The sequence below is a fragment of the Monodelphis domestica genome, chromosome 1 (assembly GCF_027887165.1).
Source record: "Monodelphis domestica isolate mMonDom1 chromosome 1, mMonDom1.pri, whole genome shotgun sequence".
NCBI classification, from domain to species: domain Eukaryota; kingdom Metazoa; phylum Chordata; class Mammalia; order Didelphimorphia; family Didelphidae; genus Monodelphis; species Monodelphis domestica.
Window position 1 is genome coordinate 733791199 of NC_077227.1, and position 72089 is coordinate 733863287.

Here is a 72089-nt window from a genome sequence, read left to right on the forward strand (position 1 = left end):
TCTTTCACTTCAGGGGAACCAATCACAGCCTTCTAATTTGCCTAGCACTGCCTAAGGGAGGGGGCATTGCTTGTGGCCTTTTGGGGGGTGTGAATGCTTTTTTTTTCTAAGTGACTTGTGAATTCTCTTACTTAGTGGCTTACTGAGTGTTAAGTAGAGGTATTTTAGTTCTTGACTGATTAACTCAAAATAGACAAAGGGAATAAAAAAATCCTTTTACAACACTGATGCAAAAATCTTAAATAAAATACTAGCAAAGAGATTATAGCAATGTGTCAAAAAGATTATTCACTATGGCCAGGTGAGATTTATACCAGTAGTACAAAACTGTTTTAATATTAGGAAAACCATCCACATAATTGACCATATCAATAATCAAACTAACAGAAATCACATGATTATCTCCATAGATGCAGAAAAAGCCTTCAACAAAACATAACACTCATCCCTATTGAAAACACTAGAAAGCATAGGATTAAAAAGGCCTTTCGTCAAAATAATAAGTATTATTTATTTAAAACCATCAGCAAGTATCATCTGCAATGGGGATAAGTTAGAAGTCATCCTAATAATATCAGGAGTGAAGCAAGTATTCCCATTATCACACTATTTAATATTATACTAGAAATGCCAACTTTAGAAATTAGAGAAGAAAAAGAAATTGAAAGATTTAAGGTAGGCAATAAGGAAACTAAATTATCACTCTACATGAATGATATGATGGTAATCTTAGAGAATCCTAGAAAAATCCATTAAAAACCTAGTTGAAATAATGAATAACTGTAGCAAAGTTGTAGGATACAAAATAAGCCCACACAAATCACCAGCATTTCTATATATTTCCAGCAAAACTCAGCAGCAAGAGTTAAAAAGAGAAACTCCATTTAAAATCATTAGATAACATAAAATATTTGGGAGTCTTTTTGCCCAGACAAATACAGGAATTATATGAACACAATTCCAAAACACTTTTCACATAAATAAAGTTAGATCTAAATAATTGGGAAAATGTAAATTGTTCATGGGTTGGCTGAGCTAATATAATGAAAATGACAATCCTACCCAAATTAATTTACTTACTCAGTGTCATATAAATCAAACTACCAAAAAACTGTTTCATAGAACTAGAAAAAAATTATAACAAAGTTCATCTAGAAAAATAAAAGATCAAGAATGTCAAGGGAACTAATAAAATGAAAATGTTAAGGATGGCAGCCTAGCAATCCCAGATCTCAAACTGTACTACAAAGAAGTAATGATTAAAACAATATGGTACTGGCTAAGAAATAGAAGGATGGATCATTGGAGTAGATTAGGGGTAAATGGCCACAGCAACCTAGTGTTTGATAATTCCAAAGATCCCAGCTTATGGGATAAGAACTCACTATTTGACCAAAAATAAAAAACTGCTGGGAAAATTAGAAAAAGGAATGAAAAAATTAGGTTTTGATCAATATCTCATACTCTATACGAAGATAAGGTCAAAATGGGTATATGATTTAAACATAAAGAGTTCTATTCTAAGTAAATTAGGGAAATATAGAATAGTTTACCTGTCAGCTCCATAGAGAAGGGAAGAATTTATGACCAAACAAGAGAGAGAGAACAATACAATATGTAAAATAACTAATTCTGATTATATTAAACTAAAAAGGTTTTGTACAAACAAAATGAATGCAACCAAGATTAGAAAGGAAACAGCAAACTAAGGGAAAATTTTTATAACAAATTTCTCTGATGAATGTCTCATTTCTTGAATATATAAAGAACTAAATAAAATTTACAAGAATCCAAACCATTCCCCAATTAATAAATGGTCAAAGGATATAAAGACAGTTTTCAGATGAAGAAATCAAAACTATTAAGTCATATAAAAATGTTCTAAATCTCTTGCTTAAAGAAATGCAAATTAAAACAACTCTGAAGTACCACCTCACATCTATCAGATTGGTCAATATGACAGCAAAGGAAAATAATGAATGTTGGAGGGGATGTGCAAAATTTGGACGCTAATGCATTGCTATAGAGTTGTTAATTGGTCCAAACATTCTGGAGGGCAATTTGGAACTATGCCCAAAGGGCTATAAAATAGTGCATATCCTTTGACTCAGTAATAATACCACTTCTAGGTCCATATCCAAAAGAGATAAATTTGTATATATATATATATATATACATATACATATGTATATGTATATATATATACAAATTTCCTCTCTCCCTCTCTGTGTCTGTGTCTGAGAGAGAGAGAGAGACAGACACAGACACAGACACAGACACAGACACAGACACAGACACAGACACAGACACAGACAGAGAGAGGCAGAGAGGAAGTGGCAAGAATTGGAAACCAAAGGGATATCCCTCAATTGGGGAATGGATGAACAAATTGTGGTATATGATAGTGATGGAATACTATTGTGCTATAAGGAATGATGAACAGGATGGTTTCAGAAAGAGCTGGAAAGACCTACTATGTGTTACGGACTGAGATAAGCAGTATTAGGAGAACATTGGAATATTGTGGAACGATCAAATGTGATAGACTTTACTAATAACAGCAATACAATAATCGAGGACAATTATGAAGGACTTGGGACAAAGAATGCTACTCACCTCCAGAGAAAGAATTGTTGGAATAGAAATGCAGATGAAAATGTGATTTATCACCTGATTTGCTTTTATAAAATTACTCACTTACAAAAATGAATAATATGGACATGTATTTTGTATGATAATGCATGTATAATCCAGATTGAATGGCTTATCAGCTGCAGGAGGGGGAAGGAACAAAGGAAGGAGACTACATGAATCATATAACTTTGGAAAACTTGTGTAGAAATCTATTATTAAAATGAAATAAATAAATCTGAAATAATAAAGGATGTCTGTGAGCCTCCTCACTTTGTACTTCTTGTTGGTTATAATGCTTATAACACTAGGTCTTAAGTGCCCATTATTCTGAGTATGAATTCAAAGAGCCTTTGACACACTGAGGCCAAGTTCAAGATTCTTTTGAGTAGGTGGTCCTTCCTTTCAAATGGTACAGCAGTGTAAAACTACTTTGGGAAAAGGAGAAATAAGGATGTGTAATGTGTCATTAAAATAAATCATCCTTGTTAATTGTATGCCAATTCTGTTGTTTCTGTGCTACAACTGCTAACAGCATATTTTAAATTTCAGCACCCTGAGGCAAAGCACTGGTCACCTTGTCCTACATATAGCTCTATTTCCCACCCTCTTTTTCTTGACTTCCTCCCTTCCTTCCTTCTTCACTTTCTTCCTTCCTTTCTTTTTCTTTCTCCCTTTTCCTTCCTTTATTATTCCTTTTTTTTCTTTCTACTTTCTTGACTTGCATCTCCCCTCTCTTATTCCCTTCCTCTCTTCCTTTTTTCTTTCTTTTCTTCCTACATTGGAATCTGATTGCTGTATATAAGACAGTGTTCTTAGGTGATCCACTTTGGGCAATAAATAAATACACTTCCTTTGTAGAGTTCACTTTAACCTTAGTTTTGACATGTTTACTGCTGAGCTCCTTCCCTCACTCCCAACTATTCCAACCAAAAAGTCTAAACTAAAGCCTTGAAGAGGGACAAAAAAGAAAAGAACCTTTTCCCTGTGCATCCTGTATCCTGAGTAGTAAACACGAAATCCAAGGACAGTAGTTCAACATCTACCTAATATCTATGGGACTTTAGGCAAATTGGACTAAATGGTCTCTAATATAATCTGTCAGGATTTACAAAGTGCCATCATACAATGCATTGAGGATATAAAGACAACAAAGATGAAAGAGCCCTTGCCCAAGGAGTTTATATTCTCCTGGGTTAATATAACATGTGTATAGATGAGTAAATAAAGGTAATTGGAGGGATGAGGCGACAATAAAAACTAAAGGAGGTTAAGGGAGGCTTCATAGAAAATGGGGAACCTGACCTGAATGAACATTGATGGAAGATAAAGATCATGAAGAATAGAAATAAAGAGGAAATAACTTCCAAATAAATGCTAAAGAGAATAGGCAAAAAAATTCATTCATTCATTATTCATATAAAATTGGATTTACTACAGGGATATAAGGATGATTCTGTGTTAGGGAAAAGATATAATAATTAATTACTTATACAGAAAAACACACTATAAAGAAAAAGTCTGAAACAAAATATACTACTTGCTAATTTTAAGAGTAGTAAGTATAGTGGGCAGCTGGGTGTCTCAGTGTATTGATAACCAGGCCTAGATACAGGAGATCCTGGGTTCAAATCCGGCCTCAGACACTTCCCAACTGTGTGACCCTGGGCAAGTCACTTAACCCCCCCCCCCCTTGCCTAACCCTTACTGCTCTTCTGCCTTGGAGCCAGTACACAGTATTGATTCCAAGACAAAAGTTAAGGGTTTAAAAAAAAGAAGTATAAAAGTCCCTTCTTTGATATTATTAAAAGCACAGAAGCCAGCTTGCTATTTTCTTTTCTGGAGAAATACAAGAAGCTTTCCCAGTAAGTAAATGAATAAAGCAAGGCTGTCTTCTCTCCCCATTAGAATTGTTTTTCTAGAGATTTTAGATAGATTAAAGGCAAGAAAGAGAAATTAAAAGCATAAAGGTTAGCAAAGAAGAATACATTACTTCTGCTTGAAAGTAATATGATAGTTTGCATAGGAAACTTTTGAGAATCAGTAAATTAACTCATCAAGAAAACTAGATTGAATAAATTCACAGGATATTAAAAACACACTCAAAATCATCAGCCTTTCTATATAGTACAAAACCAAGCCAGCAAAAAATTAGAGAAAGAAGTTCCAGGAAAAGGACTAAACAATGCATAATATAGATATATGTGCATATATATGTATATATATATATATATATATTTGGCAACTAACCTAATAAGACAAACTTAAATCCTATGTAAATACTATGCCAAAATATTTTTAAAGAAACAAAGATCACATCCTTTTTATGAATAAAAAGAAATGGAAGGTGGTATCTTTTCATAACTATGTTCAGAGACAGAATCTATAAATGAGGGATAGAGCCCAAGCACAAAAAATTAAGACTATTTTAATTATATAATGTTTGCAAGCATGAACAAAATTAATGCACCTAGAATAAGGAGACAAGTTTAGATGAAAAAAATCTTTATATCAATTATCTCTAATAAAAGTCTCATTTTCAAGATTTAGGGAGAATTGTGCAAATTTATAAGACCTATTACTCCTAAAGTTAAGAAATCAAATATAAAAGATTTTCAAAAGAAGAAATGAAAGTAACCAACATCCATATGGAAGGATACACCAAGTTCCTAATTATAAAAGAAATGATAAACCGAACAATGCTAATGTGTCACCTTAAACCTAAAAAACCAAAATGGACAAGATGATAAAAGATGGATATAGTTTGTGTTGGGTAGTGCTATAGGAGGATAGCTGTGATGTTGTGCTGTTAATCAAGTTGAGAAGGGGTCAACATTTCTGGGAATTAATTCAAATTTATGAAATGAAACATAAAACTCTGGCTAAGTGATCCTACTATGGGGTATATAGTCCTAAAAGGAAAAAGAATCATGATGATTATTTATAGGAGAATATTTTGTGATAGGAAAAAGAATTGGAAACAAACAAAGTATTTATTGACTGAAAAATGGCTGAACCAATTATTGTATATAAATGCAATTGAATATGATTGTATTGTAAGAAAAGATAAAAGAGGCATTAAGAGTACCATGGGAGGTTGTAGGAATAGAGTGAAATAAATGGAACCAGGAGAATAAAAAAAGAGTCAGGTGGCATAGCTTGGATTTGAAAGATCTGGGTTTAAATCTTGGTTTTGTGGCTCATTATCTGTATGATGTTGTGCATCTGTTTAAGTCCTCTATCAGTTTTCTCATCTACAAAATGAAGGCTTGAATTAGCTAAACTCTTTTCAGCCAAATAAGAATACAAGCGGTAGCCACAATAACAGTAATTAACTCAATATTACTCATAATTATGTATCTCAAACAATCCATATGTCTTATTTGAAAACTGATTGATCAATTGATTATTGTTTTCATTAAAATAGGAAAATTAAAATAATGCTTATTACAATCATGTTCCTTTGATTATTTTATGAAACTTGGGGAGAAGTGAAACACCTCTTTTCCTGAATACAGAGAATGGAACCTGTTTACTCAGTTCCTCCCAACTTAGAAAATCCCTAATCTTTCATCCAATCAGATGTCTGAATATTGTATTATTTCCTTTTAATTAAATGAATTGATTCAATTGTTTTCAAAATATAAAAATTATCTCCCCCTCCCCATATTCAGGTCTAGTCCTGATCCCAATTTGTTAAGCAATCGGTATACATTATTTAATAAATCAATAGAATCAGAAGATGAACCCTTTTTTTCTTAGTCATGTCATTTCTCTCCCTCCTATCTTTCTTTCTCTCTGTGTGTCTGTCTGTTTCTCTCTCTTTGTCTCTCTGTGGCTATCTCTGTATCTCTCAGTCTCTTTTTCTCTCTGCCGCTTTCTCTTTCCTTCATAGGACCAGAAACAATGAAATGATCTTTTTTCTTCTTGGTAAGAAGGAAGAAAGGGGTTGAGTGTTCAAAATGCTGCCTATTCTGTTAAACCTGGTTTCTGTGTCCATTGGTTTTGCTTTGTTGTTTTTTACAATTAAACAAGAAAGATGGATCAGTGATTAGTCATTGAGAAATTCACACACCAAAAACATTTAACAAGAGAAAAAGGAAAAAGAAAGTGCAATACCAAGAACATCTCCAGTGGACCTGTACTGTGGTCTATCATCCCCCTCAGGCAGAAAGGAGGATCTATCGTCTTAATGGAAACATTGAAATTGAGGAATTAAGCTTCTGGAATTACTCATTTATCACAGTGACTCTTTTTACTCCTACCAGAGTAATGAGATCAAGATCTTAGATTGGGACATAGGTAGGACTCCTGATACCAACTAGTCCAACCCCCAATGTACCAACAGAGGAAACTGAAGCCCAGGAAGGCGAAAGGATTTGCAGAATGTTACATAGGTGAGAAACATGGGAAGAAGGATTCAAATCCAGGTCCTCTAAATCCAAAAGCAGTAAATTTTCAACTGGCTCAAAAGATAACAAGATAGCTTATAGCATCATCCAATCACAGCATCATAGAGGACATCTCTCCAATCCTTCTGTTGATGGATAAAATGTTTTTTCCAGAAGTTCATATAGATGAAGAGGGGAAGAAAAGGAGGAGGAAGAGGAAGAGGAGGAAATTGAGAGTGATGAAGTAAAGGAGGAAGAGGACCAGGAAGAGGAGGAAGAAAAGGAGAAGAAAGAAGGGGAAGGGACTGAATTATCTCTAGAATCCAAGAAACTAGTTTCAAATCCCACCTCTTGCACTTGGGCAAGTCATTTAATCTCCCTATGTCCCAGTTTCCTGATTTGTAAAATAAGAGGTTGAACTAGATGTTCTTAGAAATCTTTTCCAGTTCTAGATCTAAGTATTTAATCTCTGGTGTAAAAAGGAGCAAGACTAAATTTTTTCTGCATTCTGCAGATCTGGGGTCTAATCCCACCCCTCATGTTTACTAATTCTATGTTCTTAGCCTTTGGGGGCCTTAGTTGGCCAACCAAAGGACTGCCACAGATGATTTCATTTCCTTAGTTGTCATTAAAAGAGCCTAGACTAAATTAATAATATGTAGCATTTAACATCACACTTTAAAGTTTGCAAAATAATGTATACACACATACACAATGAACACATACACATATATTTCATTCATTCCTCACACCAGCATAAAGAGGTAGTTGCTATTGAAAGGGAACTAGGCCCACGAACCTGGTGTAGATAAGCACCCTTCCTAGGCCAACGAACCCTGGGGGATAGCCTCTCCACCCTGAATGATAGCCACATTGACTTCTCTACCCGTGTGATAACCATATGGACCCTCGGTGAGCTCCAAGGGTATATAAGCCTGCCTTAAAGTTTGGGGGGGGGGGAACCCCCTTTGGGCTCCTCCCCACGCGTGTGAAGTGAGTTACAATAAACCACCTCTCTGTGCTGATTGCAGCGTCTGTTCTGTTCCTTTGGCCCCTAAACGGACCCTAACATATGGGGGCTCGTCCCAAGGGTGTCCAGGAACCACAGACGGAGAGCAGGAGACCTACGCCGAGCAGGTAAGCCTCCGGGACCCCTATTGGCTTTTTTTTGAAACCGAAACTGTGGGGTTATGGTTTGAGTGTGTGAGTGAATGAGAGAGCGTGACATACTTTATGGCTGGAGGGAAACCCCGTGAAACGCATACAGGCAAAGGGTGGCACATTGTGCTCCAGGTCGGGGTTTATACGACACACCTGTCCTAAGCGTCACGGGTCCATCCCGTTCCGGGGTGAGGGCTTGCCCGCGACTCGGTTGAACTCCAGACCTGTTTCTGAGTGTGGACTTGGCGGTACCGCGGTTCTGTCTCCCCAGCAGGGGCCCAGCCGGGAAACCGAGGAAGCGAATGCCATCCCATTCACCCCTTCCCGCCACCCCTCTCCCTACCCTACCCTCTCCCAACCCTACCCACTAGTTTCGGTTTCTACCAAATCTAGGTTCGAGTCCTTTCGCAGTGTCCTGAGTTCGAGTCTCAGCTCGACACTACGATAAACGGGGTGTTGGACACGGGAAGAGGCGCCCTTCCCTCCCCAACGCATACCCCACAAAATCCTGCAGGTACTGGCCCCAGGTTCGAGTCCTGAGGCTACCAGTGGGTTACAGTCCCGCTACTGGCCCCAGGTTCGAGTCCTGAGGCCACAGTCTTTCAGTGGGTTACAAATCCCACTGGCCGTTAGGTGGGCTAGGGTCCCACTTGTTGTTAGGTGGGTTTGAGTCCCATCCGTGTGGGTTTGAGTCCCGCGCCGGTGCACCGACTGAGGGACGCCTCACTCGGCCGCCGGCACATGGGTAGGCCCAAATTTAACCTTAATTTGTTTGGGCTATCCCCCCGTCGCAGACACACTAACTCGGCTGACGGTCCCCTTGATTTCCTTCTCACCACGCGTGGCCTTATTTTCCTCACCTTCCTTTCTCTCCTTATCTGTCTTCTCATCTTCCTTCCTACTTTCACTAAACAAGAATAGGAAACTCTCAAAGCCAGCCTATCGACCTGGTCCTCCAGCATTTTGGGGATTTTAAAAGGAGGCAGCCGGGCATGGGATTAGAAGTCACTCACCCTAGACCAACGAGCCACTGGGGGCAAACAGCCGGCTCGGCACCCTCCCCCCCCATCCTCCCACGCCTCTGCAGCTAGTTAGAGGCCTCCTCTCCCCGCCCTGGATCTCCGGAGGTTAAGAAACACCAGAGGAGAGGTCTGAGGGGGAGGGGAAGAAAAAAAAGAAAATTTGACCTAGCAAAACCCTCACTAGGGGCGATTGAGAACTTGAGAACTCTCAGTCTGAAACAGACAGTTGCTAGAGCATAGTGGATTTCGAAAGGAGCAAGCTAATCTTCACAGGCAGATTCCTGGGATGCATTTGAAAGGCTTATCAGGAAGTAATTGCTTTGACTCAAAGCTGGGCACTTAAAGGAAAAAAACTTTTTCTAATAAAACCGCAGGTCTCAGCAAAATTAATGAATCAAGGTAATAATCCTGAATTAGGTTAAATTCGGAACAGCCTAAGTTGTAAAAAGATATATTGCCATTCTGTAACCAAAGGCAGAAGATTTTTTTAAAAAAGACAAGCCTCTGCACTCAGTTAGCATGTGAAAAAGGTCCTAGGAACCCTTTTGTTTGAGGTCCAGCCAGGTAAAGGCAGGCTTTTACCTGGGTGATTGCAAATGATAAGAAGCACCATGAGATGAGATCTGGGAATTTGAATCGTTTTAATTTAGGTTGGATACAGGCAAAATTATAAAGGAATGTCTACTTATATTTTTGATAAAGGAAGTCAAAAAAGGAGAATTAAAAATCTTTCTCTGACTTTTGTTATATGCCACAGAATATCAGGACTAGAAACGTTTTATCTGTAGAGAAATATTGGTATAAAGCACGAGGTAATTAAAGTGCTAACAGAAAAATTTAAGGTTTGGGCTTAAATCTGAAGCAGCTTGAATTTTTTTCTCTACCGGCCATGTGGCTTGAGCCACGTGGAAGATAGCATCAGAGCAACTGCGGTTGCAAGTTTTATCACTAATGCTGTAATTGGCTAGAAGAAAAATTTAATACTGAGATATAATAAGCATGAATTGGAATATGATTTAAAGGAATTTATAAGGCTTTCTAATTTTAACTATGGAGGAATTATTAACAATTTTCTAAGCAGGTGATATCGCTTATCAATGCAAGCTATTGTGGGTTAATTTCACCTCTGATAGATATCCACTGTATATTTTGGAGCAAAAGGTGCATTTCAGCATGCTCCTGGCACAAAGGTTGAGCTGTGAAAAGTAATGGGAGATACTTACTCTCCTGGTTTAGGGCTCAAGCTCAAATGAAGAAGTGAGCAAAGTGATTACAGATAATGGTGCACTACTATCTATTCCACACAGCTTGGAATAGCAGGGCTTTTAACAGTAATGCAAGGGCTAAATTGCATAGCTCATGGCTTACATGCAAGCTATGGTAAATAGAGATCAAGGGAATTCATGAGCCCCAAGGTTCAAAAACTGAAAGTATGTATGTTCTGTCACTTTCTAACTCTCTGAGACCCAATGAGGCTTTCATTTGGGGTCGAGGTTTTCTGTTTACTTTCTCAGATACATGAAGTCATGGACAGATATTCTGTTCTATGAATATATGGGTATTTGGTAAGAGATCTAACTATTACATGCCTGAAAATTTTGAATGGTATTGGTACAATATGTAACTTGAAATCATTTTATTGGAATTGTTCCATGTTAGCCAAATTTGATCAAATATCAAAAGGGTATAATTGGGAATGTTATGACAGTATAAGGAACGCTGTCCACTTGCAGCACAAATGGTATTACTATCCAACATGTAATTATGATATTTGTCTTAAAGGGTACATTATATTTGCAAACAACATGTTTTTATTAGAATCAGACTTATCTAGAAGTCAATTTTGTTTAGCTGTGACTGTTCCACTTTCATAAGGAAAGAGGTGGATATGGTGTCACTAATCATATATCTCTTCTACACCCCAGAAGGAATATAAGTTAAAGCTTTGTAATAATCAATATTGAATGTAATGATAAAGATCACATTGTGTGAGATACCTGAATTGGGTTGAATATCATCAAGATATTAAGACTGTAAGGGACCCAAAGGGATGATAATGTTGGGCCAAGGTCTTGTTTGTATGTTCACAGATGATAAAAAGATCTGGTCACCCACGTCATGCTTCATGCCAGCTGACACAGACCAGGAAGAGAAGCAGACGAACGCTGTTGTCATCAGCTATCTACATGCCAGCCACAATCCAGGCACGCTGGAGAGACACTTCTTTTGGTAACTAATATCACTCCAGAACAATGACATTACACTATTAGAGACATTGGCTATTAGACCACTGATGGACACTTGTCATGCTGACATCCATTGAGATGTGGTACCCAGAGCAACATCGAGTATGCTAACTCAGAAGGACTGAAAGACACATTCATTTCAGTATAAGACACCAGATGTGTCCCACACTCCAAAGACTTTGCTATGGGATTGAGATGAATTAGCTACAAATTGTCTAGCTACTAATGTATACCCTGTATTTTGTATATGATACTGTCAAAAGAAATGTATATTGTATGCATTGTGAATCTACCACTTGTATTGTAAGAAATGCTGTTATCCAACAAGGGTATAGACCTTGGTATGACTCTCCAGAGAGTAGGAGATAGAAAACTTTCATTCATAGCATAGATCTGATACTTCTGACAACAAAAATGAGGTGCTAAGCAGAAAATGCTGCTCACTCATGGTTAATGGACAGATGACACTGATGTTACTCTCAAGAAAGGATGAGAGATCAGGCAAAAGACACTAGGAAATCTTTAATCAGGAACCTGAGTTATTGTCACATTGAATATTATACACTAGCAACTAGGTATGAAAAAGCTATGTCAAATTCTATAGGTACAAGAAACTGTAGAAATTGTTTCTACATTTACCCAAACATTGGTTTGGTGGAATGAATTTTGCAAATATTGGTAATGGTATAGGCTTGGTTATCATATTGATGGGTTTATTTATACAAGCAGAGATTTAAATAAGGATGACATAAGGAATATGCAGTCAGAACTTGAAATATTACTTCATTATCACCATCATGGTTATTCAAGCTACAATTGAGAATGTAAAGTGTATGGGAATATTGGTATTTGTTAAAAATTGCACTGTGATTATTGTATTAATGTTTTTGCAGAGCCTGTAATGGTGCAAAATTATGTTCATATACAAGGCGAATTTTGATCTATTTAGATCAGGAATTAGAAATCATTGGGAATATAAATTCTGATATTTTACATTGGCTCAGTAGAGCCAAGAAAATTTTGTATTAATTTTGGGATCAGGTTCCCAGGATCAATTTTCTAAGATCATTTGACATGTGATAACATGATCCTCCAGAATTGTTCAGAGAGGATGTTTTTCTTTGAAGGGATCTCTCCCAACACACAAACAAAAAGAAAAGGGAGAGGAATCATATAGAGATCAGTATGTTCATTTGAGAGAACACTTTTGATTCATTTTCAAGTATTCAACTTTGATTTTTCTGTTGCACAATTATTGCCAGAACTTTTAAGTACAAAGAAAGTACTGTTAATGCTCTGATCCAGAATTATGAAGGTGCAAAGATTTCTAGAATTACAGTCACCTGACAGTCGGTGAACATGAGAACATGACAGCAATTGTTAATTTTCAGATGACCATTCTGGAGAGTGATGTCTGATTGCATGTAAGGGGAATCATAATGAAGCTTTCATTATGGACCAGACAGCCTCAGCCACGATTATACACTTTCCATGTGAAATGGATGTTTGAGGTTGGGAAATGCAGAGACGTGGCGTACTGACACCCTTAGTCGCTGAATGTCCTGGCATCGAGTACCAACCAGTTTCCTAGGTGGCGGGCATCTGGCAGCGAGCACGGAAAGATCCCCAAGATGCAGTATCAGTACGAGAGAAAGGAAGGACTTATCCTTCATCTCCAGGGATAGTATTTTGCTAACTGTTGAAAAGGCTGACAACTTCTGATAGTCCAGACTGTGAAAGGTGGCGTGTTTGGTTATTGCACCCGTCATGTGAACCATAGAATTCTACCTCATTAGACCAGGATCAGTAGCGTGGAAATTATTTTCTTAACATTTTATATCTACAAGACTGTTGCATTGATCCTGAAATGCAGACAGGCAGATAGAAAGATCAGTTTGGGATTTTTAAGATTGATCACTGAATCAGTTTATGCTGAGGTTCACTCTTGATTGGTATATCTAAGTCATACAATCAGGATGGGTTTTTCATCTCTGTATCAGAATATGATTATGCACCAGAGTGTTTGTATTTGTTAATGCTGTAATGTTGCTACACTATTCATTTGTGTGTAAAACAAACAGGGGGAGATGTAGTAGTCCACGCCTAGCTATGGGCGAGGGGAACAGTTGGTATGTGCGGATTGCCTTGGTATTGCGCATGACTGCAAAGGCCTCTGACCTTTGACCCCAGCCATGATAATCACCCAACAACCACGGACCCCAGGGACTCCAAGCTGCTGAAAAAAAAAAAAAAGTGGGGAATGAAAGGGAACTAGGCCCACGAACCTGGTGTAGATAAGCACCCTTCCTAGGCCAACGAACCCTGGGGGATAGCCTCTCCACCCTGAATGATAGCCACATTGACTTCTCTACCCGTGTGATAACCATATGGACCCTCGGTGAGCTCCAAGGGTATATAAGCCTGCCTTAAAGTTTGGGGGGGGGGGAACCCCCTTTGGGCTCCTCCCCACGCGTGTGAAGTGAGTTACAATAAACCACCTCTCTGTGCTGATTGCAGCGTCTGTTCTGTTCCTTTGGCCCCTAAACGGACCCTAACACTATTATTGTGTCCATTAAACCTATTTTACAGATAAGGAAACTGAGCCTGGGGCAGGTTATATGTATTGCCCAAGGTCAATTATGTAATAAGGGGTTGAGGCAGTACTTGTACTCAAGTTCTCCTGATTCTAAGTCCAGCACTCTCTACTGTATCACCCAGTTGCCCGTGTAAAATGGGTTTAATAACAAATAACCTACCTCACAGAACTGCCAAAATACATGATGAAAGCACTTTATACATCTGGATGTGCTATGTAAATATCAAATTACTACTACCACTACCCTCTTCACCTTCAAGGTTAACTGCCTCCCCCCCCCTTATTATTTATATTAAAATTCACATTCCCAGTGAAATCTCAGGATTGTTCTTGGGTTCCCAAGGCTTACTGAGCTTTGAAGATTGTGGACATTCTCCATATACTAGAAGCAAACTGAAGAGTGTTTGTTATCTAAAACAGATTAACAGGAGCCTCTGGTCACTAAGGTTAGTTGTACATTCTAAATACCTATCTACTGTGAATTTGGAGATGTGGTGGAAAGAATACTGACCCAGGAGTCAGAGATTTGGATATCAGATCCCTCCTTATTTGCAACCTACCCATGTGACCCTGGGAAATCATTTTGGGGTGTTTAATTTCTGTATCTATGAAATAAAATTGAGACTGTCTACACCCTCTAAGATTCTTCCCGGCTCAGTATTTATAATGATATTATGAAATGTGTTCTTGTTTGTTTTTAATGACTGGTATTCTATACAAATAAACTCTTTGCTAAAAAGGAGGGATGTCTTTCAAGTCCAGTGATCTGGGCTTGCATCTTGACTATACCACATACCACTTACTATCTATGTGTTCTTGGACAAATGATTTTGCTTCTGACTTCCCAATTACCATAGAAAACAACACTTTCCTTTCAGTCCCTCAGTCTTGCAATTGAGGAATCATCTTGGATCCCACACTATTTCTCATCCCCCAGTTCCAAGCTATTGCCAAAGTCTGTTGATTTCACCTTTAAAGCATCTCTTACTGATTTCACCTCTGCATCATCTCTTGCTGATTTCACCTCCAGCATTTCTTGTTCATTTCAGCTCTGAATTATTTCTTGATTTCACCTCAGCATTCTCTCTTGTTGAGTTCACCTCTGAATCCTCTCTTGCCGATTTCCTCTCTGCATAGCATCTTGCTCATTTCACCTCCAGCATCTCTTGCCAATTTCATCTCTGTAGTGTTTCTTGTTGATTTCAGCTGTGAATTATTTCTTGATTTCACCTCCGCATTCTCCCTTGTTGATTTCACCTTTGCAGCATCTCAAATAATCTCTCTTATCCTTTCTGACAATGCCCTTACCCTGGTGTAAACAGACCTTCATTATCATGCCTGAATTATTGCAATAGCTGCTGATGGGTCTGCCTCCATCCTCTAGTTAGCCACCAAAATTATTTTCCTGATGTTCAAGTCTGACTATATCATCCCTCTACTCCAGTGGCTGCCTACCACCTCCAGGGAGGAGCAAGGACCAAATGCTGTTTGTCATTCAAAGCCCTTCATAATCCAGCCCCCCCCCCTTTCCAGTTTCCTTATGTCTTACTCCCTGACACACATTCTTTGATTTAGTGACACTTTCCTCATGGATATTCACCAACAAGACTCTATCTCTCAGCTCCTGGCACTCACTCTAGCTATCCCTCATGCTTAGAACATTTTCCCTCCTCCTTTCTGACTACTGACCTTGGCATCCTTTGAATCCGACCTCCTACAGGAAGCCTTCCCAACCCTTTTTAATTCTAGTGCCTTCCTTCTCTTAATTATTCCCATTTGCCCTGCGTATAGCGTTGTTTATATTTTTGTTCATGTGCTGTCTCTCTTGTTAGAATGCAAGCTTCTCGAGAGCATGGTCTTTCTTTTGTCCAGGGCTTAGCACAGTGCCTGACACATAGTAGGTGCTTAATAAATGTTTACTGATTGTTCCATTCCTTCTTTCCACAGATGAGAAAACCATGGTTCAGAGAGTTTAAATAATTGCCCAAGGGCACCAGGGAGCAAACAGCAGAGATCTAGGATTTGAACTCAATTTGAACTCAGACTCCAGTGTTTTCTCTAGTGGAACATGCTGTCTCCACATTCATCCAATCACCCTGGAACTGCACTGGGGTACCAGGTCCCTGGCAGGGGACAGACATGCTTAAAGGGAAGAGTGGAGAACAGAGGGCATATTTCAAAAATAAATTTTCAGTGATTCCACAATTATTCTGAACATTTGCCTAAAACATTATGGTATTCCAGCTACTGGCTGGGAAAATATGTTCTGCCTGACTCTGGGGCAGGCACCGCATCAGCCAGGTCCCAGTTGGCACTCCTAAGACCGAATAACACCGCGATGGACTGCATTTGTTCTATTCTTGTTGGATCTTAGATCCGACTCCAGCCTTTCCATTTCTCCAATCCCAGATCTCAGGCTCTCTATTTAGTCATTGCTGGCCTGTTGCATAGCCCACCATCCAACAAGAGATCTCCATCCTGCAATGGGCAAAATAGAAGAGAAAACAACAGCCGGGGGAGCCAAGGTCTCCTTCATCCAGAATAGATGGTAAATGACCACTCAGCCGCCTGGCATTCCCACAGCAGATAAGACAGACTGCATTTGCTTTTCTTATTGGAGACAGCCTGTCTGGGTGGCCAACACGAAGAGAGGGGATCACATTTATAGCCACCCGATCAGATTGTTTTATGTTGCAAGGGAAGATTGTGATCTGTAGCATTGGAGACAGGGATATCTGCTTAGAAATAGAGCCCGAACTACCTCCTGATAAAGTAGCCTTGCTGGTGTATCACAGCACGTTAACATTTTGGAAACATCTTCCTGGACCAGAAGACCATCTCAGCAGCCATCTAGGCCAAAGTTCTCACTTTCCAGATGAGGAAACAGAGGCCTAGGAGCATTTCATGACTTGGCTAAGGTCAAGATTTGGAAGGCACCAATTTTCTGTATTTGGGCTGAAAGCCCAAAGATTGGTTTGTGTTAAAAGCCCAGGAAAAACAAATTCAGAGGTGGTGTCTTTTCTCTTCCAGGGCTCATTGTGTGTGCCTTGATTAGAGCGATTTTTCAAACTCCTAGGTCCCATTTTATGGGGCAGGAACCATGGTGAGAACACCGAGCTTAGAACTGTAAAAATAGAGATTTGAACCCCGGACTTCAATCCCCAGAAGTCTTTGGTACTTCCCAGAATTCCCTATAATCTCACCTGAGTCTACAGCTGGGCGAGATCACAATTTAGTATTTAACATAGGCTCTCTGCCTCCCAAGAGGCTCTTCCTCTACTCGGATGTTGCAACATGTAGTAAGTAGGCTGTGAATGGGCTCATGGTTTATTATTTGTATCCTTGATTTCTAATAATCTTTAATAAACCTCATAAAATATAATACTTTTATTACTAGAAATCAATATTAACTGTTACAGAACCCAAGGATGATCTAAAGCCAAATATCAACAATGTTATTTGTTGCTGTTGAGACCATGGGAAAATTAATCATTGTTTCTGGTCCGCCATTGTCTCCTCTATGGAAAGAGAGGATTCATGGATCTCAGAGATCCACTCGAAGGTCCTGTACAGCTCCAAACATTCTCATCTTGTAGATGGAAAGAGCAGCGAATGAAGTGGTCTTTGCTGGGTCTCGTCAGCCGAGGACCAAGCAATGGAGCCTCCTCCTCTCAGTGCCCAATGAACAAGTGCCAAAGATGTTTCAGCCTCAGATTAGATTCATGGCCCTTTCCAGGGAGTGTTTTGCTCACAGCAAAGTCTCTGGCTGATAAGGAAAATGCAAGTCTCCACCTCCAGGACTGTCCCTGCTTGACTTCTTCAAAGCTGGCCGGAGCAAGAGGGTGAGGGCGGGATTTGGGACCGTAATGGGGTGTGCTAGAGGGGCGGCACCTCCAAGAGCTCTGCCAAAGAGCAGGGGATCCACTGGGTCCTCAAGGAGGTCCGATGCTGGAGTCATAACCCAGCTTGGGGAGAGAAGACAAAAAATATGGCTGCCCCTCCTCTTCGGAGTTTTTCTCTTCCTCGTGGCTTTCCTACTCTGCCTACCTGTCTGCCTCTCTAGCTCCCCTTCTATTCCTTCTCCTTTTCCCCAAATATCAACTCACTGGTGTATCTTGGGAGCAGAAATAAGGTGTGGGGAGTAGAATGCTGAACGTTTGGAGTGGGAAGATTCAAATCCAAAACTCTGATACTCCCTTCAAACTCACCTACTTCATATTATCTAGAATCTTAGATCTGGAGCTAGAAGGGACATCAGAGATGATCTAGAGCTTCCTCCTCATTTTACAAAAGAGGAAACTGAGGCTCTGAGTGGTTAAAAGATCTGCCCAGGGTCACCAAGGAAGTAAAGGGCAGAGCTGGGATTTGAACTCTGGTCCTTTGACTCCATAGACAAGGTTCATCCATTTCTACCACTCTGACCCCTTCAAGGAATCTTCCTGATAGCTTTGCCATGTGTGTATGTATTTGTGTATGTATACATAAGCCCATATATACATGTATGTAATGTGTATGTGTGTTTAGTATATACACTGGGCATATATTGCGACTGTGTGGGAATCTATTGAAATAGATATAGACACACATACAGCCCATTTACTCTTTGTTATTCAGTCATATCTGACTCTTCCTTACCCCATTTGGAGTTTTCTTGGCAAAGATACTGAATGAAGCAATTTGCCATTTCCTTCTCCAGTTCATTTTACAGATGGGGAAACTGAGACAAAGAGGGTGAAGTGTCTGGGGCTGGATTTGAACTCAGATCTTTCTAACTCCCTGCCCAGCACACTATCTACTGTGTTACTTAGCTGCCTCATAGCATTTACTTATCTGTAAATATATTGCCCCCCACCCAGGAGAATACAGTAGAAACCCTTTGAAGTCAAATAATGTTTCTCTGGTATATTTGTAACTCTGTCGCCTAACATAGAACTATTCCTCAGCGAATCCCCAATAAGTGTTTATTTGATTGGCTGACAAAATGAGGGTTCAAATCTGGCTCTTAGGGTAATTTTGAGGTTCCAATAAGGCAGCATAAGACTGTGATCCATTTGAAAGTGCCACATAAACGTCCACCATGACTCTTTTTACTTAATAGCCGAAGCCGGAGCTGTGGGCCATTTGGCTTCTTCCAGTCCTCGTTGGTCCAAATCTGATTTCATTGGCCCTTCAACTGATTTCATTGACCAGCATCCACTTTTTCTTTGGACTGAGGGAGCCGGGAAGAGGGAGTAGAGGCTCTGTCAGAAGAGTCCAAGCCCTCTCTTGTCCCTCTGCCCTAGCTGGGAAACTCTGTGTCCATCCAGAAATCCCTTCACCCTTTTCAGGCTCAGGTCAATGGGGAACCATCGTGCCTGCCCTGGATCTCCATCTCGAATGGTCTTGGGAAGAGGTGAAATAATCACTTGGGAAGCTTTGTTAAAGAAAGGATGTGGGCTCAGGTCTGGGTCACCCTGGGTGCTGCAGATCTACATTCTCCTTCTGTTCCTGGGGACATGATTGACCTTGACCCAGTACCATCATTTGTCGGGGACTTTGGCTTCTTCCTCAGCCAAGAATTCAATCCCCCGCCATTCCCTCCTCCCCCGAGACCCAGAATTCCAGGGCTCTGGGATAGATCCCAGCACAGAGGGCAGAAAACAAGTCACCAATTGGCCAGATATGGTTGGGGACCAGCGATGGGGGACCTAAAGGGTGATTCTGAGTGAGAGCATCGGAACTGTAAGCAACAGGGGTCAGCATAAATCATGGCAGTGGCTGTTGGGAATCGGGGCAGAGGTCACTAACCTTTGTTTTGGTCTTCCTCCAGTTGTCCTTCTGTGATTCCCATAGAACACGAAGAGCCTGCTGGGGTAGGCAGGGGGTAGTGAAGCATTTCCTTGCCACAATTTTCCTAATTCCTTTGCAGTTCTTCTAAGCTGGGCCTCTGGGGAACCATTTTTTAAAATTTCCAGTACAAGAGCAAGAAAGGAATTAGGGATAATTTAGTGACCATAACTCAGAGGAGGTGTACCAAGAAAATACAAAGTGCAGAGGAGAAGCGTTCAAAATACAGGCTTGGAGATGTTTAAAAGCTTCTCTAAATGATCCTTTTTTGGGTGGCTCTATCAGTTTTATATCAGGAAAGAGCTACAAGTGCTAGAGGGGACTGTAGAGGAAGAGGTGTGTTAGCTAAAGGCCAGATGGTAGGAGAGAGCAGCAGGAAATGAGGGGAGCTACAGCAAGACAGAAAAAAGGGCAGATTTTCAGGGAGAACAGAGCAGTGGAGAAATCCTCACCAGAGGACATCAGTGACTGTGAAGCATTAGAAATGTGACTTTCCCTGGCCGTATTTGTGACCCACGAGGCAAAGTCTCTGGTCATCTGTGCTACTTATGTGCTCCCCTTCCCCTATGAACTGTACGGTACCCTCTGTACCCTTACGTATATAAGAAATATTTCTTGTCATTTATTTTGTCATCCTCTTAAATATCTTTTGCTTCAAACTTATGTGGCCTCTGAATGACTCATAGATTACAGTTTTGAGTGGCTATTGACCCATATTCCCAACACATTTTCAACTTTGGGTAGTATAGGGAGAGGGGGGGTCACATATGAATGAGGTGGGGACTGGGGAGGAAAGGGCTCTATTTGTAAAGTCTTTACAAAAGAGAATGAATGGTAAGAAATTTGAATGAGTCGTATGGTGTGATAAAAGAGCACAAAGCAGAAGAGGGAAAAAGTTTTCAGAAAACCTCGTGATGTAAAAATGGAGATTTGAACCCCGGACTTCAATCCCCAGAAGCCCTTGGCAGTTCCCAGAATCCCATCTGAATTCCCACCTGGGCCTAGAACAGAAATTGTATTTAAACTGACTCTCTGCCTACTTCTAAAATATAATACTTTTAGCAGAGAAACTAAATTTAAATGTTACAATGAGAAATGCAATTGTCACATCATCCTTAGAGAATTGAAAGATGACACTGGAAGACAAGACGACAACGAAATAAAAAATGGAAAAGATCTGTCAGGATTCTGAAGCCAGCTCTTCTTCATCAGTGTCAGGGAAGACACTACATTTGAACTCTAACATCACAATCCCCAAAATGGTTTAATTTAGAAGTAGAAATGGCATCGATGCAAACAAAGCTGGAAAGAAAAACTAGCCCAGACAAATGATCCACGCTAGAAGTAACATGAATGTTCAGGGCACTGAGGGATTGATGCTCAAGAGACAAAAAAGAAGTCAGAATAGTTTTAAATGCTTGGAGAAGGTGATTAAGGGGAGAACTAGGTGGATCAGTGGAATGAGCAAGAAGACTAGAGACAGGTCCTGGGTTCAAATCTAGCCTCAGGCACTTCCTAGCTGTGTGACGCTGGGCAAGTCATTTAATGCCCAATGCTTATCCCTTACAACTCTTCTGCCTATACAGTATTGATTCTAAGATGAAAAATAAGATTTATTTAAAAGATAAGATACATTCTCAATCAGTGGGGGACTTTCCTAGAGGTTATTTGATAACTGGACTGATTCTTTACGGTCACCTAGAGAATACAAAATCCCACCATATTTATTGTTGGTCTGGATAGGAGAAGTTTGCTGCAATGGATTAAAGATTGGCATTTGAGTCAAAAAGAATTTAGTATGAATCTTGTCTCTAGCCACACTGACTGGGTGACTATGGGTAAGTCATTATCTCTCAGAGCCCAAGTCAATAGTTTTTCAAGCATAGATTAGACCAGATAGATATCATTTACAGAGGGCTAAAAGTCTTTGCAAATATTGCCTCCAGGGGCAGCTAGCTAGTTTAGGAGATTGAGAGTCAGGTCTAGAGACTGGAGGTCCTGGATTAAAATCAAGCCTCAAGTCACTTAGTAGCTGTGTGACCCTGGACAAATTACTTAATATCCTATTGCCTAGTCCTTACCCCTCTTCTGCCCTGGAACCAAATACAATATTGATTCTAAGACAGAAGGTAAGGGTTAAATAAATATCCATATAATATACTTAATATATATTAAATGGTATCATTTATAATATGATGAATATGTTTATATTCTATATTTAATATTTACAGAGAAATATTTTATTTATAATTATTTAATATATTTATAATATAATATTATTTAATATACTTCATATATTAATTTAATTAACTATATGGCTGCATATTATTATATATTTATGGAAAATTTCATACTTGGAAAAAATTTCCTACATTCATAAGTCTAAGAAATTTTAAGGTTTACATATATAACAAAAATGATAAATATTATTAAATATATTTAATATAGATCACTGTCTTCCTTTCCTAACATTGACTCTAAGAGATAGGTGCTGCTTTTATCCCCATTTTAAAAATGAGGAAACTGAGATTGACAGACTTGAGTGACTTGCTCAGGATCACATCGTCTATAAGTATGAGAGATTGGATTTGAACTCAGATCTTCCTGACTGCAAATCCAGTGAAATGCATCTACTAGATACCTAAGACTTAGTTCCAGATGAATCGACTCTCTGTATTACTGGAACGAATTTCCATCTAGAAGTTCCACACATTGATGGCACCAGGATTGGAATTAAAAAATTAAACATATACTAAGCACATTTAAGAAAGGAAAGCACAATCTTAAAATGAAATACCATACAAAATAATAAATTTCAATTCACAATTTATTTTATTTTTTATTTTATTTTATTAAGAAAATTTTTCCATGGTTATATGATTCATGTTTTTTCCCTCCCCTCCCTCTACCCCCTCTGTAGCCAATGAGCAATTCCACTGAGTTTTATATGTGTCATTGATCAAGACCTATGTCTATATTCTTGATATTTGCACCAGGGTGATCCTTTAGAGTCCATCCCCAGTCATATCCCCTTTGACCCATGTGATCAAGTGGTTGTTTTTCTTCTGTGTTTCTGCTCCCACAGTTCTTTCCCTGGATGTGGAGAGCATCTTTCTCATAAGTCCCTCAGAATTGTCCTGGATCATTGAATTGCTGCTAGTAGAGAAGTCCATTACATTCAATTGTACCTCAGTATATCAGTCTTTGTGTACAATATTCTCCTGGTTCTGCTCCTTTCACTCTGCATTAATTCCTGGAGGTCTTTCCAGTTCACATGGAATCCCTCCACTTTATTATTCCTTTGAGCACAATAGTATTCCATCACCAACATATACCACAATTTGTTCAGCCATTCCCCAATTGAAGGGTATCCCGTCATTTTCCAATTTTTGGCCACCACAAAGAGTGCAGCTATGAATATTCTTGTACAAGTCTTTTTTCCTTATTATCTCTTTGGGGTACAAACCCAGCAGTGCTATGGCTGGATCAAAGGGCAGAGAGTCTTTTAGTGCCCTTTGGGCATAGTTCCAAATTGCCCTCCAGAATGGTTGGATCAATTCACAATTCCACCAGCAATGCATTAATGTCCCGACTTTGCCACATCCCCTCCAGCATTCATGACTTTCCTTTGTTGTCATGTTAGCCAATCTGCTAGGTGTGAAGTGGTACCTCAGAGTTGTTTTGATTTGCATCTCTCTGATTATAAGAGATTTAGAACACTTTTTCATGTGCTTATTAATAGTTTTTATTTTTTTGACTGAAAATTGCCTATTCATGTCCCTTGCCCATTTATCAATTGGGTAATGCCTGGATATTTTTGTACAATTGATTTAGCTCTTTATATATTTGAGTAATTAGACCTTTGTCAGAGGTTTTCTTTATGAAGATTTTTCCCCAATTTATTGCTTCCCTTCTAATTTTGGTTGCATTGGTTTTGTTTGTACAAAACCTTTTTAATTTGATATAATCAAAATTATTGATTTTACATTTTGTAATTTTTTCTAGCTCTTGCTTGGTCTTGAACTCTTCCCTTTCCCAAAGATATGACATGTATACTATACTGTGTTCACTTAATTAATTTATAGTTTCCTTCTTAATATTCAAGTCATTCACCAATTCTGAGTTTATCTTGGTGTAGAGTGTGAGATGTTGATCTAAACCTAATCTCTCCTATACAGTTTTCCAGTTTTCCCAGCAGTTTTTTTAAAATAGTGGATTTTTGTCCCAAAAGCCGGGATCTTTGGATTTATTGAACACTAGCTTGCTGAGGTCATTTACCCCAAGTCTATTCCACTCATCCTCCCTTCTCTACTTTATAGTACAGTTTAAGATCTGGTACTGTTAGACCTCCCATCCTTCACATTTTTTCATTATTTTTCTTAATATTCTTGATCTTTTGTTCTTCCAAAAGAACTTTATTAGGGTTTTTTTCTAATTCAGCAAAAAAAAAATTCTTGATAGTTTGATGGGTATGGCATTAAATAAGTAAATTAATTTGGGTCGGATTGTCATTTTTATTATGTTAGCTCATCCTACCCATGAACAATTAATGTTTTTCCAATTGTTTAGATCTAGTTTTAATTGTGTGGAGAGTGTTTTGTAGTTGTGTTCTTATAGTTCCTGCGTTTGTCTTGGAAAATGGATTCCTAAGTATTTTATATTGTCTAGGTTGATTTTAAATGGAATTTATCTTTCTATCTCTTGCTGCTTGGATACAATTTATTTTCTTGCAGGTATTTTTATTTGTTAAATTATATTTTTTAAATATTATTTGTTTCTTTGAGATCTCTTTTCCTCCTACATACACTTTCCCAGTTCATCAATGGCTTTGTGGTTATTATCCCATACAGCTGCTGGCAGTATATACAGAGTGTTTCTAATTCTGCTTTCTTCCCTCTGCATCCCTTCATAAAAGTCCTCCCAAATGTCCTTCCACTCTTCATCTTCATCATTATTTAATAGAGGAGATTGTGACTTCATGATGAAATCAAAATAAGTCTAAGTTCAGAGTCATAACTGGTTTCAAAAATGGCCTTTTATCTGTTGACCTTGTATAAGATCATTTAATCTCTTAGACCAGAGCCTCAGTTTCTGCATTGGTGAAATGAGACCAGATGGCACCCAATGTCCCTTCCATCTCCAGGACTGTGATTTTGTTTTTCATTGGTATATGGAACTGCCTGGCAAGGGACAATAACTTACAGTCCTAGGCAACTGTCTGGGGACACAGGGGTTTGGTGACTTGCCTAAGGTCACACAACCAATTCCTGACTTTCAGGTATGCCCTCTATTTACTGCATCATGCTGCCTCTTGTACAAGCCATCAATATTGGTGTGCGATAACATTCCCTTCCTTCTTAGGGTGAATATGGTTCTGGATTTGAAATCATAGGACCTGGGTTCAAATGATGACTTTTGCTTACTGCCTCTGTAAGCTTATGCAAATCATAGCATCTCTCTGGGCATCAGGGCCATTTTCTGTGATCTCATTTAGAAGAAGCTCTTTTGGGGTTCCCTTAATTGCTGGGGTTCCCTTTTCCCCCCTCATATTAATATTTAGATGTCGATCAGTTTGCATGCTGTATCCTCCCCCAACAAAATGTAAATTCTTGGAAGTATAGAATGTTTTGATTTTTGGACTTGTATCCCTAGTAATTTAAATGTATTTATTAAGTGCCTACTATGTTCCAGGAACCATATTGGTGTTATTCTTCAGTCATTTAGGTGTGTCTGACTCTTTGTGACCTCATTTGGGACTTTCTCAGCAAAGATACTAGAGTGGTTTGCCATTTCTTTCTCCAGTTTATTTTATAGATGAGAAAACTGAGGAAAACAGAGTGAGGTGACTTATCCCAGGTCACACAGCTAAGAAGTGGTTGAGGCCAGATATAAACTCAAGAGGATGAGATGAGTTTCCTAACTCCAGGTCCAAGCACTCAGTGCACTCTGGTACCACCTAACTGTCCTAGGAACCATACTAGGAGCTAGAAATACAAAACTAAAGACCAAAAAATCTCCTCCTTGCTTAAATTCTACAAGAGACAAAATGCACACTGTCCCAAAAGTCTTAGTACATTTTAAAACTTCCCCAGGATCCTCCCTGACTTCCTTCAAGTCCCAGCTAAAACATGACGTTCTACCAGAAGACTTTCCTGGTCTGCTTTAGTGCTCATGTCCTCTCTCTACTGAGTATTTCTAATTGATTCTGTCTCCAGCTTCTTTGTACTTAGTAGTTTTCAGCTTTTCTCCCCCATTATTAAGAGTGTGAGCTCCCTGAGGGCAGGGACCTTTTTGATGTTCTCAACTCTTGTCACACCTTCATCAGTGTTTATTGGCTGACTATAAAATACACACAACACTACTTGTTGTGTGACATTGGGCAAGTCATTTAATTTCCTCTGTGCTCAGTTTTCTTATCTATAAAACAGAAGGGTTGAAATCTTTGGTCTCCAGTTTCCCTTCTAGCTCCAAATCTATGATCCTATGATATCTTTGGGAATCTTTTCCAAGGAAACCCCAAATGGGGCCATGAAGAGTTGGACACAACTGAAAAAATGATGGTAGACGACTGACATGTATGCCTATCAGACCAATTTCCCCTGAGGATTTTCTTCAACCTTTGAGCATTAGTAAGCATCTACATTATGCCAGGGATTGTGTAGCATGATGGGGATGCAAATTCACAGGTAAGACAGTGCCCGCCCTCATGGACGTTATATGTTAACATCCTCTCAAAACCTTTTGCCTCCCTTCTTTGCAACCTCTTCATCTCTCATTGCTATGACCTTCGATGTATCTCTATTGCTAAGGCTGGTCCCATACTTCAATAACTGCTTCCTCTCCTATACATTCCTTACCTTCTCTCCATCTATGACACACCTAAGGATGGCCAAACACTGGATCTCATCATCTGCCTCAAATGTTTCACCAATAATGTCACTGGTTTAACTTCCTTCTACTTAGGTGTTTGTTTGTTTTTTTGTTTTTGTTTTTATGCTGCTTTATTTGACCCAAGGCTCAAGATGAAGCAAATATTGGCACCTGAGAATTTCTACAGTACTCAGGAGAAAATTTATATCCCCAAGTGCCTACACCAACTAAATAGAGAAAGAGGAGATCAATGAATTGAACATGCAACTAAAAAAACTAGAAAAAGAACAAATTAAAAATCCCAGATAAAGAATAAATTGAAAATCCTAAAAATCAAGGTGAAATGAATAAAATTGAAAGTAAAAACTATAAAAATTAATAAATCAGATTAAGATTTAGTTCTTTGAAAAAACAAATAAAATAGATAAAGTATTGGTCAATCTAATTTAAAAAAGAAAGAAGAGAATCAAATTATCAGTATCAATAATGAAAAGGGGATTACACCTCTAATAAAGAGGAAATTAAAGTAATTATTAGGAGCTATTTTGTCCAATCATGTGACCATGAATATGACAATCAAGGTGAAATGGATGTATATTTACAAAAATATAAATTGCCTAGATTAGCAAAAGAGGAAATAGAATACTTAAATAATCCCATCTCAAAAAAAAAAAGAAATTGAAGAAGCCATCAATGAACTCCCCAGCGGCAGATGGATTCACAAGAGAATTCTATCAAACATTTAAAGAACAACTAATCCCAATATTATGCAAACTATTTGACAAAATAAATTCCTACCAAATTCTTTCTATGAGAATCTCTAACAAATTGGCACTCAGGGTAATGACATAATCATGAGTTTTACTATTATGTAACACAACAAACAGGCAAAATAAAATAAAATAAAAACATCTACAAATACATACACTATGGCAATATAAACAAAATATGTCTGCACATACAAGAAACTCAACCGAACCTGAGGCTGAGGGAGATGTGCTTAAAAGCAAATATGCTCAGTGATGGAGTTCAGGTGGCAAAGATGAATATGCCCTAAGAATGGACTCTGTTGAGAATAGATAATAAGTACCAGACCAAGGATGAAGCTCTCCTAATCAGACCCAGACTGGTGGAAAAGTTCTTTGAGTCTCTCATGGATTCCAGACTTGGATAAAGCTCAGGTAAGAAGAGCTTCATTGGAGACCACAAACTGGTGAGAATATCTAATGTTAACTTAGATAACAGAAGGGGAACGACTCAAGCCCCTACAGCAGGTCAAGGCTTCATTCATTCATGAAACTACAAGGCTTCTCTGTCTGACACAGAGTTAATGGTGGAAAATTCTAAGCTGTATGTTTTGCCAAAACCTTCTATGGGCATTAGGACCTAAGTGATCCCATATTGGAGCATCATCAAACTATACCATTACATCAAACAACTGTAATATTAACAATATAAAAATTACAATTATCCCACACTCTAGATTTTGTTTACAGAATAGATGAAATTGCCATAAACAGCTTATCGATTAATTTAGATTGATTATTTCTCTTAATAAGGCATCAAGCATTAATTAAGTGCTTACTATAAGCTAGGCACTATGCTAAGTACTGAACTGAAGAGGCAAATACAAGCCAGCAGAAAGGCTTCCCTGCCCTTGAGAAGCTTACCTTCTAAAGGAAGAAAACAATATATAAGAGGGAGCTGAAGGGGAATGTTGGAGAAGGATGACTAGCATGAGGCATGGTGATTCAGAAAGTCCAAAGAACAGTCAAAGGGAAAGAAATGATCACTTATTAAATGCCAAGTATTTGCCAGACACTGTGCCAAGTGTTTTACAAATACTATTTCATATAATCCTGATGGAAAATTGTGAATTTTAGATTTACTCCACCCTGCTTAGTCTAACAAAACAGGAATGTCTACACCCCTACTTAAGGATTAAGTATTGAGAAGGATGGCCTATGACAGGCTTGTGCTAGCAAATGACAAATCAGAAACAACTGACAGACCCCTGGGCTGTCCTAAATCAAACTTAAGCTACCATTGGTAAATGTGAGATACAGGAAAGTGATGTAAAAACAGTCTATATATATTTGCGTCACTTCCTCTCGGCTTCTTTGCACGGAGAAGTGGCTGGCAGCAGCATACTGAGTGTCTTGGCATCTTGGCATGGTGGAAGCTATTGTCGGGGTTTGGTGGTGAGTGTTCTTGATACACTACTGGGGGAAGCTTAGTAACCTAGTTCAGGTGAGGCATCTTCTCTGAGCTCTCTTGGATTATAGGCTGATTCCTTTCTCCTTTTACCTTTCAAAACACTATCCTCTTAGGAAGCCTCTGATCTTCTGAAAAGAGCTTGTGACAGAGGTCTTTGAAATACCCCCTGGCACAGGCTAGGCCTGAGAAATCCTATACCCTTTCCCTCTCTCTTCTCCTTAATTCTTTCCCTCTATATTAATTAAACCACCAGAAAAAATTTCCAAATTGACTTGGATATTTTATTTGGGATTTTCCCTGGTGACCAATTAAATTTAGATTAAGTCACAACCCTAAAATTTACACTTACAAATGAAAATAAAGCATATAGCCAGCTTCGGCCTATCCTCAAAATGAAGGAAGAGTTCCTTCCACTCAGAAAGAATTCACCATTGGGAAAAACTGCTAGTCTAATGGAAGTTTTGTTCCAGGGTGAGAAGGCAGCTGAGTAATGATGGCAAATCCTGGAAACTCAAGATCTCAGCCAGAAGATGAAAACCAAAGGAGTGAAGAGCCTCAAGTCATCAGATGCCATCAGATGAGTTGAAAAAAGTAGTGACTTTTATCCTAAAGAGGAGAAAATGTAAGAAAACATGATCATTGGCTTCAAGTGTGCAAAGGAATGTCATCTGGAAGAGGGCTTAGACTTATTCTTTTTGGTTCAAGAGAAAAGAAGTTAAAATAAAGGAAGCGGGGGGGAGGCACTAGATGGCTCAGTAGATTGAGAGCCAGACCTAGAGACTGAAAGTCCTGGGTTCAAATATAGCCTCAGATATTTCCTAGCTGTGTGACCCTTGACAAGTCACTTAGCCCCCATTGCCTAGCCCTTACTGATCTTCTGCCTTGGAACTGATACATAATATTAATTCTAAGATGGAAGGTGAAGGTTTAAAAATAAAATAAAAAAATAAATGAAATAAAATGGAGATAAAGAGGCAAATTAAGGTAGGACACCATGAAAAGCTCCCTTCAAAGCAGACAACATGGTGTTATAAAAAGCATAGTAGCTTTAGAGTCAGTCAACCTTGATTCCAATCCTACCTCTGACAGCTATGGCCTGTCACCCACCATCAGCAACTCACTTAATCTCTGGCCTCAGTTTCCTTGCCTATAAAAGCAGGACAATTGGACTAGACAGCCTCTAAGGTCTACTTCAGATCCAAAATTTATGATCCCCAGTTTCAGGGGGGCCAAATCATTCTTATCATAACATTTGTCATGTGAATTATTTGGAAAGTACTTTACAAACATTGTCTTCTTTGATCTTCCCAAAAATCCTGGGAGATAGGTACTATTATTATATCAATTTTACAGAGGAGGAAACTGAGGCAGGCAGATGTCAACTGAACTCTCCAGGATCTCACAGCTAGTCAGAATATGGTGGTCTAGATGGCATCCAGGCTTCCAATTCTGTGATTTGAAGCTATGATGACCAGAGAATCAGTCAGGTGTGTCTGGTGTTTGGGCAGCCCCAAGGAGAAGAGAACAGCTGTTCTGCCAAAGCTTGTTTCTCTGGATAATTTCCTGTCCACAGCAAGTTGGGGTATTTTGGCCCCCTCCTTCTCTGTGTCTTAAAGAATGGTATTTAGCAGCTGGACAGTCATTCCCTAGTGGGGAAAGTGTGGCCTGGCCTCTGCTCTCCACTGGCTTCTTCCCAACAGCTGGGTTGGAGTGGGTGGTCTAAGACCTAAAGTTCAGTATTAGGGAGCAATGCCATGGCCCTCGCTCCAAGCCACACCGAGCCTGCCAAGGTTTTAGGATTTTAGTTTAGCCTCTTATCTGTCCCCTGGGGCCATTTTCCTCACCTCTCTCTGGACTGCTTCCAGGTCTACCAGGTTGTCCTTAACATTTCCAGAGGAGCTGATGACATTTGCAAAGTGCTCAATGAAAGAGAAGCATCTTGGAAGTATTTTCACTTGCGGACAGAAACAGAGATGGCTGAAAACCCTCCACCCCTGCATGGTGTCAGCAGGCTGGCAGGGTAGAAACTTTTTCAGAGCTAACCCCTTTCCCCGGAGCTCCCATTACTGGGACAGATGACCAGCAGACATGAGCCAGGAGAGCCAGAACCATTCCGTGGCCTATGTTGGGAAATGCATATTGGCAGCCACTTGGTGGCCAGGCATTGAGTAAGACCCGAAAATGCCCCCTGTACTTTGTAACATTCCACCTGCTTCTAGTAAGTCCACTTACACTTCTCTCTCCTCTTTGTCCCTCTTGGCCGATCTTTTTCTCTTGATTTCTACCTCTTCCTCTTCCTTTATTCTTTATTCTTTTTCTTTCCCCTTTCTATTCTTTCTTTCATTCAATCTTGACTTTGCTCTCTCCTCCCATCCCCATTCTCCTTTATTTCTCTTCTCCTCCCTTGATTTTTCTCTTTCCTCAATTTCTCTCTCTCACACTCACACAGTCTCTTTGTGTGTCTGGTTCTTTGTCAAGTCAGCCTCTGTCTCTGTTTTTGTATTTCTGTCTCTGTCTCCCCTCCCAGTTGTAGTACTGCATTTCTGATTTCATTCCTTTAAGGAAGCCCAGCTCTCCCCTATCCAGGCCACAGCTCTTCTAATGACTACCTGCTTAACTTAGCAGCTGCCACGCAGAAGTCAAAGTTAAACAACAATAGCACTTTACAGTGGGGCAGGACCAACAGATCGATTCCTTGACCCAGAAACCCTGGGATTCTTCTGAAAAATCTCTTCAACTACATCCTCAAAAGCTAGGACTATTTCACAATTTTGCCCAAAGCAGGCAGTCTAATCTTTCTCAGAATTTACCAAAAGGAGAATAGACAGACAGATAGATGGATGGATAGATGGATGGATGGATAGATAGATAGATGATAGAAAGAAAGAAAGAAAGAAAGAAAGAAAGAAAGAAAGAAAGAAAGAAAGAAAGAAAGAAAGAAAGAAAGAAAGAAAGAAAGAAAGAAAGAAAGAAAGAAAGAAAGAAAGAAAGAAAGAAAGAAAGAAAGAAAGAAAGAAAGAAAGAAAGAAAGAAAGAAAGAAAGAAAGAAAGAAAGAAAGAAAGAAAGAAAGAAAGAAAGAAAGAAAGAAAGAAAGAAAGAAAGAAAGAAAGAAAGGAAAGAAAGAAAGAAAGAAAGAAAGAAAGAAAGAAAGAAAGAAAGAAAGAAAGAAAGAAAGAAAGAAAGAAAGAAAGAAAGAAAGAAAGAAAGAAAGAAAGAAAGAAAGAAAGAAAGAAAGAAAGATAGATGGATGGATGGATGGATGGATGGATGGATGGATGAATGGGGAGATGGATGGACAGACGGACAGACAAGACAGACAGACAGACAGACAGACAGACAGACAGATAGATAGATAGATAGATAGATAGATAGATAGATAGATAGATAGATAGATAGATAGATAGACAGGGAGAGAGAGACAGAAAAAGAGAGAGAGAAGGAGAGAGAGGGGGAGGGAGGGATAAAGAGAGAGAAGAGAAAGACAGAGAGAGGGAAAGAAACAGAGAGAGAGACACAGAGACAGAGAGAGACACAGAGAGAGAGTGAGAGAGAGACACAGAGAAAGGGGGGAAGGGAGGGAGGGAGAGAGAATTCAAATGAAAGCAGCAATCCTTCCACCAGCATAGAGTACCTGATATGTTGTAGTCAGCTAGTGAATGCTTCCTGGCTGGTTAACTTGTTCATGGCCCAGCCCAGGCTGGCAGTTTGAAACAGGAGATGGCCAATAGCAAGGTGAAAGTTCCCTTTTCTGAAATTAATAAACCATTACAATGGAGCAGAAAAGAGATGAATGGCACATCTGGTAGAGTTCCTTTCAGACCCTTCTAAACTGAGTCCAGATGGAAATTAGCTTATACCTGGCTATAGAGAGTTTAAGAGGGACATAAAACAAACATTCTCTCTCTCTCTCTCTCTCTCTCTCTCTCCTCTCTCTCTCTCTCTCTCTCTCTCTCTCTCTCTCTCTCTCTCTCTCTCTCTCTCTCTTTCTCTCTCTTTCTCCTTTAGAAGGCCTTCTCCCACCTGGCACCTCCCAATTTGATGCCTAGGAACCCAAAGCTTTGTTTGATTGTCCAAGAACTCCCACTGAAGCATCCCTCATTGTCATATTGTCATACTCTGATCCTATAACATACACTTTCCATTTCCCAATCATCCATTCAAAAGAATCAAGACCAATGCCTGGGTTCAAATCCCCCCTCTGTCACTTTTGCCAACTTTTCTGGGCAAAGGATTATGGGCAAATTTTCTCATCTGTGAACGGGGTACAGTGAATGAAAGGTGAGAATTGGACTCCATGACCTCAAAGTTCTCTTATATAGAATTCAAAATATATGACTCAGTGATCCTGTAACAGAACTCATTTTCACTAACATGTGAGTGGACAGTTTTAATACAGCTCTCTTAAATAAAGAACATTGTCTCTGGTGAACAATTTTAACCTAAAAGAATGGCTCTCTAAGATAGCTAGGTGTCATTGTGGACAGAGAGCTTGACTTGAAGGTCTGAATTTCAGACTGACTATGTGATGCTGTACCCATTGCTTAACCTCTATCTGCCTCAGTTTCCTCATCTATAAGATGGAGATAGTAAGCGCAACTATGTCACAAGAGCAATATTCATTTAAATAAACAGGCATTTTTAAGTCCCTGTGATCTGCCATTAAGCATTAGGGCTCTAAAGAAAAATAAAAGCCAGGCCCTGTTCTCCAGGAGCTCTCAATCTAATGAGTCCAGTAAGATAGCACGTAACATGTAACATGCTCTGGGAATCGTCGAGCACTATGGAAATACTAGCTATTATTAGTATATAATGGTATGGATTTGAGCACTGTGGCAGGATGGCAGAGACAAGATGGCGGAGGGAGGGAGAGGAGCTCCCTCTTCCTCAAAGATCTTACCCTGTGGGCAATGGCTTACAGTGCTTTGGGCTTGATGTTCCATGACCGAACTAGCTGAGCAGCCTTGGGGAATACATTTCTCCTTTCTGCATCTCAGTCTTCCCATCTGTCAAGTCAAAGGGTCGGGTCGGATGGGACGATGCCTAAGGTCTCTTCCAACTCTTCCAATTTCTAGGTCTCTAACTCAAGTTGGCTCTGCAAGATGGTTTATTCTCCCCCTACCCAAAGGAAATATTCAAAGAGAGGATCAAAGGCTCCAGCTTGGGTTAGATGTGGCAGGATTCCTGCTCATGGGCTTCATCCCCTGGTTCCATCTACCTCTGCCATCCTGAGAACTTGGCATCAAAGGTAATTGGTGCAGAGAAGACTGATGCCAAACGTCAGTTGGCCTCTAGAGGGCTCTAGAACCTAGAGCATGAAGAAGGGAAATCCAGCCAAATCCAGGGAGCCAAGTCATTCTTCCATAAGGCCATTTGGCAGTTCTAATGAAGATGAACTGGAGAAGGGAGAGACTGGAGCAAGGAACCCAAGCACATGGATATGGTGTATTGTGGTGGCTCAGTTCAAAGATTCTCAATGAACTAAGGTGAGAGCTGGGGGACCAGTGAGAAGAGGATGCATTAGAGACACCGTGGAGGTGGTGACATGGTCTAGGACGGATTGGCGGCAGACTCTGCCTTCTCCTCCTGGGAGTCTCACCCTCTTCTCTACCCAAGCCCTCCGCTGAGGATTGACAGGTGGATCCCATCTCCTCATTTCCCACCATCACAGGAAGTCACTCCATTGGGCTTCCAACCCACCTCTCAGGGGCCCAGCAGGCAGACACTGGCAGGGGGAAGACTTCATTGGGCATCCATGATTAGGAACCCCCAGAACAAAGGAAGAAAGTTGGTCCTCCATTCTACTAACTGTAATATTTATATAATATTTAAGTATAGTGCCTCTACTTGCTTCAGCCCAAGGAGATGGGACCAACCAGCTCTGAAATCCAGAACTTGTTTTTGTTTCCTTTCCACATGAGAGACTGCAAAGTTTACAAGGTGGACCCCAGATCAAAGGAGCTCTAATAAAGGAAGAGTTGGGTTCCCCTCCCAGCTCCTGTGGAAGCTTGGCCAAGCCACTGGTGCTCCAGGACTCCAGATAGCTGGTGGGTCCCAGGGCGGATGAGATCAGTTCATCTTTTGGGAATTGAGGCAGGAGCGAGACTAGGATTTGTGATAAAAGGAAGCCAAGGGTGCAGGAGGGCTTGTCCTATTGGGTCCTGTACCCCGTTGGCACTCTGTTTGGAGGCACTTTAGAACCCTTCTCAGAAGAATGTATAAAAATGTATAGAATCAACATTTACTGAGTACCACCAACTATGTGCCAGGCGCTGTACCAAGAGCTGGGTAAACACAAAGGGGTAAACAGTGGCTCCTGCCCTCAAAGAGCTAACAATGGAATAGAGGAGGAAACAGATCAGACTGAAATACAACCCCAGGCTATAGCAAGAATGAATGACAGTTAGAGAGAGCTTTATGGAGTGATGTGTCTGTCACATGTACCTATGTTTATATATGTGTGTATCTAGGTGCACGTGCACAGATTAGCTCATCTGAGTCTGTATTATTAATGTAAGGAAAACAGCTCTTATCCTCCTCCTTTTCTAGATGAGGAAGCGAAATCTCAGAAAGGTTAAGACACTAGCCTAAAGTCACACAGCTAGGAAATGTCCAAGGCTGGATTTGAACCAAATCTAGTTCTCCAGGGTCCTGGATCTTCCCTCCCTCTCACCATATCTAGAACCCTACTGTCAAGTTCGGAGGAATCCCTCAAGCAGTGCTTCCCTTTGCCTAGCCTAGCCTAACCCTTCTATGCAAGCAAAACCCACCTCCCACCTCCCAAGCCCCTCTTTCCCATTTAATAGAGATCTGGAGATCTCCATTCAAAACCTAACAGACATTTATTGGCTGTGGGGCTTTGGGCAAGTCATTTAACCTGGGTCTCAATTTCCTCATCTATTAAATGGGGATAATGGGAGCATATACCTTCCAGGTTTTGTGTATTTCAAATATGCTACCATTTGTAAAACACTTTTCCAACTTTCAAGTGCCATATAAATGCTAGCAGTTAATATTAAGCAACTTAAACTTAAAATGAATTGACCTCACATCTCCCAGAGCGGGAGGTTCTCTCCCACAGAAAGTTAATCTTGAAGCACCCACAGAAAATTCCTCTGCCTTAATCACAGCCAAAGAAGTTTTTGTTTATTTGTTTTTTTAGACAAAAATGAAAACCTTCAGGGCAGTCATCCCTTCTCCTGGATCTTCTCCACTCTCCAGCCCTCTCTAGACAGGAAGGGAACTTTCTGAGCAACTCCATGATGTATCCTCCAGGACCCCAGGCTTGGAGTCAAGAAGACCTTGGTTCAAATCCTGCCATTGACATTTGATAGCTGCACGACCTTGGACAAGACCCTTAATCTTTATGTGCCTTAGTTTCCCTCTCTGTAGAATGAAGGTTAGATCTGACAGCCTCTCAGACCCATTCTAATTCTGAATTTTTTATCTTGAAGGCTCATCCCATTGAGCTCAAAACACTCAGATCTGGAAAAGCCTCTGGTTGTCCCCTATTGTAGCCATATCTGTTTACAGATGAGAAAACCCTAGAGAAGGGAAGTGACTCAACCAAGGTCTCACAAAGAGCACATAGACATGGAATCAGAATTCAAGACATCAGACTTGGATGGTAAAGGCTAAATCTTTTGCCCTCTGGGAAGCAAGGGAACAACTGTCCAATCATTCAGTGGTGTCCAACTCTTCATGACCCCGCGGACCATATTGCCCATAGGGTTTCCTTGGCAAAGATACTAGAGCAATTTGCTAATTCCATTTCCAGTGGATTAAAACAAACAGAGGTAAAGTGACTTGCCCAGGGTCACACAGTTCATATGTGTCTGAAGGCAGATTTGAACTCAGGCAGATGAGTCTTTTTGACTCTAAGTCCAGCACGCTACCCATGGTGCCAGTGAGCAGCCCGAGCAGTAGGGCTAGCAGTCTGTATTTTAAAATAAATGTACTTAAGTAGGCAACATTCAGCCCCAAAACATGGGACTTTCATGATGAAACATGAGGCATTCCAGGGCAAAGAGGCAGATTATACCTCAGCAAGCCTCAGATCATAGCACACAGTCTGCCTAGTCACTGTCTCCTACTAAGGACAGTCCTGTGGTTGAAGATGCCCAGAAATGTCCACACTTGGATAAGATCCTAGATTTAGAGCTAGAAGGGAACTTGGAATCCATCTTGTTCAACTTCCACATTTCCCAAAAGAGGAAACTGAGGCCTGACAGGATTTGCCCAAAGTCCCAAAGACAGGATTCAAACCCAGGTCCTCAGACTCCTAAATTAGCATTATTCCCAAGGTACCACACTGCTTTATCTCATTGTGTTCTGTTTTATAGATCATCCATGAGTATTATCTTTGCTCTTCCACAGCCATCTTCATTAGAATAGGGACTCATTTTTTTTCCGTGTATTTCCCAACCCATCTAGCACAGAGATCCAAGACTCGTAGACTCTTAAGTAAATCTTTGCTGAATTTGAAAGTAAAGTGTGGGAAGAGAACTGCCTGGAATCCTGGCTCAGCCACTTGCTCCCAGCATGACCTTGGATAAGTCATTTTCTTTCTCTAGGGACTGGTTTCCTTATCTGCAAAATGAAGGGATATGACTTGATGACCTCTGAGGTTCATCCAGCTGACATTCCACGATTCTGCGATTTGCAAAACTCTCAAGTCGTCAGTGTTTCCCACTAGAAGAAATAACTTACTTGCAAACATTCCCAAGACTTGGAAAAGAACGTCCAATTTTCATGCACAAGTTTGGGAATCATTTTTGATTCCTTTTCCTACTAGCTCACATTGTACTTCAAAATGCCACCTAAGGGCATATGGCAAAGCCGATGACAGTGCTTCTGCCCTAGAGTGGAGGCCAAATATTCCTTCTTTCACTGACAACAAAAATAATAATAACACCCACAATTCTGTGGCTTTGTAAAGCTTGCAAAGCATTGAGGGCCTATTATGTCAAAGCACAGTGGTAGAAATGGGGGGGAGGGCCATCCGAAAATAATTAAATCACCCACTGCGTGAACGAGGATGAATCTCTTGGCCTCCCTTGAGTTCTTGACTCTCCTCAGTAAAGTGCCAGGGCTGGCCCGTCTGACCTCAAAGGTCCATTTTGTCTCAAAATTCTGTTGGGCTATATCTTCCATGAATCTAGGGTCCCTGCCCTCAGGGGGATTACTGTCTAATGGGGCAATAAGACACGGGTACAAATCAAAGAAAAGATGAATGTACAGAAAAGGCATTCTAGGAAGTGGAAGGAATGGGAGTCTGCTTTTGGATGGAAAAAGTCATACAGAATGTTAAGAGCAATGAATCAGGGGGCCTGAGCTCTGCCACCAAGCCACTGTGTGACCCCCTGGATAAGGCCTTCACACTCTGATCTGTTCCTCATAAATACAATGAAGTGATTGGGCTAAATGATCACAAAAGACTCTAGAGCTTTAACAATCTAGGACAGAAATGTTATTTTCCTCACTTCATTTCTTGATCTCTTTTGAAAGCTCAATTCAGGTGCCACTTTTTCTGTGAAATTTTTTCCATAACTGTTTCTCTCTCTCCCCCTCTCCCTCCTTCTCCCTCCCTCCCTCTCTCTCTCTCTCTCTCTCTCTCTCTCTCTCTCTCTCTCTCTCTCTCTCTCTCTCTCTCTCTCTCTCTCTCTCTGTCTCTCTCCTCCCCTTTCTCTCTCTTTCTTTCTCTCTCCCTCTCCCTCTCTCCCTCTTTCTCTCTGTCTCTCTCTCCTTCTTCTCTCCTATCTCCTCTCTTTCTTCCCCCTCCCTCTGTCTCTCTCTGCCCCATATCTCTCCTCTCTCTCTTTCTCTCCCTCCTCTCTCTTTCTCTCCCTCTCTCTCTGTCTCTCTCAGTCTCTCTCTCCCTCTCTCCCTCTCTTTCTCTCTCTCTGTCTCTCTGTCTCTCTCCCTCTGTCCCTCTATCCTCTTTCTCTCTCTCCCTCTTCTCTCTCTCTGTCTCTCTCCTTCTGTCTCTCTCTCTATCTGTCTCTGTCTCTGTCTCTCTTCCTCTGTCTGTCTGTCTGTCTGTCTGTCTGTCTGTCTCTCTCTCTCTCTCTCTCTCTCTCTCTCTCTCTCTCTCTCTCTCTCTCTCTTTTTCTCTGTCTCTCTCTTCCTCTCTGCCTCTCTCTCCTCTCTCTCCTTTCCTTACCTTGTATTAAATGTAATGCCTAGATTAGCCACCTCTCACATCTGTGGCCCTTGGGAAAGCTATCTTGGATCCTCTGAAACTACATCCACACAAAACCATTATCCATGAGCCCCCATCAATGTATTTGCTTTTACTTGTAAACCAATGGATTTCATTCTTTTATTCAAAGTAAAGGCATTTAATTTGATAACAGGTAGAAATAGCAGTTAGTTGACAGCAAATAGAGTGCTGGGTCTGGAGTCAGGAAGACTCATCTTCCTGAGTTCAAATCTGACCTCAGACACTTACTTACTATGCTATGTGATCCTGGGCAAGTCACTTAACCCTGTTTGCCTTGCGTTCCTCATCTGTAGAATGAGATAAATAAGGAAAAGGTCAGCCATTCCAATATCTTTGCCAAGAAGACCCCAAAAAAGGACAAGAAGATCCAGTTAGGACTGAAACAACTGAACAGCAAGTAAGAAACATGGTAATGCACTTAGTACAATGCCTGACACATAGTAAACACTTGTTAAATGTTGATTGCTTGACTCAATAGCTGTATTTCAACTTGAGCATTTATTGCTGTTGAAAGATACAGTTAAAGATATAGATAGAGATATACTGTGATATTATGACAATACATTGTAACATACTAATTAATAAACAATATGTAATTAACAGTATGGTTCTACATATACACAAACACACAATAAGGTCAGGAACGGAGGTCAGAGAGTGGAGAATCTTGCCTTTTTGGCTTAGTTTGGGTTTAGACGATAAATCATGCCCATTTCAAGTCAGAGCAGTTTGAGAATTTCTAACCCTAGTTCAGATGACTGTCTGGGACAACAGACTGATTTCATTCAGAAACAACATCTAAAAAGGCTTGATCTAAGCTAACTAACTAGAAAAGCATTATTTCCTCCTTCCCACTTAGCTTCTAATTCTCCAGACCTCCTCACTGCCTCAGATGCCCTTTTCCTCTGGAAGTTCCATCAGCACTTATGACTAGAAGTTCTCTTCATCTTGGAAGTCCCTTTCTGCTATCGAGGAGTTTCTCCTGTAACCTCCTTTTTGATGAAAGGTCCTGGGCAGCCAGCCTTCATTCCTCTCCTGGCTTTGCTTCATACTGATTCTGTCACCACCACCCTGGATGCTTACCTTCCACCAGCCCTCTCCTCCTTTTCTGCTCCTCTTTATGTTACTTAAAAACATCTTCCCTTATTTTAATGTAAGGACTTTAAGGGAATAAACTATCTTTCTTTTTGCTTATTCTCATGGCCTTGGTGCTTAGTTCAGTACCTAGCACATAGTAAGTGCTTATTAAATGTTGTTGACTTGACTTTCCTGTAGTATAACTGTTTAGAAATGTTATGTCCACATCCATCGCCTCTTCCTTCTCCCAATCCTCATCCCCAGTCTCCCTGGTAGAATTCAAGGAACTTTCCCTGAATTTTTGGAGACAGGTAGAGGTACGACTGCTGGGTTTGGGATCAGAGGACGCACTGAAATCTTGGCTGTATCACTGCCTCCTTGTGTGACCTTGGGCAAGTTCTTCCACTTTATCGAGCCTCAGTTTCCTTATCTACAAAATGAAGGACTTAGTCTGCCTTTGCAGTATTTTTCCAGTTCTAAATCTATGATTTCTAGGATGCTATAGTCTAGACTAGACAACCTCTAGGTTTCCCCCAGCTCTGTGATTCTATGAATTCATCCTCAAATCACCCAATCCCCAGCCCTCCTGACACTGATCTCTGTGATGCTCTGACTTAATTCTCACTCAATTTCTTCCTCCTGACCTTTAGGTCTGAGATCTTTGACAGCACACACTTAGTCATGCTCAATCCCTGCTGTGGTTCATCCTTTATTCCCCAGCTGGGTGCAGGATGGTTCATGAATTCTCACTCTTGTTATCTGGATCCCTGGTTTCATTCCCTTGGTTCATAACCATATATGTTTCAGCCTTGGGCTTGAGGCTTTGGGTTTTCCTTCTTTCTTTTTTATTCTGTTTATAAAAACAGAAATCCACATGTTGGCTTTTTCCTACTATGAAATATCATCCAGTTGTAGGGATTGACTCAACAAACAAGAATTGTGGAGCAATCTCAGGTCCCTAAATGGGCTCTGGGTGAGAAATTAGATTATTGGTCTCTGTTCAGCCAGTAAGGAGTATCAGGATGGAGAGGCAAGTTGGGAAGGCCTTCCTCTATGTCTGGGTCATCTATCAACAAATCTCCACAAGGCCTTTTCATCACCAGATGTTCTGAGTGCTTCCTTCACTCAGATTTGGTATTACCAAAAAGAATGGAATTGATATAGGGAAAAATAAGTTGATATTTCAAATCATTCTGCAGCAAAAAAATCAGAGATGGAATGATAGGAGCAATGAACTGCTGGGATTTAGAGCTGGAAGAAACGTTGGGGAACATCTCAACTATTACAGAGGAGGAAACTGAGAATCAGAGAGGTAAAGTGATGACCAAAGGGGAGAGGGATTAGTAAACGTGAAGTGAGATTTCTGAATCAATGCTCTCCCTGCTTCCCTTCCCTTCCCTCCTCATCCCTTCCTATGTTCCTTTGTAGGTTTTATCAGGTCCTCAAGACCTATCCTGCCTACTGCCAGTAAGTTCAGCCCTGCAATCCCAGAAAGAAGAACATTCCAACTCTTCCATCAACCATGGCTAATTCATCTGCCCCTTCTTGGCTGAACCTTTCTCTGGCCCACAAAAAGCTGAAGTGGAATTGTAAAATTGGGATGTTATTTATGGTGATATATGGAAGGACTCTTAGAGGTACAAGTGCAGCTGATGTCAAGAATCATGGTTTCCTAGATTCAGAGCTGGAAGGGACTTTGGACGTCATCCACTCTAAGTCCTTTATCATGTAGAAGTTGAAATTGAAGACTAAAGAAAATAGAGGCATGGTGGATGGGTTTGAGTCGGGACAGTGAAGGCAGAAATAATGATAGAGAAGCTATCGCAATAGTTGAGCTAGATCTAGACTAAGATGCCGATAGTGGTGAAATAAATAGAAAAATACGTGCAAGAAATATTGCAGAGACAGAATTTATAGGAGTTGATTGCCAGCTCCTTGCAAGTAGGGATTGTTTCATTCTCTGTACTTCTCTCCCCAGAACCTAGCACAATGTCAGGCACAAAGTAGGCATTTAAGAAAGGCTTGTTGAATAATGGTTTCTGGACTGAATTGGAAATGAGAGGTAAGGGAAGAAATAGGGACAATCCTAAATCTGCAATGTGGAAGACTTGGAAAATGACATAATGAAGCTGAAATAATGGACAGATAGCACATTCAAATAGCTCTTTAGAAATGTGGGAGAGCACGTTAGATCTCTGAGCCGCTGGATTAGGTAGGTAGTATGGATACTCTTAACCATTCACATTTAACAAATGAGGAAGCCAAGGCTCAGATAAGCTGTGTCTTGCCTGTGATCATACAACTAATACATATCAAAGTGGGTATTTAAACCTGACTATTTCTGAGGACAAATCTAGCACCATTCATTATGCAATCCTTTATTTCTAAGAGTAGGGATTTAAAGGATGGGTTGAAGGTGAGGGAGAAAGGTAATGAGCTCAGTTTGGGACATGGCGGGTTTCTGATTCCAATGGTGAAACATAACCAAAGAGTTATAGGTGAATCTCATTGATAAGGATCTGAGATCAGATACTAGACACCTGTTATCTACCAGGGTGACCTTGAGCAAATACCCCCATCTCCTTTCCTCTCAGCCTCCTCAGCTGTAAATTGAAAGTTTGGACTTGATGGCCTCTGAGGTCCCTTCCAGCTCTAAATTTATGATCCTATAAGCAGATTGGGATGGAGATGGAGATGTAAATGAGAAGGAGCTCCTACAGATCATTAAAAACATCCAGTTCTTTTGCCATCAGTTTATAATTTTTTCTGGCACTTGTAAATAGATTTTTGAAAAATATATGTATATATGCACATATACATATGAAGTACATATACACAATATGTGTGTTTCCAACTTCATTATCATCAAAAAGCTGAAGGCTTTCAAAATTTCTTCTTTGATATCTTTCTCATCCATTTTCTAAGTGCTCAAAGCCAATTTTTTTAAAGCACTAAATCTTTTTTTCCCTCTCCCCTCTTGGTCAATGTCAGATATAATTTTCTTAATTTCTTCTTTCTTCTAGGTTTAATACTGGTGTTTTTATGAAGAAGTTATTTATGCATTTGGAAATTTGAATCTGAAATAGATAAGAAAGATAAATTTGAGATAAGAAGAAAAAGTCATCAGAATACAGGGCATGAATTAAGGCTGTAGGGGAGAATAATATTGCCAAGGGAGAGAGAAGAGAGTTAAGGAAAAATCTTTGGGAATCAGAAAGATGAGGGACCTAGGAAAGAGAAAGGTTGTGATCAGAGAAACAGGAGGATAACCAAAGTGGGGGAAAGAGTATCAAATAGGTAAGAAGGGTCCACTTGTCAAAATTCTCAGAGGTCGAGGAAAGTGGGGACTAAATAAAGGCCATTGGACTTTGTCATTAGGAAGTCATTATTTGTGACTTCAAATTTGTCATATGGTCTAAATAGCTGCAGTCCTGGTTACCAAAGAACTAGTAGGTAAGCTTGCTGAATCAATCTCAGTGATGCATCAAAGAACATGGAGAATGAGAAGAGTTGCAGAACTATAAAAAAGCAAATATCATGACTTTTTTCATAAAGCAGAATAGGGCATGCATAGTATTACCCAGTGATCTTGGCTTTGATTTCTGGAACAAAATTCTAAAATGTTCAATTAAAGGGATGGTTGGGAAACATCTAGAAAAGGAAGCAGTGATCATAAAGAACCAGCTTGACTTCAGCAAGAACAGGTCACACTAGGTTAACATGGTTTCCTTTTCTCATAAGGATTCTGAGCCAGTATATCAAGGGGGTGCTTTAGAAATAGTTTAGCTTGACTCTAACAAAGCCTATGATAAATTAAATCATAATATTCTGATAGGAAGATGCAAAAATGTGGGCTAATGTAATGATATATCAGAAAAAATAAAAGCATACTCTTCTCTCAAGGAGTTTAGCTTCTAATGGATAGAATTAGTCTTTGTAAAACTTAGAAGTATCTCATCTCCTAACTGGTCTCTTCAAAGCTCCATTTTCTCTCTACTTCTAATCTATCCTTCGCACTCCTGAGGGATCAAGTCTGCATACATATGATTGTGTCATTCTTCTGCTTAGAACCCTCCATTTCTAAGTGGTACCAAGTGGAGAGAGCACTAGATTTGGAGTCAAGAACAATCGAATTCCGATCTTGTCTCGAACATTTATTATCTGTGCGATTCTGGGCAAATTATTTGACCTACTTCAGACTCAGTTTTCTCATATATAAATGTTGTGAACATAGAAGGAGATAATTTATGCAGTGTTTTGCAAACCTTAAAACATTATGCACATGCTAATTATTGTTATTGTTATTGTTGCCTGACAAAGTGAGTAGAAATGTCTTAGCTCCGAATTAGAGGACTTCTAAAAGCTGGTGGGCTTTCCAAAGTCATCTCACACTCTTTCCTTTCCATAAATGTTTGCCAGCCCCATGACCAGCATTCCCATTCTATCCTGTTCCTTCGGTCAAATTCCTTACCCTTGCAACCAACCCTCTTTCCTTTCTCCTGCTTCAACCACCTGCTAAATTCTTAGGCATATTTCAAGGTTCAGATTAAATCTGCCTCCTGAATGAAGCCCTGCATACTCCCTAGTCAAAGGGGAATGAAACCTCTGAAACTCCCAGGTCAAAAAGTCCAAGGAAGGAAAAGTATTTTCTTCCATTATAGCTGTCTCCTAAAGAGCAAGCACCATGAGCCCAGTATATTACCTACCAATAGATAAAGAGGGTAAGGGAATGAGAGAAATCAAAGATAAGAAAATGACAGAAAGCAGTTTCCTGAAATTAAGGGAAGAGAGAGATGGTTAACAGAATCAAAGCTGAGAGAGAAATCTCATCTACACATATTTCCCAAGTGCCAGTCCTGGGGTACTTCTCATTTCTCTCTATGGTCTCTTCCTTCAGGGCTTCATTAACTTCCCTCACTTCACTGATCATTTCTGTGCTGACATGTCCCAAATCTACATGATAGAACTTTCTCTCCTGAATTTCACATTATCAGCTGCTTATGTATGGGGAGTCGCAGGTTAATCAGTTATTTTTCAGGTGTGTCTGACCCTCATTTGGGGCTTTCTTAGCAAAGGTACTGGAGTAGTTCGCATTTCCTTCTCCAGTTCATTTTATAGAGGAGAAAATGGAGACAAATTAGGATAAGTAATTTTTTTTTCCAGAATGTCTGAGGCTAAATTTGAACTCATGAAGATAAGTTTTCTTGACTCAAGGTCTGGTGCTTTATGCCCTGAACCTCCTAACTGTCCAGAGTCTTGAGATACGGGTGCAAATTCCCACTCTGGCTCTCGATGCTTCATTTTTTCTTACGTAAAATGACACGTTCGGCTTGATAACCTCTGAGAATACTTCTGGCTTTGTATCTGGGCCCTTATTATCTCAGGCTCTGCATGTTCAAAACAAAATTCTTTATTCCCCCATCCATCTACCTCCCAAAGCTACCTCTCTTCCAGATAGCCTTACTCCTCTCGAGAGAGTCAGGCACCCATTATATCATCCTTAACTCTTCCCTGTCCCTCACTTAATAAGTTGTTTGTTTCCAAGGTTACACCTCTACCACATTTGTTATATCCATCCCCTTCCTACAGCCATTCCCACCACCATGGCCCAAGATCAGATCTATGAGTGGGAGAGGGCAGACACCATCAACTTGGCAGTTCAAATTTGATTTGGGGATGAAATGAGATGCAAGCCACTTAATAGTTTGCAGAGGCTTCCGTAGCCTTAACAAAGCAAAGATTCAATGGCAGTGGAGATGCCCCATCCCTTATCTACATATGGAAACAGATTGATCGCATGGTACCTTTGGCTCTGGTCAGAAGGGCAGGATAAGGTGACTCTTTGGTCTTCAGATGCCCACCAAGTCCAAAAATCCCTGATTCCACATGAATGTAACTTTTTCATTTCCTTGGAGGATCAGGAAGGCACATCAAAAAAGGCAGAGGCCAATCAGGTCTTGAGAAAAGCTTCTGTCTATTCTCAGTTAGAGGACAGGGGAAAGGACCCTGGAAGAGACTGATCTGATTTTTAAAAATCCTTATTATTTCTTGAATATTAAAACTTGATTGCATGATCTCCTCTCAGCTATCAATCAGTCACAAAGCTACAGACGGCTGTTCCTTAAATGTGAATTTGACAACATCACTGCCTCTTTAGACTACTTCAAAGGCTTCCCATTCACCCCAGGGTGAAAGATTAAACCCTTAAAATGGCATTGACAGCCTGCCACAATCTAGCACACAACTAACTTTTTAGGTTTGTTCACATTTCTTTCCGTAACATATTCTTCTCCCCTCTTCTCCACCTTCCATAGTCCTTATCTTCCATAAAGGATTAGCTCAGATGTTCCCTTCTCTGTAAAAGCTTTCCCTGCTATGCTTTTCCTACTGACTTTCTAAGTATTTGTTAGAAATCACTTTTTTTTTTTAAATTGAAGTTATCTCTTACTTACTTATCTGGGCACATATAGTGTTCCTAGCACCACCATCACTACAAAATGTCACACAGGTTCACAAGGAGAAGAGATTGCTTGATTTTGTCTTGGTATTTCCAGCTCCTTATAGAACATTTGGCAAATAGTAAACACTCTGTAAGTGCAAATTGTTTGATTACAGAAGAGAATTTTTGGACCAGATGCGATTTCATTGGCCGAGGAGACTCCCAGAAATGAAACTCTTTACCAATGCATATTAGCACCTACTCTACAACATAGAGTCTTAAAGAGTGACCTGGGACATTGAAAAGTTAAGTGACTTGACCAGGGTCACACAGCTAATATGTTGCAAAAGCAGAACAAGAGGTAAAGAGTCCTTGGTTTTGAGACCAGTTCTCTATCTACTGTACTAACCAGACTCATGGAAAGGAATACTTTATGAATATGGAGCCAAATGGATTTAATATGTTATTGGGAAAGCATTGTGTGTTAATAAGGAATTCATTATAGAAGCATCCATGGTACAGTGGGAATATTTTTAACTCTTGATCCAGAGGACCTGTATTCCAACCCTACCATTGATGCTCACCACCAGTACAACCTGGGAAGTCCCTTATTCTCACTGAGACTCAGTATAATCATCTGTAAAAAACAAGAGGGTTGGAATAGATGGGATCCCTTCTGGTTCTAAACCTATGAATTATTGGAGATAGGAAACCTGTATATTGATGAGTGATTGGGTGGAGATCAATGGAAAAAGAGACAAATTATATTGTTGTGTTTTTTTTTAAACCCTTACCTTCCATCTTAGAATCAATACTATATATTAGTTCCAAGTCAGAAGAGTGGTAAGGGCTAGGCAATGGGGGTTAAGTGCCCAGGGTCACACAGCTAGGAAGTGTCTGAAGCCAGATTTGAACCCAGGTCCTCCCATCTCTAGACCTGGCTCTCCAATCACTGAGCCACCCAGCTACCCCCAGCAAATGATATTGTCATGACAATACAGACCACCTATGCAAAAAGAAAATAGATGAAGAGTTAAGAGATAGATCATGAACTTGATCATGATAATCATGATATAATGGTAATGGGAAATTTCATCAGTTAAGATAGTTGACCATGTCACCACCTCCTTGCTACTCAATGATCTCCATGGCTTCTAGTAGTTCAGAGGATAAAAATCATCCATTTGGCTTTTAAAGTCATTTATAAGCTGACAACTTCTTACTTCTCAGTCTTTTTACACGTTCTATTCACCCTATAAGCCAGGGGCATTGGCCTTCTTTCAGTTCCTTGAATAAAACATTTCATTTCTTGTGCTCTGAGTTTTTTTATTTATTTTTTTTCAAGCTTAACAGCCCTGGTTCTTTTGATCCATCTTTATCAAACATGGACTCAAGGTCCTGCACTATCTTAGTAGCTCTCTTCTGGACACTCTCTAGCTTTTCATTATCCTTCTTAAAAGGTGACACCCAGAACTAAACACAGTGCTCCAGATAGTGTCAAAGAAATACAGAAAGAATAGGGATTTCTACTTGTACCCCCTAGCTCTTGCAGTACTTTTCACAAAGCAAAAAGCTTAATAATGCTTCATTCATTCATTAAAAGAGAATTCCACAGTCCTTGCCTACCTAAAGGTTTCCCTTTGTGACAAAAGGTACCCTTCCTGATTTCCCTTTTTGCGTAAGTATTCTAGGTGGTGCAGTGGGTAGATCATCAGGCCTGGAAATGGGAAAGAAGACTCATCCTCCTGAGTTCAAATATGGACTCAGATACTGCTAACTATATGACCCTGGATAAGTCACTTAACCTTATTTGCCTCTGTTTCCTTATCTGTAAAATTAACAGGAAAAGAAAATGGCAAACCACTCCACAATCTTTGCCAAGAAAACTTCAAATAGGGGTCACAAAAAGACAGACCTGGCTGAAAAAGGACTCAAGAATAACAAAAATTCATTTTCCATTCCCAACCAGCTTGGGAATATCTTCCTTATTTCTTGTATGTCTCCTCCCTTCTCAGATTCTCATTGGTATGCCTTTTGCCTGCATCATCACCCCTCTTCCCAGCACAATATTTTGAGAGGACAAGAATGACATTCCCATTCTCTTTTCATTTGCCTTTCTTTTTATTTTATTTATTTATTTTAAATTTTATTTTAAAAAATTTCCCATGGTTACATGATTCATGTTGTCTTTCTTCCCACTTCCCTCCATCCTCCTGGAGTTAACAAGCAATTCCACTCAGTTATACATATATTATTACTCAAAACCCATTTTCATATTATTCATTTTTGTAATAATCTTTTAAAACCAAAACCCCAAATCATATATTCATATAAACAAGTGATAAAGCATATGTTTTCTTCTATGTTTCTACTCCCACATTTCCTTTTCTACAGGTGGATAACACTCTTTCTCAAAAGTCCCTCAGAATTATCCTGGATCATTGCATTGCTACTAGTAGCAAAGCCTATTACATTTGATCATCCCACAATGTTTCAGTTACTGTGTGCAATGTTCTCCTGGTTCTGCTCATTTCACTTTGCATCAGTTCATGGAAATCTTTCTAGTTCTTATAGAAATCTATCAATTCATCATTCCTTATAACACAATAGTATTCCATCACCATCAGATATCACAATTTGCTCAGCCATTCCCCAATCGAGAGACACCCCCTCATTTTCCTATTTTTTGCTGCCACAAAAAGCACAGCTATAAATATTTTTGTATAAACAGATCCTTTCCCATTTTTAAGATTTCTTTGGGGTACAAACCCAATAGTGGTATGGCTGGATCCAAGGGCATGCATTCTTTTAAAGCCCTTTGAACATAATTCCAAATTGCCTTCCAGAATGGTTGGATCAAGTCACAACTCCACCAGCATCCATTTGCCTTTCTACTTTCATTTCAACCAGCTGGGATGGATTTTACAAACTGTGAAGGTCCACTTCTCAAAGAAGGGAAGAGATGATGAACACCTCTTATGTCAGCATCTGGGATTCATGGAGAAGAACAATTCCCCCCGCCATCTTGTATCCACCACCTAAATATTTGTTGAATTGCCAATCATTTGGACAATGGGTCTGAGCTGGGATTTGAAGGGTGAGTAAGATTTGGAGGAGCAGAGGGAAAGAAGAGGAGGCTGTTGCAAAGATACAGAGACGCAATGATTCGCCTGGCCTATGTAGGGGTGAGTGAGCCAGAGCAAGGAAAGCTGAGTGGGAGATGAAATTTAGAAATTTCTTTGATTCTTTGAGTGGACTAATGAAGAAGGTGGACCAGTCTCTTTAAAAGCCCTCCTTTGTGGCCATATAATAAGATTCTAGAGAATGTGTATTAAGCTTCTTTGTCAATTAGCTCTTTGAAATGGAAGGTCCCAGAAGCAAAGTAGGTGCTACTTTCCAGGTTGGCAGCAGCATAACAGGGAGAAATCACACCACTATAATGAGGGGATTTGGGGGGATGGGGAAGCTTATAGGAAATGTGTTCATCACAGAGAAAATTACTGGAGGCCCCATATTATAAATGCCTCAAAATTAAATTCCCTTTTGCCAATTTGTGCAAGTGGAGAAAAGATTCTATATGACCTTAATTTCCTAGGGAAAAAAGTGATACCATATGGAGTCTTTGTGCTAAGAATTCACATTCTGATTTTTAGATTGAATTCCATCCATAGTTCATGCCAAAAGTATGGGCTAAAATCATCATTTTGTTTTAATAATAACTGACATTTATTCAGCACTCTGAATGATAAAAGAACCTTGTATACATTATTACATCAATCAATAAGCATTTTTAATTACCTACTATGTGGTAGATGCTGTGTTTGTTGGTAGGGATATGAAAGTGGAAATGAAACAGTCCCTCCTCTGTGAAGTGTGGCAAGTGCTATAATGCTCATTTAGGAAATGGAGAAACTGAGGCACAGAAAAGTTTATTTATTTACCAAGGGTCACACAACTAGTAGGTTTAGTGATGGGTCTGAACCCAAGTTTTCCTGATGGAAAATCCAGAGCTCTTACCATTAAATCACACTACCTTTTCAGCACATTGTAGTGGATTAGGGTGAGTACTGGCCTAGGAGGATTTAGGATTGCTGAGTTCTGTCCCCCCTCTTCTGTTTCTAATTTGCTATAAAATCATATGCAAATCACTTTGCATGGCCTCAGTTTCCTTAGCTGTCAAATGGGATAGCATAGGGACTCAGCACTGAATTGAATATTCTCTAATTTTCTATGACTATGCACTCAATACTGGTGGAACTAATCCACCTAATGTTCCTTATCTGTAAAAATGAAGTGTTAAGACTCTATAACTCCAGAGGTCCCTTTCAGCTCTAATCCGTATTTCTATGATTCTTTTATAATCTACTGTAAAAGTAGGGGTCAATTGAGCCAGTAAATCAAATTCTACAAATCCACATAAAGTAAGTGTCAAGATTCTACAGCCCGGTGCCTTCACCCGATTAGAACATTTCTCAACCGCATTAGTCAACCATGACTTTAGACAAAATGTTTTTAAGAAGCCCTTAATCAATTGAGGTGTCCTTGAAAGATACTGGATGACCCAGAGTGATGCTGCTTAGGAAATGCATTTGGATTGGCCAAGGATATTTGGTCAGACCTTGAGATTATCTACAAAGGAACAGACCAGTTGAGAATCCAAATATTCAAGAGTCTGACAGCTTGATTGAGAAAAGCCTTTTAGCCCAGTCCTGATAAAAGAAATCACTTCAGAGAGCTGGGGAATAGAAGAACCCGAGTTTTGTACTCAGTCTTGATCTCCTCCTCTACATCTTGTGACTGGAAAAGAGTCTCACGAACATCCAAAGACCAGAGGACTTGGACTTTTTCATCAGCATCCCAGGAGAAGAGTGTCTTGCTACAGTGTCTATTTAGGGGCCAAGAACCAATTAAAAACATTTTGGAAAGGGAACATCAAGACTAAAAGGAGTCTATTGTAACAGTTAAATTAGTTTCTCTACTAAAAGTATTCTATCTTATGAGGTTTATTAAAAATTATTAGAAATCAAGGATAAAGAAATACAAAATAAGAAAAGCACGTGTAACCTACTCACTACATCTTGCCTGCCAGGGAGAGCGATGTGTGTGCATAGAAACAGAAGAAGAGAGACCCGAAGTAGGCGGAGAGCCCCGTTAAATAATCATTTGTGATCTCGCACTCAGGTGAGGACTCAGGTGAGATTATAGGGAATTCTGGGAAGTTCCAAGGACTTCTGGGGATTGAAGTCTGGGGTTCAAATCTCCATTAAGCTTTCGGGTACCTCCTGTGAACTTTAAAACTACTCCACCCTACTCGGACTGTACTTAAGGGGAAGATAAAGTTTTGATCTACTGATTGTAACAATGGAGATACTTGGTCTAATAGAATCAGGAATGTCTTTTGAACTTTACATAGCTCCACCCTATTTAGTCTAACAGGGTCAGGAATGTCTTGTGAATTCTACATTGCTCCACCCTACTTAGTCTAACAAGGTCAGGAATGTCTGCACCCATACTTAAAGATTAAGTATCTAGGAGGATGACCTTTGATAGACATGTGCATAAATAGCTGACAGACCCCTGGGCTGTCCTAAGTCAAGCTAAGCTACCATTGGTACAGATAAGACGCAGGAAAGTGATGTAAAACTGTCTATAAAGGTACCACTCTTCTTATTACACTATCTTGGTCAATTCTTCATTCTAAATCTAATAAGCTTAAAAAGATCCAAGCTTTGGGGTTAAGAACTCACCATTTAACAAAAATTTCTGGGAACACTGGAAAGTAGTTGGGCAGAAACTAGGCATAGAACAATATCTCACACCATATAGCAAAATAACACCAAAGTGAATAAAAGACTTGGATCTAAAGCATCATATAACAAGTAATTTAGGGAAACATGGAAAAATTCACCTGTCATACCTATTGTTAAGGAAAGAATTTATGACCAAACAAGAGATAGAAAAGATTCTGTGAAGTAAAATGGATAAATCTGATTACATAAATTCAATTAAATGTGTTGCATAAACAAAATCAATGCAGCCAAATTTAGACATAAAGTAGGAAAGTAGACATAAAGTAGGAAAGAAACACAAGTTTCTCTAATAAAGACCTGGTTTCTCAAATACATAAGGAAGTGAAGCAAATTTACAAAATAATATCCATTCTCCAATTGATAAATAACCAAAAGATATAAACAGATACTTTTCAAAAGAAGAAATCAAAGTTATAATCACGTGGAAAAGTGCTCTAAATTATTACTGATAGAGAAATTCAAATTAAAACAGATCTGAGATACAACCTCACACCTAGCAGATTGGCTAACATGTCAGAAAAGGAAAATGACAAATGCTGCAAGGAATGTAGAAAAATTGAGACACAAATACACTGTTGGAGTTGTGAATTAGTCTAACTATTCTAAAGAACAATTTGTAACTGTGCCCAAAGAGCTATAAATCAGTGTGTGCCTTTTGGCCTAGCAATGCCACTACTAGATCTATATCCCGAAAAGATCAAAGGAAAGAGGAACGCATCTATATATACAAAAACATTTAGAGCAGCTCTTTCTGTGGTAGCAAAGAATTAGAAACTGAGGGAGGTATTCATGAATTGAGGAATTAACAAGTTGTGGTATATGATGGTAATGTGTGCTCTAAGAAATGAGGAACTGATTGGTTTAAGAAAAACATGGAAGTTAAATGAGTAGAACCAGAAGATTATTAATCAAAGAACAATTTGTAACAAGGATCAACTGTAAAAGACTTAGCTACTCTGAACAAGACAGTGTTTCAAGACAATTCTAAAGTACCCATGATGAGAAATGCTACCCACCTCCAAAGAGAGAATTTAGGGGTTGAGTGTAGATTAAAGCATCCTTTTTTTACTTTCCTTATGTTTTTTTTTTGCTTTTATTTTGGTTCTTGGTTTTTGTTTTGTTTTGCAACAGGTCTAATATAAAGATAAGTTTTTATGGCTTTACATGTATAATTGATACAATGCTTGTCTTCTCAATTGATGGAGGATGAGTGGAAGGGAGGGAAGGAATTTGAAACTCAAAAGTTTTTTAAAAGAATCTTAAAAATAAATGAATGAATGAACAAATAAATTTAAAAAAGAAGTTAACTACCTTTCTAGTTCATTGATAATCTATTGATAATCATAGGGGAGCACACTACAAGGAACTTGTGAACTATAACACTGGAAAACCATATTTTCCCACCTCCTCAGGGTTAACTGTGTAACCTAGATGGAGAGCAAATAGCCACCCATCCTCTGGGGCCCCACTCAGCTTACTAATGCAAATCTAGGATGAAAGCCCAGTTCCACGTGCTACATGTGGAGTATTCTTCAAGACCTCAACTAAGGACCTCTCTAAGAAAAGGCATGATTATGTGAAGGAAAGGGGAGAAGGGAGAGAGCCAGTGAGATAACTGAAAACTTATGCCAACAAAGAATATCTGTACAGAAAATTGGTGAATAATGTTGGAGAAATAGTAGGAGCCAAATAATGGCTATAATGCCAACAGAAGCAGAAGAACAGATATAGCTCCATCTGTGATTGTGTTCTTCTCGATTTCCCCTTCCAAATCTGCCCATTGTCCTGCATCTGATATTGCTTCTGTCTGCAGTCCATGGAAGCCAGAAGGACTAAATTTCAGGCCAAACTAAGTTGTATCAAGATACAGTACCAGTATATTGGCAGAAGGCTAGAGCACCACCATGTTTCATTTTTTCATTAACAAACATGTATTAAATTTTCACTGTGTTTGGAGAGGCCATGTTGGCATTCCTTGACAGCATGGAGCTGATTGTGAAGCAAGGGGATAAGGCAGATGTAAGTCTGGTGCACAATACCAGATGATAAGGACATTAGGAAGATGAGAAGCAAAGAACTCCATGAAGTCTGAGAAGGTTAGAATGAATGAGGGAAGGAATCAGAGAAGTCTTCCAGGAGCAGGTGGAATTTGTTTTGGGCTTGAATATTGGGGGAAAAGGAAAAGGGAAAAAGAGAAGGAAAAGATTGGCACAGGAAACATGGTACCCAAGCAGATAGATAGATGAATGTGAAGGGTACATGGGGAAAGGCAGGTGGTGAATGGTAACTTTTCCTCCACTATTAGAGTGTGGAAGGCATGAAGGGAAGTCATAAATGCTAGGACTTTCTCTGTGTGACTCATTGTCATTCTGACTCTCTGTGGGCTTCTCTCTAGGTTGCCCTCTGTCTCTGTCTCTCTGTCCATGCTCTCTTTCTTTGGTTGTCTTTGCATGGAGGATGGATAGTGGTCAGTCTCTTACTCTGATACTGATTTCAATTAAAGACAAGTCAACAAGCTCTTACTGAATGTCTGTTATGATCCAGAAATAATTTGAGACTGAAAATGCAGAGACAATAACAAGATAATTCCTATTGTCATGAGCTAAATGGTTCAGTGGATAGAGATCTGGGTTGGAGATAGGAAGATTCAGTCTCAAATACTTACTAATTGTGTGTTCCTGGACAATTCACTTCACCTTTGGGCCTCAGTTTCCTCTTTTGCCAAAAAAATGGGAGCACAAGGAGTTGGACATGACTAAAATGAATGCCCAATAATAACAACACCTCCATGATGCTTACAGTCTATTGATGGGAAACCATAGATGCATAGATAAGTAAGGGACAGGGAGATGTCAGCAGCCCAGTTGGGTTGAGCCATTTTGCTTTTCCTTTCCTATTCCTTCTCTACCCTTTTCTCTTGTTTCCTCTACTCCAACCCCAAAGGAAGAGGTCCAACCACAGTGGTAATTTCTTGTCTGCCATCATGGGAATTAGAAAGACTTCAAATTAAGTTCAAATCCCATCTCTGACATTTACTAGCTATGACCCTGGGCAAGTCACTTAACTTCTATTAAGTTCAAATCCCATCTCTGACATTTACTAGCTATGACCCTGGGCAAGTCACTTAACTTCTATTTGTCTCCATTTCTCCATTTATAAAATTAGGGCTAATAATGGTGCCTTACTGTAAGGCTCTTTTTCCTCTACTCCAACCCCAATGGAAGAGGCCCAACCACAGTGGTAATTCTGTGTTTGCCATCACAGGAATTAAAAAGACTTCAAATTAAGTTCAAATCCCACCTCCAACATTTAGTAGCTATGACCCTGGGCAAGTCATTTAACCTCTGTTTGTCTCAATTCTTCATCTATAAAATTAGGGCTAATAATAGTGCCTTACTGTAAGACTCAAATATGCGTAAAATTCTTGGCAGATCCTAAAGCTCTCTATAACTTATCCATCACTGTCATTGCTATGATGATGATGATTATGATGATTATGATGATGGTGGTGGTGGACCTGGAAGGGAACTCATAAGTTATCTGGACCAAATTCCTCATTTTGGCTATGATGAAACTGAGCTTCAGAGAAGGTGAAGACCACAGTTTTAAGTCTTGAAAGCAAGATTTGAACCTAGATCTTCTCACTCCAGGATTAATTTTCTTTCCCAAAGCCCATCAAACCACCAACAAACCACCTCTCTCACAGCTTTTTACAAGGTGGACCAAAAGTTTTAGTGCAGTTTTAAGTAATGAAAGCTTGCCGAATGCCTCTGATTTAAACTATTAAAGCTTAAAAGTTCACTAAGACTTTTGGGAGCCCGATATATCACCAGAAAGTAGCAGGAGGGCTATGGTACACGCAAATCACAGGGTTTCTGACTCACATCAGGAAAAATAAAACCCCCTACAATCCCAGACATTAGAGTCTGTCCTAGAAGCAAACAGAAACGCGTGTCCTAATAACTGTCACAGGCCCAGTAGCTGCCAATTGCAGATATTATCAATGCATCCAGGCAGGAGCTAATGATGTCCATGTTTGCAGACTTTTTATTAAAGTGGGAACTCTTTTTTTATTGGTCTCTGCAGGAGAGGGAGGCATTGTAAGGACTGATGTGCCGGAGAAATCAAATGTGTTTATGTTTTCAATTTCCTCCTCGGCCCTGGGATATCTTTATCATCCTTTCATTTGTCCGGGTCTCTCTTCCTTGCCAAGGCAGGTTCCACGGGAGGAGATAGAATGGAAGTCTGACTAACACAGAAGAATTAATCATTTATGGCAGACCAGAAAAAGACACCCAGATAAGAAGCCACCCCTCAGCCCCCAGAGCTCTCCCTGAGCTCCTAACCAGAGGATCTTCTGATCACTGGCCATATTAGAAGTGCCTGGACAGCCTGTCATCATTCATTGTCAATATCTTTGCGGTCAACAATCAATCAATCAATCATCAATCAATCTTACATGCTTACTATAGCTGCTGGGGTCACAAAGACAAGAATAAATCAGTCCCTGCCCTTAAGGAGTTGACATGACAATGGCAGGAGTCTGTAACCTGGAGTCCACGAAATTGTTTTTTAAAAAAACCTTTTTAGTAACGTGATAATTGAGTTCATATATGTATACAAATATATGTATGGTTATAATTTTATAATTATTTTTATAATTATTTATATTTTATTGTATATGTGTTATATATACTTATGTATAATTATTTTTATAATTGTATATACTTTATTGTATGGGTTATATATAATTATGTACAATTATTTTTATCACTTATATATTATTGTATTGTTATATATAATCATATATAACTATTTTTATAATTTATATATATTATTGTATGTGTTATATATAGTTATGATAATTATTTTATAATTGTATATATTTTGTTGTATGTGTGTTTTATATAATTATGTATAATTATTTTTATAATTGTATATACTTTATTGTATGTGTTATATATAATTATGTACAATTATTTTTATCATTTATATATTATTGTATTGTTATATATAATCATATACAACTATTTTTATAATTTATATATATTATTGTATGTGTTATATATAGTTATGTATAATTATTTTTATAATTGTATATATTTTGTTGTATGTGTGTTTTATATAATTATGTATAATTATTTTTATAATTGTATATACTTTATTGTATGAGTTATATATAATTATGTACAATTATTTTTATTGTTTATATATTATTGTATTATTATATATAATCATATATAATTATTTTTATAATATATATATTATTGTATGTTATATATAGTTATGTATAATTATTTTTATAATTGTATATATTTATTGTATATGTGTTTTATATAATTATGTATAATTATTTTATAATTATATATATTTTATTGTATGTGTTATACATAATTATGTATAATTTTTTAATAATTGTATTTCAGGATGATTGGTTTCCTTTATAAACTCTGTATTTTATTTTATACATTTGAAAACTTTTCTGAGAAGGCATCCATAGGCTCCCCCAGACTGCTACAGGAGTCCATGGCACACACACACACAAAGGTTGAGAACTTTTTGATTAACAGGACGAGAAAATACTTGAATATATTTCTTGTTGTTTAGTCGTTTTACAACTGTGTCCAGCTGGCTCTGTGAGCCCATGTAGGGTTTTCTGGGTAAGGATACTGGAGTGGTTTTCCATTTCCTTCTCCAGCTTATTTGACAGAGGAGGAAACTGAGGCAAATAGGGTGAAGTGATTTACCCAGGGTCACAAAGCTAATAAGTATCTGAGATCTGATTTGAACTCAGGTCTTCCTGACTCCAAGTTCAAAGATATAATCCTTGTGCATCTAGCTCCCCTACCCACTTATATAGGTACATAAAATGTACCCCCAAATAACTGCAATGTAGATGGAGTCAGAGGGAAACTCTGCTTGAGTTGGAGGGTCAGGAAAAGTCTCATGGAAGAGCTGTAAGAATTAAATTTAAGAGACTGGTCAATATGTAGTTGAGATCTGAAGGAAACTAAGGGACAGAAGGAGGAACTAGGTTGCATAGTGGGTAGACTACCAGACCTAGAGTCAGGAAGACTTGAGTTCAAATCCAGCCTCGGACATTTATGAACTGTGTGACCTTGGGCAAGTCACTGAACCTTGTTGGCCTCCATTTCCTCCTCTATAAAATGAGTTGGAGAAGGAAATGGTAAATCTTTGCCAAGAAAACCCCAAGCAGTATCACACAGGGATGAGACGTGACTGAAATGCCCATCAAAAAGATACAGATGTCAAGAGCCATGATGTCATGAAAACCAAGACATTAACTGGCAACTTTGGAGCCTGGACAAAGAGCAAGAGCTAGAACTTCCAGTTACCCACTCTGAGGGAATGGCTGGAGGCCACAACGCTGGCCCAACAGCAAGGACTTTGGGGGAAAGAAACCAACCTTAAATCCCACCTACTGCAAGAAGCGCCTCTTGGTTCTTCCCAGTCTCCAACGCCTTCAGTCCCCTCTGTAAATGCCCCATATGTAGCGGGTTGTGTCTATGTTGTCTCCCTCCAAAGAATGGGAATGCCATGAGGGCAAAGTCTTGTTTTCCTTTCTTTTCAGCCTCAGACTTCATGCCAAGGTCATTTGCTGCCTCCTGGGCCATCCCCAGTCCTGACTTTTGTCCTGCCACTGGACACAGATGGCCCTGCAAGAGAGAGAGAGAGGCTGAGGACTTTGGGCAAGTCAGCCTCCCTCAAATCCAATTCACTCACGAGTCCGCCATCACCGCATGATGGCTCTGGCCATCTTCAAAGGAAGAACAAAGAGCAGTAAGACTCGCCAGAGTGACTCTTGCATAATGAAAGAACTAGATAAGTGTTTGTGGACTGAGGACCCTGGGATACCACGCCCCATCAGGGAAGATGCCAGAATACAGGGAGGCTCTCCACTGGAGAGCCCATTGCACAAAGAGAAGTAGACCAGCCAAGCCAGTATATGGCCAGAACCAATACATAGTCTTAATTCTAAGACAAAAGGTAAAGGATTAAAAAAATAATATCAATAAAATAAATATAAAATTAAATTAAAAAATTCTAAATTGCAGCTACATAAATCTTTGTAAGTGAACACACAAGAATCTTTAAAAAAATACTTAGATTTAATGCCACTTAACTCCAATTGTCTGTCCCCTATGATTCTTTTGCCATGAAACCAATACTCTGAGTTAGTTCTAAAAGGGAAAATTTAAGGGGGGGAAGAAAGAAATAAAAGCATTTTTGTAAAACCAGAGGCAGCTAGCTAGCCAAGTGTCAGAGGCCAGATTTGAACTCAGGATTTGAACTCAGGAAGATAAGTCTTCCTGATTCCATGCCTAGTGCTCTATTTATCGTATCACCTACCCACCCCACTTAGAACAAAGCAGATGCTTAATAAATGCATGTTTAATTCTTTCTTTTCCTAAGTTGTGACAGATATGGTGAAAAATGACACTGAATCCTAGAAGGCCAGGAGACGACAACCTCTGCAGGGAGAGATGGATGTCTGTTGTTGAGGAGCAGTCTGCATGTGTTCAGATTTCTCTGGAGGTTGACATAAGTTTGATCAAATTGTTTAGGCAAACAACAACTCATAAAGATCACAACCTACCACCTAGAAGGGTCCTTTCTATGTTCATGGAGGGAGCCTCTCTTCAAAGCATGAAGTCATAAGTAAATCTTTTGCCAAAATTTCTTATGACACAGAGAGCCCAGGTACATTTAAAGAAATTGACTCATTCTCTCTGTTTATAGATTCCACCCAGGAAACCTAGGGAAATGTAGACATGATGCCCAGCCCCTAACTTCCATTTTATTGAGACTGGTTCTCCACTTAGGAAAATGCTTGTCAGGAAGGTCTGGGTTCAAATCCTGCCTCTGCCACATTCTGGGTATGTGATTATGGATGTCACCTAACTTCTCAATGCCCAAGGCAACTCTAATAGTATTGATAGCAGAGAAGATCTGACATGGATTGGTATAGAGGGAATCTCTTATTCAGAGCTTGTGACATGAATTAAAGGGCAGCACCAATAAACACAGACGCATGCAAAACATCTCTGTGTTCTATTATATATATATATATATATATATATATATACATATATATATATATATATGTTTGAACAAAACTGACCCCCAAGGGATAGAAACTGGATCTCTGATGTCCCTGATAATTGGGAACACCCAGGTAAGGAATTCCCTCTACCAATGAAACTCTACACCATCTTTTCAACTAAGAGTTATAGAAAGAACTCCAGAGTCCTGAGGGGTTAAGTGGTTTGCCCAGGATCACAAAGTTGTGTATAATTTCCATAAAATGCAAGATTAAAAAAATATTTGCCGGAAATCTCAGGAAAATAAGCTCCTCAAATCAAGAAAGTGCATGGTTTGAAGAAATCTAAAAGAAACTACATTGCATCAGACAATCCATAATGAATTTGGGATGTAATTGATTGAATTGAAGGGTGGCAAACACATTTATTCTGAATGTAAATTCTTATGCCAAAGATTATCCCCTAATTGGCTTTTTGTCAATGTGACTAGCAAACATTGGTTTTGCTCTCTCTCTTCTATTTCCCTTATCTTGAACTATTATAGTTTCCTCTTAGAAAGTACAATATTGGATGTCCCTTTAGATAGAAGATCTTTAGAGGCATAAGCTAGTTATGTTAAATGATTCATTTGGGGAGACTAGTCTCCCAAAGGATCACAGGGAGATAGGTGAAAATGGAATTGTAAAAGTTAAAATTAAATCTCAATAATAATATTATATTTTAAGAAATGTATTAATGATCATTAGAAATCAAGGAATAAAGAAGATACAAAATAAAGACCAGGTGCCTTTGGCTGGTTAGCCATTTTTGAGTCAACCTCACTCACCACCATCAATCCTGATTCTACATAAGAGAGAGGGAGGCTCCAAAGCCCACACCCTTTATCCTCTGTCTACAGGAAATACATAATGAAAGGAAGTCATTGGGCTCTTGGGATATGTAGTTCTTTTTTAGGGTAACAGATTTTCAGTCATACAGAATTAACTCTCCCCTTGTCTATTTTTAGCTAATCAAATCAAGAACTTAAAGTACCCTTACTTATCATTAAGTAGGAGTTCACAAGTCACTTACTAGAATAAGTGACAACTCCAAAAGCTTCTGCCCTCTCCCACCTAGGGCAGTGCTAGGTAAATTGAAATACTACCATTGGTTTCTGTGAAGAAGGAGGAGTGATGTTGAAAAAAGGGATATAAAAAGAAACAAACATGGTATAGCATGCATTCCTTTCCTGGCTTCTGGAAAGATTGGTTCTGGAGATTAATTCCCTTCCTGGCATTTGGAGAGATTGGTTCTGGAGATTCCTTTCCTGGCTTAAAGGAGACCTTTTCCCTGGATCCTGTGTTGGCTTGTTGAGTGAGTGACTGGGATTCTTGTCTTAGCTTTGGAGGAAGCACTGTTGGTGGAACCCTGGCTGAAGATACCATTGAGACTTCTGGCTGAGGATTACCGGGAAATCCATGTGGAGACAGAGTCTTAGGGAAGCCATGCTGGGGCTAAGCCTGGCTCCTCAGGAGAAGGGCTGGTAGGCTTATTAGAACCTGACTCTATCTACATTTTCCACTTTCACTCTTTCCACCTCTTTGTAAATAAATCTTCTAAAAGTCATTTTGATTTAAGCTATAATATTTTTAAATCAGTGACCACAGTATTACTTTAGAATTCTCATATTTAGCATAAAACTTAAATTTAAATTCTTATAGCTAAGACATGTTAGTAGCAAGATTTAAAAACTGTTCTTTATCTGCTACATCATGCCATCTCCCACCCAAACAAAAGCCTTGGAAAAATAAACAGGTATCTTCCATTGAGGTAGCATCTTTCCAAAACCCGGTCACAGTAGCCTCGGGTCCAGAGTTGAGGCATTCTTCTCCTGTCTTTGACATTCAGTAGCTCTGAAATAAGTCCTTGTAGCTTATCTGAGCCTGAGCTTCCTTATCTCCAAAATAGGGATCACAGTGATATCTTCTCCATATGGTTGCTATGAGTAGCAAAGAAGATACAGTCCACTAAACCCAGATTCCCCACCCACATCTTCTTCTGACACGTGTATCCTCTAAGTAGAGGGTCAGTCTATAAACCAAGGACATATAAGACCTTTTTGCAACCTATCCCCATGAAATTTCAATACATTTGTCCCAAACTTCCACATATCCAGCTCTTTTTTGGATCATGATTCTATCAAGTCATATGTAAACTCTCCCCTCATAGCTTGATTTAATCAACCTGTCCAATAAGCTTATCTCCATCCAAGCAATATATTTTAAGATATTCAAAAGCACAGGCTGACCTCAGATTTTTTAGTCACTCCAGTGCAATCTAACACTGAACTAGTAATGTCTGTTCTCCTACAACCAGTTCTAAACAATCTAATTTTTCTGTCACTTAGACAATATTTCTCCATCCAGTCTACCAAAAATATCAGGAGAGACTTTTATCAAATCCTTTTCTAGAACACAGACAAAGGATATCCATTTCATTCCTCTAATCTCTGTTTCATAACTGTGGCAAAAATGGAAATAAGTTGAGACTGATGAGTCATAACCTGTCTTTGACAGAGTCATAATGACATTTCATGATCCTTTACTGAATGTCCAGGAACTATTTTGGTAGCAGTGATGATGGTGGTAGTGTTGTCATTGTCGTTATCCGGAATCACAATTTTATCAGTATAACAAATCCCTAGTATAGAGACTCCCTCCTAATAAGGCACTTATACAACTCATACAATTGGTAGCTAGGAAATATAGAGAATAGAGTGCTGGGTGTGGAGTCAGGAAGATGAGTCTTCCAGAGTTCAAATCTGGCCTTAGTCACTTGTTAGCTGTGTGACCCCAGGCAAGCCACTTTACCTTTTGGCCTCAGTTGCCTCATCTGTAAAATGAGCTGGAGAAGGAAATGGCAAACCACACCAAGCCCCAAATGGGGTCATAAAGAGGTAGATATGATTGAAATGGCTGAGGTCAAGAGAGTTGTCCAGGGTCACACAGCAGATCTTGCTGAAACCAAGTTCACCTCTCTTTCAGCTCCATGACACCACCCTTTTAATAATGCATATAAATTTTTGCCAGAAATAGATTTCATTCTTTCCTTTTCTGAAAATCAGGACATTTTCCCTTCTATGTGTTAGTCCTCTCATTCTCTACAATATTTCACACATCACCATTAATATTGCACAAGTCAAACTGCCAGTTATTTTCAGTATTCAAAGATGGAATTCACCTGAGTCCTGGGGTTCAAACTCATCAACAGTTAAATGATTTCTTACAGTTACTTTACTTATCTTAAGGATCAAATCTGTACTAATCATTTTTCCTTTCTTTGTCTTTGGTAGAGAAAAAAAGAATTCAGGATCTCTGCTCTCTCTCTGTCCCTGTCTATCTCATTTTAACCTAAAGAGTGGGCTTGAATCTACACAAAATTTATGCTCAGGCTTCACGTCCAAATATGGTGTAGCCATTGAATACGTCTTTCCTTTCTCATCCCAGTGGTGGACTAGATCCTGCTCCTCGAGGTTTTGCTGGTTACTCACCTGGTTTGATCGGTGGCATATTCTGCCAAGGAACAAGAGTTTGAAGAGAAACTCTATGATTTCAAATCTGGCACTCCTGCCATCTTCCTTTCACCCCAGCCGTCATAGCTCCTCCAAACTGGAGGGAACTATGCTCCTACAACCACTCTCAAATCTGATAGGGGAACTTTCCTTTCATGTTCCTGGAGTGCTTTCTTTAAGCTACTGAACAAAGTTGGAAAAAGATCTTACAGCCCTTCTGCTTAGATTCACTACAACTTAATTCTACATCATTTCAACTGGGCTCTCGTTGCAGCAAGGAAATTCTCTGATACCTCTCTATTTGCTTCACTATCCTTCTCATCACAGAGGCTATTCCAAAGCTTTTCAACATCTGAAATTCTCTTTCCCCACCTTCTCATTTGAGAACCTTGTCTGATACTTTATTTAAAAATAAAGAGTCTTCTCTTCCTCCCTCCTCTTTATATCAAAATTATTGAGCTTTCTTCCCTCACTATCTGTTACTTCTTTACCTTTGCCTCACATCAAGAGGAATCCCATCTCTTTTCCAAAACAGTCCCTCTACAAGGGCCCTTGATTCTACTCCACTCTCCTTCCCCAGCAGATTATCCATTCTATTATCTCCATTTCCCCATTATTCTTCACTCTCTTCTTGTCTCCTGGCTGCTTGCCTGATGCCTACAAATACATTCATACTCTCCTCATCCTAATAAAGAAAATAAAAGAAATAGTCACTTGATCCAAAAAAATAGCCATCAGTTATTGTCTTAGATTCTCTTCCTTTTTATGACTAAACTCATTCAGAAAGTCATCAATAAGTGGTGCCTCCAAAAAGTCTCTTCTTATTCTCTTCACAATCTAGATTCCAAATTCCTTATTCGACTGAGACAAGTCTCTCCAAAGTTTCCAATGATTTCTTAACTGACCAGCACAAATCCACATCTCTTTTCAATCTTTTTGCACTCTTTCTTCTCAGCCTCTGTAACTTCGGCCATTGTCCATCACTCTTTTTATTAATCTTCTCTGGGTTTTTTCCCCCTAGGATTTCATGTCACTACTTTCTCTAGGTTCTCCTCCTACCCCTCTGATCATTCATAATTCTCCTTAGCTAGAGCTTCATTTAAGTAAGACCCAATAACTGTGAGGATGGAGGGGGAAGCTTCTGTCTTACTTAGCCTTTTTCTCTTCTCCCTTTACACTGTGTCCTCAGGTGACCTCCTCAGCTCTCATGGTTTCAGTTTCCATCTCTGTGGTTGATTCCTTCACACATCTGTTTATCCCATCCTAACTTCTCTCCTGACCTCCAGACTTACATCTCCAATTGCCAATTAGATGTTTCAAAGTAGAAGTCCTCTAGATATCTTTATAAATACACCCAAAACTGACTTAATTGTCCTTCCCCTCAAACTTTCTCTTCTTCCTCACTTCCCTATGACTATCAAGGGAAGGGTCATACCATCTTCCTAGTCAACCAGACTTGCCACTAAGGTGTCATCCCAACTCTTTCTTCTCTCTCAGCCCTTCATACTCAAATAGTTGCCAAGTCCTGTCCTTTCTCCCTTTGTAAAATCTCTTCTTTTTACTCTCTCCTCCCCTTAAGGTGCCACTTTTGAATTGCCTCCAACCTAGATCATTGGAATAGGAGAGGGTTGTTCTATCTGCCTCCAAACTCTTTACTCCCATTCATGAATCATTTTGTTACCAAATTGATCTTCCTAAACATAAATTTCATCATGGCACACTTCTACTCAATAATCTCCACTGGCTCCCTATTGCCACTTGATCAACTGAAGAAATTCTCTGATTGATTTTTTTTATTTTTATTTAAACCCTTACCTTACATCTTGGAATCAATACTGTGTATTGGTTCCAAGGTAGAAGAGTGGTAAGGGTTGGACAATGGGGGTTAAGTGACTTGTCCAGGGTCACACAGCTGGAAAGTGTCTGAGGCCAGATTTGAACCTAGGACCTCCCATCTTTAAGCCTGGTTCTCAACCCAGCTGCCCCTTCTCTGATTGATTTTTAAAGACTTTCATATCCATTTCACATTCTGTCTTTTTAGTTTTGAAATTTGCTCCTCCATATATTCTGTAATCCAGTGACAATGCTTACTTGCTGTTCCTCCCACAAGCTACCCCATCTTCCTACTCTGTGTTTTCACTGGCTATCCCCCACCCTCCATTCCTGAAATATTCTCTTCTCGGCTCTATTTTCTGGATTCCACAACTTCCATCAAGACTCAGTTTAAATCCTAACTTCTGTAAGATCCTTTTCCTACTTTCTGCCATTCTCTCCTACTGAAATTACTTGCAATCTACCCTGAATATGGGGCAATTGGGTGGTACAGTGGACAGAGTGCTGGTCCTAGAGACAGGAAGCTTCATTGTCCTGAGACTCAGACACTTACAAGCTGTCTGACCCCGGTAAAGCCACTTAACCCTGTTTGCCTCAGTTTCCTCATCTGTAAAATGAGCTGGAGAAGGAAATGGCAAAACATACCAAGATCTTTGCCAAGAAAACCCAAATGGAGTCATGGAGAGCTAGACATGACTGAAAAACAACTGTCCTAAACCTTAAATATGTCTTGTATTTCCATAATTCTCTGTATATTCTTTCCCATTAGAATCTGAGCTTCCTTGACTTTTTTGGCTGTTCATTTGTTTTATTTTGTTTTGGCCTTTTGTTGTATTCCCAGAGCTGAGCCTGGCCCATATTATGGGTTTAGTAAATCTTTGTCGCCTCATTCACTGACTGTCTCCAGGTATTGAACGGAGGAGGAAATAACGAAAGTCTGAAAGCCCAGCTGTACAGATCGGAGCCTCTAAAGGGATAGGAAATAGCACGCCCACCTTTGTTACAAAAACCTGGTTAATGTGAATTTGCTTGTCAGGCAGTAGCATTTACTAAGAATTACTACAACTCAATAAGGGAAGTTGCTGGATTACTCCTGTCAACTGAACATCTGGAGTCATTTAATGACTGGGGAACTGCTGCGGGCTATGAAAAACAGCTTCCCTGTGTTCTGAAAGGTCCTTGGGCTGAAAGCCTGTGCAATGAGGGAGAGATTCCTGGCCCTGCCTCCCCTCAATGCTACTGCAAAATGATCCCAGACCAAGGAGCATCACAGAGAGCCACATGCCTACAGGAATGTTAGAAAATCGAAGCCATTCTTGTTCTCTTCTTTGTCACTCCTCTTACCTCCTCTGTACCTTCATCCCTTCTCTCCTACTTTGTTTTTAGCCTCAAAAAAAGGGGAAAGAGGCCCATTTACACACACACACACACACACACACACACACACACACACACACACACACACTTGTGTCTTTGATTTTATTCCCTTCATTCCCTCTTCGAACCTGTCCCTCTGATCATTCCTACTCCATTCATCTTCACTTTCTTCCTATCCTCTGACTCCTTCCCTGCTGCCTTGGTGTCCCCCAACATTATAAAACCTTCCTTTGTCCCTACTGTTTCTTCAAATGCCAAACCCTAAAAAAGAGAAATCTGTGCCCTTTGCTTCCAAAAACCACCCACCCACTCACTTTCCATTATCTGGCAATTTGGCTTAGGATCACAGCATTCTGCTGAAACAGTTCTCTCCAAGGTTAGAGAAAATTCTCAACTGCTCATTCCAGGAACTTTTCTCCTTACCTTTCTTAATCTTGATGCTGCTACTTTTAACACTATCCACTCAATCCCCTTCTTGGATATTCTCTTCACTCGTGAATGCCATCACCCTGATCTCTCCTTATTCTCCTACTATTAGTCAATCAATCAACAAGCATTTCTTTATCAAATGCCTTTTAATGGGTAGGAATACAAGAACAACAAGAAAACAGTTGTTTCCTGCATGGACACTCATCTAGGGACTTATTCATTTCTTCTCTATGTCTATTTTCTCCCTTGTTGATCTCTACTTCCATTTATTGACTCGGGCAGAAGACTTACAAATCTATTCAGCATTAATCTCAAGCTTTCCCCCATACCAACTAGCAATGAGGGAGATAATGTTTAGTAAATTTGTGTTTATTTTAATTGGTAAATAAAAATTTATGACAGAAACATGGACTAGACATTTATTATGACCATGTTGATTTGTATCAGGAATATACAATTACTTAGAATTAGAAGAAAATTTAGCATAATAAACCATACATATATACATTGTCCTGTATGAAGTTTTGGGGTTCATGAAAGTGACACTTATTAATTGCCCCCATCCCCACCCTCAAAGCCATAGACTCAGAAAATTTAAGAAAGTAAACTTTTATTAATTGACCCTCTTCCTGTGGTAATAATAATAATAATTCCTATTTGTCTAGAACTTTAAAGTTTACAAAGCTCTTACCTCAAATGACCCTGAGACTTAAGCTGTGGAAGTATCAGTATGTTTAATTTATAAATTAGAAAACTGAAAATTGTTCTACCTAGGACAAGGAATGTCGTAAGTAGCACTTCTCATCAGATCTTTTAAAAGCAGTGCTCTTTCCTTTACATCACATTTATCCAACCTAAGATCAGCCTATTATCGATCAACATAATCACAGTTTTTAATGTCACACACAAAATGTCAGCCTCTGATGGAAGCACTTCTTTAGATTCATTGTGATATGTGATAATCTGTTCTATGACAGGCCATATCAAATATAAAATGACTTAGAGTAATAAAGAATACTACCAGACTTTCAAAGAACAGATCTGTTGCTAATATCCAAACCAGAAAGGGATAAAGTAGAGAAAGAGAATATGGAACAATATTACTAATATATATATATATTTTTATATATATATATTATATATATATATATAAATTCACAAGTATAAAACACAGTATCAAAGAGAAGAGAGCAAAATTTTGAAAACATTGTTCTAGAATAATAGAATTCCAGAGGGGAAAGGGACATTAGCATTCATCCAATCTATCCTCCACTTAGAAAAGGATTCCTGGGTGCAGCTGAGTAACTCAGTGGATTGAGAACCAGGCCTAGAGATGGGAGGTCCTAGGTTCAAATCTGGCCTCAGACACTTCCCAATTGTGTGACCCTGGGCAAGTCACTTGACCTCCATTGACTAACCCTTATCACTCTTCTGCCTTGGAGCCAATATGGCAGAGCCAATATGGCAGAGCCAACAAGACAGAGAAGGTAAGGGTTTTAAAAAAGAAAGAAAGAAAAGGATTCCTCCTAAAATATACCTTGTAGGACTCATCTAGCCTTTAGTCAGTAATATCTAGTGAGGAAGAATATTTATTATGACCATGTTAATTTGTATCAGGGATATTATTATTCAGAATTTGAATAATTAGCATCATAAACCATATGGTTTAGTTTAGTCAATAAGATTCAGAAAAGATTTTGGAAAATACAGCACTAATTTATGTTAAAAGCAACAAAATCATAGCCATGAAACTATCTTTATTAAGTGATTAAGAATATATATCTAAAATTCAGAGATAAACATTTTGCAATATGGAAAAATTGGGAGCATTCCCAGTAAGTTTAATAATAATTCAAAAATACTCTTTCTCCTACAATTACTTGACAAGGTTTTAAAAAGACAAATTTGGGAAGGGAAAGGAGAAGGAGGTAGTTATATAGGAAAGAATGAAACATTTGTTAAGCACTTACTATTTGCCAGACACAATGCTAAGCACTTTACAAATATTATTTTATTTACTCCTCATTACAGCTATGGGAGGTAAATGCTATTATCACCTCAAAGTTAAAGATCCTGAAGCAGACAAAGGTTAAGTGACTTGTTCAGAATCACATAGCTAGTAAGTGTCAGAGGTCAAATTTGAATTAAAATATTCCTGACTCTAGGCTCAGCAGTATATTCATTATTCTACCTAGATAATTATTTTGTAATAAATCATAAAAACAAATACCAGCAGAGAGAAGGCAAAAATATTCCTATTTACAGATAACAAGATAATTTACTTAAGAGAACTCAGAGAATATATGAATATTTAATCGTTTTAAATAGAAACTATTTATTATTTTGAAGAATGGCCCTTCTATTCCTATACTTTCTAATGTTTTCAATAGGAATGGGTGTTGTATGAATTTTGTTGAAGGCTTTTTCTGCAACTATTGAGATAATCATGTGATTTCTGTTAGTTTAATTATTGACATGGTCAATTATGTGAATGGTTTTTCTAATATTAAATCATTATTTGATTCCTAGTATAAATTCCACCTGGTTATAGTGGATAATCCTTGTGATAACTTGCTGTAGTCTTTAATTTTTTTGCATCTATGTTCATTAAGATGATTGGTCTGTAGTTTTCTTTCTCTGTTTTTGGTCTGCCTGGATTTGAAATCAATATATTTGTTTCATTAAAATAATTTGGTAAGACTCCTTCTTTGCTTAGTTTATAAAATAATTTGTATAATATCAGGATTAGTTGTTCTTTAAATGTTTGATAGAATTCACTTGTTAATCTATCTTGTAATAGTTATTGGGAAAAGACTGGGGAAGTGAAAAACCAGGGGATAAGGAAGGTTTGTAGCAGGGTATGGAGGAGATGAGGGGAGAGAGGGAATATTGCTGGGTGAGGCAAAGGAGAGAAATGCCCGCTGCCAAGAGGAAACAACAGGGATCCAATAAGGTCTGTTTGTCGTTGAATGACTGAACTGATGTTCAGCTCCCTCTATGCCCCAGAAAAGATAGTCCACTTATATGACTGCAAATTAAAATAAGATAAAGTTTAATAACCAGTTTGGATTTTAGAGGTATCAGGAAAGAGGGGCAGGGGATGTCCCTAAATAAGGTTGGAGTTTTCCTCAGCTTGGAGCTGAGGCCAGGCCTCACAGGCTAGTGGAGGATTTCTCCCACTCCCATCTACTCTATATCTGTGCTAGCTTTGTCAGATTCAGAATCTTAGCAGTAGACAGCAAGCAACTAGAAAGTCTGACCTTTAGAGCTGGTTGGGCCTGAATCTTCGGACTGAACCAAATAGAAGCACTCCTAATCCAGACTAGGAAGCCAACACCCCTTCCACCTCCCACAACAGGAAGGAAGTAAAGCCTGCAGGAAGGAAGTGCTAGTCACAAGACCCAAATGCCACTCCCAGTTGCCCCGTACCCCACCAACCGTCAGTCTTAACAATTTCTTCTCTCTTGATTTCCCACAGTGGGAAAAAGTTCAGAATTTATTTCTAGTTTCCTTTCCACAATCTGGCCCTGGGGATTTTCTCTTAGGAAGTTCCTTGATGGCTTGTTCAATTTCTTTTTCTGTGATGGGATTATTTAAGTATTCTAGTTCTTCTTCTGTTAATCTAGGAAATTTATATTTTTGTAAATATTCACCCATTTCACTTTCTTTTCTACCTTTTTGGACTTTTTTGTGTCTTGTGTTTGGACTTCAAATTTTTTGTTTAACTCTAGGTTATTCCTCAGGAATGCTTAGAAATCTTCTATCTTATTGAATGTCCATTTTCCCTCCTGAAAGAATATTCTCATTTTGCTGGATAGGTGACACTAGATTGTAAACCCAAATATTTTGCCTTCCTGAATATCATATTCCATGCCTTTCAATCTTTTAATGTAGAAGCTACTAGGTCCTATGTGATCCTGATGGTAGCTCCATGGTATTTGAATGATTTATTTCTGACTGTTTAAAGTATTTTTTTCTTTGGCTTGGTGGCGCTTGAATTTAGCTATCATATTCCTAGAAGTTGTCATTTGAGAATTTCTTTCTGAATGTGATCTGTGAATTCTTTCAATTTCAATTTTACTTTCTTGTTCAAGAATCTCTGGGAAGTTATCTTTGATAATTTCTTTTAATATGATAGCCAACATTGTTTTTTTAATCATGACTTTCAGATATTATCTTTTCTAGATCTATTTTCTAGGTCAGTTGTTTTTCAATAAGATATTTCATGTTTTCCTATATTTTTTCATTCCTTTATTTTCACTTTATTGTTTCTTGATTTCTCATGAAATCTTTAGTTTATACATGGCCAATTCTGATTTTGAAGGCCGGAT

At 39.2% G+C, this 72089-nt stretch overlaps 2 long non-coding RNA genes across 2 annotated transcripts; one reads left to right on the plus strand and one right to left on the minus strand.

The window, feature by feature from the left end:
* The first annotated feature begins 7802 nt into the window (after nt 1-7802).
* LOC103102209 (uncharacterized) lies at nt 7803-13962 on the plus strand. The gene is made up of 2 exons (XR_467757.3): nt 7803-8710; nt 8761-13962. It is a non-coding gene; the product is annotated as an uncharacterized LOC103102209 (long non-coding RNA).
* Nucleotides 13963-29338: 15376 nt separating this feature from the next.
* LOC130453750 (uncharacterized) lies at nt 29339-34222 on the minus strand. Its single transcript, XR_008911287.1, has 3 exons — nt 33878-34222; nt 32593-32709; nt 29339-29566 (listed from the first exon to the last, which is right to left on the minus strand). It is a non-coding gene; the product is annotated as an uncharacterized LOC130453750 (long non-coding RNA).
* Nucleotides 34223-72089: the final 37867 nt, after the last annotated feature.